The sequence below is a fragment of the Oryzias latipes genome, chromosome 16, assembly GCF_053564925.1.
Source record: "Oryzias latipes strain Hd-rR chromosome 16, Olatipes_Hd-rR_3.1".
Taxonomy (NCBI): domain Eukaryota; kingdom Metazoa; phylum Chordata; class Actinopteri; order Beloniformes; family Adrianichthyidae; genus Oryzias; species Oryzias latipes.
In genome coordinates this window covers 15295411-15364816 of record NC_136252.1, presented here as the reverse complement: position 1 = coordinate 15364816, position 69406 = coordinate 15295411, and the positions used below count along the sequence as shown (strand labels likewise).

Genomic DNA, 69406 nt, shown 5'->3' with positions numbered 1-69406 from the left:
TCAGGTTAACCGGCAAGTCTGCAGTGTGTGTCTCCCTGTGTTATACTGAGGGCTGTATAGAGATGACTGTCAACTTTGATTTTTTTTTTTTTCAATTAACATTTGTGGAAAAGTAAAATATTTGGAGGGTTAATGATTTGTTATTTGTTATTTTGAAGGTTAATGCTTGAACCATTTTTAAGTGATAAGTAATTTAGATATTTAACACTTAAAGGTCAACTATTTGTTGATTTTCTTAAACTTTTCAGTCAAATGTGAAAATTAACAGCTGCACACACAAGTAATTTCAGAGGATAAACGAAGGCATTATAAAAAATAAAATATAACACACTTATCCACATATATGTTTTAAAAAAAGAAGAAGAAACACTGTAAAATAATAATTTTTTCCCCCCAAAAGGAATGAAAACATTCCAGGTTTTTTCCCTGTATATTAGTGATTGGGACATTATGAATATTACATAGTTGATTAACATATAAAACATATATATTTATATATAAATAAAACACAAATGTCTTTAGACACATACTTTTTTTTGTGCCTTTTTTTTGTAGTATTTTTCTACGTTATTTTTTATGATGAATTCAACTGTACTCACTCTACCAACGCATCAAGCAGCAGTGGGTGGCCCACGTTTTCCTCAAAGAAAATAATCTTCTTTTTAAACACCTTCTTTTCAAAGAAACTAGGAGACAAATATTTACATTCTCCAAAGTCACATAAACCTTTTTATGATCTATTTCTTTTTTTCTTTTTCTTTCTTTCTTTAACCTAAAAACTCACATCAGGTTTCTTCCAAACAAAGCCAAATAAATGTAATGTTAAAAAAAAAAAAAAAAAAGAGTAAGCACCAACATCAGACATAATGACAGGCTGGCCTTTACAAATAAATAGGTGCATAGCATTTACAAAAAAACAAACAAACACTTTTCTAACTGTTTTTGCACATATGTATGTGTCAGCTTATAGTCTCAGTTTAGAACAGTTTCTGGCTTTGAAGGCCAGGACAAGCGGAAGTTTCCTCATAATGGTTATTTTCACTTCACAATGCCACGCTTATGCTTTTCACGATGACAATGTCGCCACCCTAAGTGGTGTTTTGGTACCGTTAAGTGAATCAGTGGTTCTGTGGTTACAGGCGTTGCACCACATGTGGGTTTTTTTTACATAACTTTCCTGTCAGAGTAATGACACACCTTTAAAAGGTTTGACAACAACTATCTGCGTAGACTTGGATTTTGTTCAATAAATGCTTAAAATTAACAAACTAACTCAATGCTACGTAAAGGTGAAGTATGAGCTTCTGCAGCACATAAAATGAAGACACATAGAACAGAGCTGGCTCCAGTACATAGACTACACTGCAATCAAGCAGCTCTGTGTGATTGATAATGTGATCCTGTGAGCCCTCCTGAGTGGTGGTGCTAGACTCAACAGCAGCAGTGGCTCCATGCCTACTCAACCATAACCTTGCTCTCACTCGGGGCCTAAGAAGTGCATGAAAAAGATGTGCATGTGTGCGTTTTCATTAAAGGTTTAGATTATTGCACAGTGGAAATGTGACTACACGGTAAAAACGCTGTAAAAACTGTAATTTTCCGAGTATCCATAATCTTTGAAGCGCTGTGATGACGGCCTTTAGTTTCTGTTACTGCTATTACCCACCTTAAGAGCGCTTGCCTGTGTGCGCGGCAGAGGAGACAGAGAGGGAGCATTAATTGTAGACACCTCCTTGTCATTGTTCTCCTTTTAATAACACCTCCCTGTTTCTTCTTCACCTCCGTTCCACTCTTTCTCCTTTTGCCTTCCTGGTGCTTGTTTCCTGTGACAGGGGAAGTGGCAGCTCCTGGTGACCCTTGAACCTTGGCTGGTCAGTTAAGCAGATACACAGGGACGTTGAGAGGTTTGTCGGAGGACGCCAAGGACTCTTAGTAAGCAAGGTTGGTCCTAATCAGTTAGGAGGAAGAACTTATTGTTTGTTAAATGGACTTGAAATGCTGGTGCACAAAGGTTGGAAGCAAAGACTGTTGTTATTTTAGTAAAAGTTAGAATCAAACCAAGTCTTTGTGCGTTTTATTCTAAAGAAGGTAGTGAAGTAATACACATGCACTTTTTTTGTTATCAACATGACATTAATTTAGATCAGATATTATTTCGTAAGATCAATTTCAATGGAAAATTTTCGTCTTTTTTTGTTTCTGGCTTCCCATTAATTACATGACGACAAGAGCCACTTCCATTTAGTCTCCTTCACTACTTAGTGCAATCGGACGTTTACCATTTCGTAGAGCCGTCCGAATCAACAATTCCAAAATCGATTGTCGTACAAATGTCACAAAAGTTTCTGCGAAGAACTCGTATGCAGCGCTGCTCACCAGATTGGCGAGTATAGACCACAATAAATTGCGTTTGGACATTTTTCATGTGAAGAAAAATGTTTTTTCAACCTACTTTTTAGATGAACCATCCAAGTTATCACCATCAGAACACAGTGGATTCATAAATAGCCTTCGTAAAATGTTTGTATTTATTAGCCTGTAGTGATCCTGGTGTCTTAAGGGGATAAAAAGGGACTAAAAAGATGAAAAATTAGACTTGTTCATGTTCATTCACATCTTTTTGAATATGAAAACAATAAAAAATGTTCAATAAACAGATTTACATTGAATTTTTTTCCCCCCAATAATGACTTCACTACAGGTCTGTCAACCACCTCTTGAATCAGAGCTAATTGAAAGGACAGCACAGTCCCCTATTCACTCATCATTTGCTGCATATACATAAACACCACCTACCGACTGTGATCCACCAGTTCAGCACGGCTGCTTAAAAAAATAAACAAAAACCCTCCTTTGCCTTTTCCCCCGCAAACCCTTGTGTTGCTTCCATGGGACCACGGTGTCTCAAAGGCTCACTTAATGAATTCTGGACAATTAGTGGAATTAAAATTTATTGACAGAACAGCAGCGAGCCAGTCTGCCTTCCTGCCCGACTGCATGGCTCTTATTGTCCAAAGTGTTCAGAGCATATGCTATTGAGCTGCGCTGTTTGCTTGACAGCAAAAGGCAGGTTCAATTACATCAATTTCTTGATGACTGAGGAGAGAGCAGCGGGGCCATGCATGCTAGTTTGTGATAAGAGGGGAACTCTACAGCGCCTCGGCCCTCATTATGCAAGACTGACAGTAACCTAGAAAAACCTAGGAAATTGTACACAACGCAAAGCACACGCTGCTTGTTTGTTTTGCACAGGAAAATTGATTCCAAAAAGTAATGATTTAGACGTTGTAAGGCTGTCCTAAACTCTGAAGGGAAATGACAACAAAAAAGTAAAGCTCTGAGGTGGATTGGTTTCAAGCTAATGCAATTTTCTGTGTGTATTTTTGCTCCGAGTAGATCAAGATTAAAAACATTTTCTGAAAGTCATCCACATAATTTGAGGTTTTTCAGTGATACACCAGAACAATTTATATGGGGGGCAGAAGGGGGGCAAATGAGAATTGCAAAGGGGAGGGCCATTACAAATGAAAGGATGAAAATTTCAAACTGTTGTATTCATTTAACTTTTCTTTATATATATATATATATATATATATATATATATATATATATATATATATATATATATATATATATATATATATATATATATATGTGTGTTATTTTTTTTCCCCAATAATGATACTAATGCTGACAAAAGAGATTGGAAGGCAAGCCTATTTCTTCCGGGCAACAGCCCCCAACCCCCCCCCTAGGTCCGAACTTGTTCTTTTTTTTTTCTGAGTACATACACTTATTGACATAATGTGACAAACAAAAATGAATAAACTTTCAATTATTTCTATTTTCAGTCGCTTTTTTTTACGTTTTTTTTTTTTGACAAATTATTCATAACTATTCAAACGATTGTTTCCTAAAACAGCCTGTTAACACACTTAAACAGCTAATTATTACTTTTCCCCAAAGGTGACTTTTTTACATAATAATAAAAGATAAGGTTGTTGTTATTTTTTTTTACATTGTTTTCGAGTTCAGTGTCATGGATTGAATTTGGCCCAGATGAACAACACCTTTTGTTTTCCTGCCTTTGTTCCCAGACTAAGACACAACACCCGGTTTTATTTATGGGAGGCTAAATCGACTGCTCAACCCAACGCGCCGCAGTTAGCTAGTTAGGTACCAGCATTCTGTTGGTGTCAACAGCTCCTTTGTGTATCTGGAGTGATTTATTATGTAAAAGAGGGTTGGTTTAGGTGGGGGGAGTAAGGAGGGTGACACTGACCTTCCTTTAATTAACACTGATGGAGACCAAGGTGAGAGGCGAGATGATGAAGATGGATCTTTCCACATAAATCATCCTTCCACCAGGATGGTGTGCAATGCAAGTGTGTGTGTGTGTGTGTGTGCAATCCTTAGTGTGCAAGCATTAACATCTCTCTTCAAAAAAATAACCTTGTGTTTCACAGGTTAAATAAACGCTTGCATAGGTGTGCAACCTTCATTATTTATCCCCTGTGGGCTCAGCTTTGTGCTTGTTTATTCAAACATTTAATTGAAAAACCCCAAAACACACACACACATTCACTGATTCCCCCCTTTTTTTGAAACACACATTTTCTGAACATCTTTTAAAATAATGACAGCTCATTGTGTTTTCATGAAAAGACTGTAGTGAAACAATTTTTGGTTGAATTTGATAAAATACTTATTTTTGACCAAATATGACAAAATATTTGTTTGTATGAGTTTTCATTTTTTTTTATTTTTGCTGAAATAGTCTCTTAAATTTGATTTCAATAAGCCAACCTGTGGGTTTTGAACCACATGCACCTCCTTTATCCATTTATAGTTGCTCTGTAGTTCAAAACAAGTGTAGAATAACAACACAAGACAAAACAAGACGAAATTATAAGTTGTTTATTATTAGAATGAGCTTAAAGCACAACAGTGTCTAGTTCTTAAAGACCAACTCCGATAAAAAAAACTGTGTTTTTGGTGTTTTTAACATGTTCTTATAGAATTTCTCCAATGATGGTGGACATATATAAAATCATTTAAGCTTAAAACTGCATTTTTGAGTATTTCTTTATTCAAATGGTGATGAATCAGGGAAGATGAAAACCCATCTCTTGGAAAAGCCCTCAGTGAAAATGCGCAGGCCAAAGTCTCTCTGCTCTGCTCCATTCTGATGCTTCCACTTGCAGCCAAACATCCATTAACGCCTTCAAATTCATTGTCTAAGCTGGAATCTGGCTCAAAACTGTACTCCTGGACAGCTCCAATGTTGCTCACCATTTTTTATCGTACCGCTAATGTTAGCTTGGGGTTTTGAGGGGCTGTAAGCTAGTGGGAGAGAGTGTAAACAAAGGCATGATGGGATATCAGCAGAGGTTTTACACCTGCGCCAACAGTTCTGCCCACAACTCACAGGTAAATCTCTTAGGACCTCCTGCCGCTTTGCCGAAACTATGTCCTAGAAAACAACACAGGCTTTTTGATTTTGGATAAAAATGACATAATCATATAATTTAAAGACCACGGGGAATGCTTTTACAAAACATCGTAATATACCGTAGTCGGAGGGGGATTTTAAAGTGTATGATTGCACAAATTGTATTCTGAACCAATGTTTTCTATTTTACAGTAAAAAAGGAAAAAAAAAAGATAATGGTGCCCCAAAGTCATAATAATAGAACATTCTATATATTTTTCCAGCAGAATAGATTCAAGTAAATCTGCTGCAGCAGGACTGACTGATTTGACAAAGGGTGTATTTTATTTTGAAAGGAACCTATATGTGCTGCTGTCAAAATGAAAGGACGTTGATCTTAAAAAATACATAAATAAATAAAAAGATAAATATATATTTAAGATAATGTTTTAATTATATATATTTGAAATATATGGTGAAGAGGGACGCTGCAGATCTTGCTGGATTTTAGTCTGTAAAAAAACTGAGCCAAATGGCTTTTTTTTTTTTTAGCGTTTAGGGGTGCAGACCCCTGCCATAGAGCTCATCCTTGCATCTTTCCATGCTTTTTTTATAGTCCAGCAGTACACGATAAATATGTTTTCTTGTTCTTAAAGTGTCAATGTGGCCTGACGGGCGGAACCACTTCAAATCATTTTCCATCTCACGTGCCAGAATGATGTTACAGAAAAACTTCCCACTGGGAGCAAACACACAAAAAAAAAACCAACAACAATATGCCAACAGAAGTTGCTGAGCAACTTGCATCTTCTCTATGTTTACAAATTTCATTACACGTCGGGAGATTTTAAATTGTGTTGGAATATTATCGTCACACTGTCAGCGGACACAAATCTAAAAACATGCAGTGTGTTCGGTTTAATTTTATTTACTTCCCATTTCCATAAATTTCTGGAGGGCAATTAAGCGGCTTGCATCATGGCAGTTGTTGAAGTTGTCATGTTGTCAGCGTACAGTAATTGTCAGAAATGAAATAATTGAGGCACTTCCGTCTTCATCATTCCCATCAACATATTTCAAGACTTTTATGACACGCATCGAGTGTGGTGTATTATTCTGATTGAAACTTTGTGTAAGCAAATGAGCACAACATATGCTCCACTGTGCATATGCTAATGCGTTTGTTTATCATTCAGGCGGTTGGTCGGCAGGCGCCACTCTCTGTGTCATTCTGTGTCTCCTGACATTTCCGAAGCGTAAAATGTTTTATGCATTTTTATCGTTGTTTTCATTTTTGCCTGTTCTTGTTGGTCGTCTTTTTGGTCTTCTTACACCGCCACTACCCCAAATTTCATAAATAATGTATTTATTTATCATGAAAATCTGTTTTTGGAATTAGAGGCTACCCCCACTTCAAAGACAGGAAACCTTTGATATGTTTGATTCTTGCAGAGTATCCGTTGGATTTATTCAATTTATGCAAAGCACCTCCAGGGTAATAAAGGTGGCATTTGAATACATTTGACTGGACTAAATCATATAATGAGGACAGTTTCTGCCCTATATCAAAACGGCCTTAATCCGCTAAAATATTAAAGATAATTTGACAGAAAAAATATAAATCTTTCATATGGTGAAATTACACCAGTGGACAGCTGTGATTAGCACAGAGTAATAATACAACCAAAAAGAAGATATATATGTATATATATATATTTATATATATATGTATATATATAAAAAAAAATCTTCCCTTTTCTTTTGGTATCTCACATTTGTACCACGTTTTCTGTCTGGACACTAAACCCCACCAGGAACCGTATAACATTTTGGGTTTTTAGATACAAACCACCCATTTATTGCAAGTTTAAGAATCATGAATCATAAAGAGATATGCTAATATAGTATCAAATTGATGACTAATTTTTAAGAATATTTAGTTTTTGTTAATTTGTTCATGAACATGACCCATAAAACAAGACAAACTGGGGTTTGTGAGGTAAAGAAGAGGATCAAATCATTGTGCATTTTTCAGGAAATTAGCCTAGTTGGTTAATTAAAGTATTGTCTATCTTTTTTAGGGGGGATGGGTGGGTAATTGTTCAGTATTTTCTTTCATTTCACTTACCTTTACTCTTATGGACACGAGAGAGGGGGGGGGGGGGGGGGGGGTCTTTTTTCCCTCCCAAATGGCCTTTTCACTCGCAAGATATGAATTTTTCACCAACATTTTCTGAAAACTTCCTTTCAATATTACTTTCCACCACAACTCCTGCTGCCATCATCAGAGACACTTCACGCCTCGGACACTCCCTGTTGCATATGTTGCCTTCAGGCAAACGCTACAGGTCAAGCAAAGTAAGAACAAAAAGACTCCAGAACATTTTAAACAGGGCGAGGAAAAATTAAGATCAAAACTGGACTTCTCCATCTAAACTGCAATGTGGTCATGTAGCATTTTGTAGTTTTTTTTTCTACGGGTTTTACCATTGTTTGCATTTATTAATTGCATATCTTGTTTTTTTTAATGAAAAATGCACTTTTATCTGGCAGCAATTTAATGTTGTTTTTTCTGTTTTAGTGATAAATTGATGCAGTTTTTATGTATTTTTATTTATTATTTATAGTGGTTGATATTAATTTGTACTGAACAATGTCATTGTACATTGTACTGTCATTGTTCAGGTGACAATGACAATAAATAAATATTTATTTACCAAAAACATAATCTTAAAAACTAAATTAAATCCAGGCAGTTTTTAAGTTTGACTGTATTTTGCTTTATTTAAACTCTACCTCAAAGCACTATATATGTTGATCAGGATAGTACAGGAGCAGTAGAGTGGAATTTGTTGTGATAGAATACATTTGTTAATAAACTCTTGATGAGTAACAGTGTAAATTTGCCAACACAGTATAAATTAGAAATTTAGGTCATTATTTTGGTTTTGTTCTAAATTCTTACATGTGAAATTAATATTTTATTGCAACAATACCAGCACACATCTGGACACGCTGCAGAACTACTCTTTTCAGACCTAATGATTCGCTTTGCCTTTTAAAATCTGCAGTTTCATCATGGTTGACATCAAGCACGAGGACTTCTGTTGCCCACTTTAAAGAAGCAACAGTGCTAATTGCATTTCATGTTACCAGGTTAGTGGCAAAATGTAGGATAAATGATCTGATAAGGTAATGAAAATAATCCCCTTATAATCCTAGAACATAGACTATTTGGTGTAAATACCAGTGTGTTCAACGAACAGCTAATGGCTATCAAATAAATAGATAAATATTCCCAACCAGTTATATTCATCTTCACTCTTAAATGTTTGTCAACTTCCTCCTCTGTTCACCACCCAGCCTCTCAGAGGGGGTGATGTTTCAGCTGGACAGCTAATTATCTGCTCGGGCCCACACCATAGGTAGTTTACATAAGGGCATCAAGTTCCTATGACACCCTGTCATCTCGCTGTATAATTAAGCGAATGAATTCTGTGTCCGACCCCATGACCAGCCACTGTCACCCTCCAAACAAATGGAAAAGACATATTTAAACTTTGAGCCTTGCTGGGATGAAACAGTCGTGTTGATTACCTGACACATTCAGAACTTTCTTTAGGATTCACAACATTAAGGCCACCTATCCCCCCCCCCCCCTTTGTCGTCCTGTCCACTTCCTGTGAAAGAGTGATGTTTCCTCTGTGGACAACTAATTATCTGGGTCTGACCCTCAGCTGTCTTCATGCAGGATCCTATTAGGCAGCCAGCAGGTTGAAATCACCACCATCGGCCCCCTCCAATCCCCTTCCGTCGAATATATTTATTTCCCTTCACTTCCTGCTTCTGAATATTAAGAATAGATTTTTACATGTATATGTGCGTGCTGGGGATAGGATTGAGAATGAGGAGGAGGAGGAGGGTGCTGGAGGATACTCTACTGATGGGTGAATGGCGGGCCGCGAAATGACGAGCAGCCTGACTGAATGCTTGTCCATCACTCCCCATTCTCTTGGTTACAGGTGGTCTCTCATTTTCTCGACCGGCACATATCTGCCTGCCTTTATATGACAGCCTGGGCTCGCCAATTTGCATGTTCGACAGACAACAAACGGGCCTGTGCATGTCAAAATAGGTGGCGGTGCGTGACAGTTTCTACACAATGCTGTCTCCTTTTGGCTTGACCCTCGACCTCACGCCATGTCTCCTTTCATAATCAGGGAAAGGGGAAGATGGGGCAAAGAAATCATCCAGCCTTCCTTCCTGCCTCTTTCTGCGGCTGCATCTTCAGAATAAATCTGATACCAAGGCCATTAGCTATGCTTTTCTATGTGCTATGTGTTCTCCCTTATTCTCAGTCTGTTTTCTTCTGACTGTCTGCCTATCTCTCCCTTACCTTTCCTCTCCATCGGTTTTGTGTTTTGGCACAAAAGTCTTCATATTTAAAGAACAGCCCATCTAGACTCTCCTGCTGGTTCCAGATACCCCCCCCCCCCCTTCAAATCAGTGCCAAAAACAATTGAGGTTTCCATATTGGGATAAGCGCTTGTTAAATTTCATCAAAAAAGATTATCAGTCAAATCTGAACACTTGAAAGCAATAATAATAATAATAATAATAAATTTTATTTAGAATGCGCTTTACATTTTAGATAAAATCCCAAAGCGCTAGAGCTCTTTATCCCCAAATCATCAAACACTCAGCAGTCTTAGGTTTTTTCATTTCTCCTCCGGTGTGTCATCTGTCATGAGAGCAAAACCAAGCGTTGAAATCCCGCTGCTGAACTTCCCATAATGATTTTCATCTCTCTGATTAACACCGTGATAGTACAGGGAGACTAATTGCCTTTTGACACCTGTGACATTTGTCTGGGTCACCTTTATTTTAACGAGTGTCTGATATCTCAACATGAAATTCAAACAACTGTCAGGAGGAGACCTGCCTTCACTGGAAAACTTCCATCACAGCGACTTCTGTAATCTGCCCATGAACTTTCCTCCTCGTGTTCCCGCGGAAAAAGAAGCTGACTTAAAATGGATCACCTTGTAGCGGTACAGGACTGGGGTTTTTAGAATTAACACATAATCACGCTACTGGGTTTGATTAAGTCTTATACTTTACATATTTAAGGAGCCTGTTACATCATTAGCCAGTGTTGAGCGGAGAAGTGTTGAAAGTCACAGAGGCATCAGAGAGAGGTTAACAGGGACGAGGGCAGCGGGTACCAAGAGATTGCTCCGTCATCAGCGCACAGAAACATAATCCTGAATTATATGATAAGTGACGAAGTGAAGAGCCATGTCTCAGGCTTGAAACGTATGTGGAAGACTTTTTTCTGATCAGAACATGCTTTTGCTAAGAGTAGCCTTTGTTGAGTTACTTGCAAGTTCTTTTCTTGCTTTACATGGCTTTTGTGCCCTGTATGCTTCTGGTTTTTGTAATGTAGTTCAATCTACATTGATAGTTGTTATCACTGCAAGTTCCTGTAGTGTGCCATCTCACTGTGAGAGAGACTTACTTCTGATGCAACAGCACATTAGCAAAATCCTCCTAAATATGCCCGAAAAGGACTTTTCTACTATTACCGTATTCCCCCCACTATAGATTATAAGGAAAACGTCAATGAATGGTCTATATTTGAACTTATAACAAATATGTTTAAAGTTATATCAAATATAAGGCGCACCGAACCATAAGGCGCATTAAGAGAGACAAACGGGTCAGTGATGTGTCAGTCACTCAGTCAGACTTTAGTGACTGCGTTGACAGTACACTGAAAAAACTAACTTTTTGCTCCAGTAATATATACGTATTTATTCCTTGTAATATTTACAAAATAATTTGAATATTTTGCTAATACAAAGATTTTTCGAGTAAAGAATTTACATTTTACATATTTTTTATGAGTAATGAAAAACTATCTGTTTATAAGTAAGAACTACCTTTCAAATTTTTGAAATAACTTTGGCAGCATTCATTAATATTTTGTAAGTTTTACTAGAAAAACTTCAGTCGTTCTGCAATGATCTGCGCGCATGCGCACACGGCCAGCGCCTTCTTTTCCCTCTTTTTTTCGAGCGGAAGGAGCAGAGGAATGAACGGAGAAGCGGAGCAGGAAGCCCTCTGCCGCCGTCGCGTCGTTGCATAATTACCGTAAGTATTTTAAATACAATAAAATAGTTTTACTTTTGTTAATGTTTTGTCAGAAGCAGGAGAAGTCTATATCGCTAAATTTTGAATGTATTCGAGTCGTTCGTGGTTATATTCGCTGTGAATGTCAGGGTAACTGCTAGCTTACTACTTTCTCAAGTTAGCGGGAGTTAAAACGAGACTGAATAAACAAAATTTGTGTAGGGAAAATGTATTTTTTTTCCCTACACAAATTATATATATTGAACTGCCGGCTGGCGGTGGTGGTTATGAACTGTCGACGGGGGACTCGGAGCCGTTGAATTTGAATTGACGGCGGGGGAAAAGGGTTTTTATTAGAAGCGCACTGAATTTGAACTGTCGACCGGGACGGGGTGGGGTTCTGAACTGTCGCTGGCTGAATTTGAATTGACCGCAGAAACAAAAAATGTGTCCAAAAGCGCGAGCATTTGAATTGACAGGGGCGGCGGGATGGGTGGGTGTGGGGTGAGACTGTACAGGAGCCGCAGGTGCTTTTTGCCACAGCTGAGACGCTGCAAACTCCTAGTAAAGTGTGAAAGTCAAGATGAGGACTGCAGGAGAAGGATGCTTTAAAACTTTGGTGAAAAATTGATGACCACAGCCAAATGACACTTTCATTGAAAGTGTTACTTAGAGACTTTAATTGTGTGCACTTAATTCAAAACAGAAACGGAATATAAATGTTCATATAGTTTTGTAATTTAGTCAAATAATACAAAGCTAATAATTGAATTAATGCATGTTCTATCTAAACATATTTTTTACCAACAGGAGATACTTGTTAGTGGATGAATTACCAGAGAAGAGATTGGATTGGGAAACAAACAGCTTTATTCAGGCAAGTAGAAAATAAAACTAATTTTAGCAATCAATTATTGTAACATTTTTTGATTTTATGAAGTTATATTTATGCATGTGCTTGTTTAAAGTTCTCTGTGTGTCATTGTGTTGGTGTTATTCTTTTTTTGTTCTTCTTTAGGGTGCTAATATAGGGGATAGTTCAGTAGGAACAAGGACGTGGACACGTTCTCCAGCCAACGGCTTGAAGTAGTGAGGTCCAACCCTGCCATTAAAGATTTCATGGAGAGATTGCCTGCTTTATTTTCTAAAGCTGAGGTATGAGGCTTGTAATTCTTGAACATTTTTGTGCATCTTAAATTTACTTATTTGTTTATTTTTTAGATCATAGAGGAATCATCATGGGATGATGGTTACACCCATTTCCGTGGAGCAGATGTTCATGTACAACTCGACAACTGCACACCAAAACGTATTGGTCTGATGGAGGCAAAAGGAGGGATTGTTGGAAGCAAGATTATGCTGATTTTGCAAAAACTTAGACAGGTGGGTTTAGTCAAAATCACTTTTGTTACTTTTACTTTTTGTGTTGCACAATTAAATGGCATCTTTCTACATGACTACTACTTAAAACAGAAAATAACACTGGTTTTAAGTGCCACTAACTTTTGTTCATGATGAGACGCCTTAGTCAGGATGATTAAGTATGTTACTTATGAGTAAGTGATTACTCTAAGTCCCATTTCTTTTTCAATTACATCATACTGCACACACTACAACGGAGTATTAGGGCCAGTTTTGCAACAGCATTTTTGTTCTTTTATGATTACGACTAAAGTCCTACATTTACAAGAAAAAAGTTATAACTCAAATTATGAGAATTCGGTTGTACATTTATGACTTTAAAAGTCACATACTACATTTTTACTTTTGCCCCGTAAGTTTGTGTTATTTAAAGTCATATGTTTTTTTACTTTAAAAGTTGTAAACGTAAGAATTTAAAATGCGTAAATTTACAAGAATAAAGTTATAAATATTACTACTTTTCTTTTTTTGATACCACTGATCGATGTTGTGTGTTTGGACTTTCTATTTTTGGAAATTGGCGAATGTATCGGTGAGCTCGGCACTGTTTCTAAGTTTACCAGATTAATCAGCACCGCTCTAACTTCAGTGAGTTTTGGTTTCACCACCAGCTGCAGGAAAGTCACCTGGATGCTACCGCTCACTGGAGAACCTCCATTTTTGCCCTCATACAAAATGCTGAGGTCTGATTGGTCTGCACTGCAGATAATGAAACATGGAACCAACTTTTTCTTTAGCTTAAAATTGCAGTACATATAAAAACCTCTTTTAAAAATGAATGCTTACTTAAATGCCTCAGCGAAATAGAAGAAATACCCCAGGCAATGTTTTGATGAGCAAATGACATTTCAGAATAGTCCAGAAACTGAATTCCCTGATTCACTGCCTTTAATGTAATTGGCTTTTTAACTTTATTCATTTATTTTATTTTTCTGTTACAGGAGGATGTTCACTGTGATCCCTTTCATGATGCAGACATGAAAATCTTTGTTGTCCATTCTACTGAAGAAGATCCAGTTGATGGCAAAATGGTTCTTGAGGGACAAAAGATCCTTTCCCAGTGTCAAAATACTGCAAAAGCCGGTGCTCTGCTGATGGGGTACATTTATGGACTGTTTGTTTAATGATATTGTGTTGGAGGAAATGTAAACTGATTACATGAACAAAGTATATTAAGTTATTTAATATTTAATATTATTATTTAATATTTTTGTGTTTTAGAAAATTTTAATTGATTACATGAACAGAAAATTAATATTTTATTGGAGAATACTTAAATCGATTACATGGACAAAGTATTGGTTGATAATTTTGTGTTGGAGGAAATGTAAACTGAATAAAAGAGCAAAGTATTTGTCATTGATGAATAAACAGTTGCAAAGTATGTTTTTTGTTTCATTTATTGTGGAGATTGGGTCAGGGTGAAAATATTTGAAAATCATATTTAAGTTTACTCAGATGTAATATGTAATACTTAACAGTAATAGCTAAATAAGTTTAAATATTTTCAACACCTTCTTTAGTAAAGTATTGTACATTTTACTTAATTAAACTAAGTAAATGAACCTTGTAAAAGAAATATCACCAAGTAAACATTACTTAAGATTCCATCATAATGTGACTTGTGGAAGTTAAGTAAATTTTACTAGATCATTGTTTGTAATTTATATGTCCATAAACGCATTAAAAATTACTTAAGAATTGTTAGTGCAAATTGTTACGAGGATTTTCTTTAGTAAATCTTATTAGTTATTTTTTTCAGTGTAACTAGGTTTGTGTCTAAATTCCTTCACTACTCACTGCTTGGTGAACTATACAGTGCATTCGCCATTTTGCAGCGCTTTTAAAATCCAAGCCACAAGATAGTCCTACACTACATAGTTTTTGAGTAGTAAGGAATGCGGACACAGCCTAGAACTTGTTTGTAACACGTTAGCCATTTTAGAAGAGTTAGCCACGTTAGCATATGGACAATACCTGGAACTCCCAACCTTGTCTGTTTATGCTAACTCCCAACACATTCTACAAATTCCAAAATCAAGTGTCCTAGAAATTTCCCAGAAGTCTCTGCGAAAAACCAGTGTGCATCAATGCTCACTAGATTGGCAATTATAGACCACAATGCATTGGGTCTATTATTTTACCCTCAACGTTCTGATAAACCGGGGTTCACCTCTACTTGCCAGCTGGGCTAATAATATGTGGAGGTTGGCAGTTGAGTGTGACTTAAAGTGTTCAAAGTGAATAAATTAGAACTTTTGCAAAAGCACACAACCATGAAATCAGCCGTTGTCTACGCCTAATCTTTTTTGCAGTTTCACAGGAGCCATAAGTCATGCATGAAAGGATAATTATTACTCTTGTCATCACTGATGTCTGCCTATTTAATATTTGCAGTGTAAACATTTCAGACTAGAAGCAGTTCCTGTTCTTCACTCTCACCGAAACAAACACAGCGCAGATGAAGACATCCAGTGGCATTGTCTCTTTGTTTCCTCTCCTTTGCTTGAAAAACATTGTCTGACTCCTGGGGATTAGTTTTAATGTTGCGTTAATCCCTTTCCCCGGAGTCATGCGTGTTCTGCCACTGTGGGGATCATTCTTTGATATCAAATGGCAAAGGGAGAAACTCTGAAACCACTTCTGATCCCTCTTGCGAGATGTGTTGTCAAAACACAGGTGTGAATGGGAATGTCTTAACTGCGGTGTGTTACAGCCGGTTTTCGTCTTCACTTTTACAGTTCCAAGGGTGGGTTCACAAAGAGAGTCAAACTCAGAAAGGCAGACAACGAGAAACAGATGATTTTCAGGGAAAAAAGTGCACACTTAAATGATTTTCTTTCCCCTTTGTCAGTTTTATTTTGCAGAAGCAGTGCTCAAGTGATAAAAGAAAACGATCTACACAAGGTTACCCTTTGAAAGAATTATAATTTAAAAAACAAGATAAGGCTCAAGCTATTGATACTCTGGTAAACGGTAAACACGGGTTCCTAAACAGGCATTTGTCATATATTTTTTTCATTTTCTAATGATTACTAGTGCATGTCCATCACCTACAGTTGGAAGAAGGCTGCGTTTGAAGCGTCTTGTTCCAGGCTTTTTGCTTTCACAGTTCTATTCTGATATATTTAAGAGTTGGGCTTAGGTAGGTAATTGCTTCCCTACACTTCTGGTTCCTCCTTATTGCTCCAATTGAGGGGCACATTTGAACCTTTAGTGATGTCCGAAAGTCTTCTTTGAAGACTGTAATCTCTCCACCGGTAGGGTGATCCGCTTTGCGCTGTGGCATGGAGGAGAAATGTATTTCTGAAACACAGAGATTTGCACTTTAACATAAGTATTCAGTTTTTGCCTGACTTTTCAAAGTTATAAAATCGATGTTATGTATTTTCCGCACCAACGTAGATGACCTGCGACTATTGGTGACATCATCCAGAATTGGAAGAAGCTAATTTTCCAAAGGTCTCCACTAGGAGGGATACGTGTGGGGATAGGGAGAAGCCATAGTGGTCGGGCAGCAAAGGCTTTGGTGTCATATAATTGTGTCTGGGCACAAACCGTCATTTTTAATTTCTTCTCCTTTATCAATTTTCAAACGATCGGTACTTCCATGAATTAGAAGGGGCGCCCTCCTTACGTCAAAGTTTGATCTGGTTCAACTTGCATCGTATGTTCAATAGCCCTGCCTTTTGTACTTAGACTCCGAAAAACAGTCCTAAAAATGTTCCCAGCCTCGTGTGAATGCCAGAGTTTTGCACAGGGAATCCCAAAACGCACATTTACACCCATTTACATAGACTTTTCCCTGACATCGGTGTGAACGTAGCTTCACACTCTGAAGGTGTTAAAAGCAAAGCAACAAAGGCTCTGGATTGATTTAGAAACTTTCAATACATTCCCAGAAAATATCATCAGTGTACACGCACTGAACTGTCACTTTTACTCACCTCACACTTGAGAAAACAACATTGGACTGAAAGGACAGTGTATCCTTTTAAATAAAGAAAAGCAGCTTTTGTCACCTTAACTGGAAAATAAAAAAGCTATGATGGCGGTATTTACTAATTTGTTTTATTCTTAGTCTGGTGATTTGATGTATACATTGTGTTTGACATGACAAACTTTTCAACATCATGAAGACTTGCCTCATGACATAAACAATTCTGTTGATTTTAGCATATTAATCGCAGTTCTCAAACAAAGAAGAAACGCATGCATAAAATGCACAACCAGAGGGAGATAATATTATTCAATCGGAATCCCCATAAGCCGGTTCCTCCTCTTACATCTCAGATGCCCTCATTAGCGTCGACAGTCGAACATCCCTGCATGCAGGAGCTCGCGTGTATTTCTGCGACGATCTCCCGCGCTACAACTATCATTCAAATTTGACTTCACAGCATTTGTTCTTTCCCATCATCCTCTGCTTCTTGATATAACCCCCCCCCATTTCCTCTGTTTTATGAGCCTGTTATTTATTTGCCTCATTAGCGACTGTTTCTTTCCATTAAAGCGCCTCTTCATGCCAGCGTTTTCCTCGGGGAGAGCACAGAGACCTGTGCACATCTTGGCAATCGTGGCTCCAATTGGTTTGGCTCTTAAATAGAATTGAAAACAAATGCTTCAACCGCGTTCCTTCCCACTGCTGTCCCCGCGGTTTTCCGGCTCCTGAATGAGGAGCCATGTGAGCACCTGCCAATTAATAACGTTGGTGTGAAAAAAGAAAGTCGGCGTTTGATCATGAGCCCCTGCTATTACCTGTGTACTGACATTACTGGGAGTCAGGTGCCACCTTTTCAATATCCCCCGAGGTCCACACACTCACACGAAGCCCCCGTGGGCACACGGAGGAATTTCCAGAGCCCAAAGAAAGGTCAGAGGGCCTTCTGACATATTTGCCATCATTCTCTTATTAACTCTCCTCGTTTGAACAAAAGAACATCAAAAGTAAGCAAAACATATAATTACTGGCATTAATATAACGAGCTCTTGGAGATAAGCCACTCTCCTAAGCCCACAACCCACTCCCCACCTCCCACACTCATAGGGCATGAAGGAGGGGAACAGACGGAAGACAGAGCGCCCCTTCAATTAAGTAAGCTGTTCAGCCAACAAGAACGATCGTATTTAGGAGATAATTAGCAGATCATTTTGCAGGTATGTCTGGCACAAACCACAAACGGCGGTGTTAAGGGAAATAGCAAGGAGGGCGTCAAAGGATGGAGGCTTGTGAGATGTGCAAAATGCTCTGATGGACTCCTTAAAAATACTGTAAACAGGGCACACACTCTTTCCCCACCTTTAGACAAGGCCTAAACTTCCCTCCATCTCTCTGCCCTCCTCCTCCTCCTCGTTCTTCTTTTTCTCAGAGGAGCCTTCGTTTTCTGTATGATGAGCTCCTGGGGGGCTTCAGCATTTGGCAGGAGGCTTTGTCTCTCATATGAGATGAAAAAAAAAATAATAAAATAAAATAAAGAAAAAAGAAAGACGGAGAGAAAAGAAGAAAAACTGAGAGGGAGAGTGAAAACCTGAGACCCCCAGGGGCACTTCTCCCCACATTGTGAGGATTTGCCTAACAGCTTCACAAGAGGGTTTACATCTCCCTCTGAACACGAGCGTTATAATCACAGATCAAAACAAATTACCTATCTGTAGTCAGCAGAGGTGTCTGCCTGTCAAAAGCCCAGAGTTACATAAGATTTAAGTCAGTGCTAACTGAGCCTCTGATTTGGGGCACGGGGTGAATTCTTACTTTGAAACGCTGACATTCAAAACGCCTAACGGAAAGACTCCAACGACACATAACGCACCAAATGACTGCGAAGAAAAAAAGATCTGCCTATAAAATTATTTTATAAAATTACTCAGACTGTTCATTATAATGACTATAGCAGAAAAAAAAAGAAAACAAAGTACCGATGGGATTGTCTCCTTAGAAACCAGCTTGGTGACATCTTCCAAGATACCACCCGCTCCATGCAAGACAATGTCAGCGGCAACTTGCTGTTGTAAACATCACTGTGTGGATGATCTGCTTACTCCGTGAAAGAACAGGAGAAAAGAAAAGTGCTGCATTTTCACAAAATGTGTACGACACAAGGTCTTTTGGGCGTCCAGACCTCTTGGAAAACACATTTGTGGCGAATGACAGACTCTGCAACACTACCTGTAAAATAATACATGGCTGATCATCCGATTAGGAGGCATCTGTTCTTATTTTTCCTTTGCAGGGATGCATTTTTATTATTATTTCTTTTTTTGCTTTCTTCATTCCAGAGAAGTTCTCCAATCTGTTATTTCTGCTGTGGCCGGAAGGTAAAAATTTTAGATCACACAAGTTTTCAGCCCTCAGGATAGGAGAGGTAGTAGACAAATACTTTTTATTATATTTAAACTGTCATATCATTTTTTTATAAGCGCAGTCTTTTCACATTTTCTTTCACAGCTGTGTATCATGATACCAGTGAGAAAGCAGTTGGGCCACAGGGGCGGCAGGTTTCAACAAAACCTGTGCAGCAAGGAAACAGTCCTTACAGAACAAGTTCAGGCACAATCGCAAAAGAGAAAAAAAAAATGTAGTCATATGATCTAACTCATAACATTGCGTAGACCCCAGTGCTGCTATCAAGCAACTGTTTCCACTTTGGTACCTGAAGGGAAGTGATGAACCTTTATGACCAAAAACAAAGTTTTATCTCAAAAAACTCTGCTGTCACCTCAAGGCACCTCATGAAGCGTTCATGCAGGTGTGTGGTTTGAGATGTCAATATAAACTGTGTCGTTGTAAGAACATCCAGCTTTTGTTAAAGGATCAGAGCTTTGTCTTTGATGCTTTTCAGAGATGCTAATGTCAGGGTCCACCCCTAGTTAAGTCCAAGGAGAAGCGAAAAACTGTGGGAATATCAATCTCTGGAATTACACATCTATTATTGCACAATTAGCACCCAATAGATGCATGATTGACACCTTATTTCAGCAACAGTGTTTCCTTACACTAATAAAAATAACAAAATAGTGTCAGACAATTTAGACATATTTCCAAGTTGCAATTAAAAAAGAAGCAAACAGAAGTAACAACTGCATTTTCGATGCTGTGCAGCCTTACACCTTCAAGTTTGGAAATCCAACTCCTCCAAATCCTAGATTAGCGGATCACAGAATCTGAGGCGCTAGTGAAAACATCCAGGTCTGCCAATGACTCCGTTATTGTTCTAAAACAGACTCAAATGAAAACCTCATTAGTTTTATCTTTGAGCTGGAATCAGGGGGTGCTGTCTGGCACGGATTCCCAGCAGTCAAAACAGAAAACAAGAGCTCACTGTGTGCTCTTTGAGACATCAAGGTGTCTGATCTGAATTGCTTTAGCTTGGAGGGAGAATGGCTTTACCATCTCTGTGAAACTGATCCATGAAGTGGATTAGGGATGGTTCTTCTTTCACTCAAAACAATACAGCAAGAAGAGTTAGCGGAGGAGGTGGATGGAGCACTACGTGTGTTTGTGTTTAAGGGGAAAGCTTTCTCAGGACTGACCAAAAAAAACCACTATAGCTTCTTTTTTTTTCTTCATGTGCGTATAATGGAAAAGTCACAGGAACAGTTTAATGGCAGCATCTTGCTTTACTTACGGTTAGCAAATATGGAGACCAAACTTGTGATGTGGCGATGAAGTTGCAAGAATTTTAAGCTTGGTGAGTAAAATGAATAAACAAAATTGAACTCAATAATGTAAAAGTGTAAGTTAAAAATATATACTAAAAATAATACGGTATTGTCTGCACTGTAGGGCAAACTGGATTATAAGGCGCACCACTAATGATTGGTAAAATTTCAGATTTTTGTCATAGAGGCAAACCAAACTATAAGGCGCCTTAAGCGAGAAAAAAAAGAGTCAGAGGCTATGTCCCCTAACCCTAACCCCTAACTGCTAAAAAAACTATACAGTGGGGCACTGAATTTTAAAAGCAACTCGGACACACTGCTTTTGTTTATTTATTTTTAAAATCTCATTAATATGAGAGTCTTGCAACAATTATGGTTCCACTGTCTTCTGAAGATAAAAACGTTGATGGTTTATTAAAATAATACATTTTTTGGGGGGGAAAATCTTCCGACGCAATGCCTTGTGGTTCATATTCGCCAATCTTGTTAGCATTGATGCACACTGGTTTTTCGCAAAGACTTCTGGGAAATTTCTAAGGCTCTTAATTTTGGAATTGTAGATTCGGACAGCACTACAAATTGACGAACGCACTATAGTGAGTAGTGAAGGACTTCGGACACAACCAGAGATAAGTCTTCACGCCAGTCGGACTTTATTAAATGCGTTCACTGTAACCTTAGAACGTGTTTGTAACTCGGTACACGTTAGCCATATTAGCAGAGTTAGCATTCAAGTTCTTTAACTCTCAATAGAAAATGTTTCTGTGACCACGCTAACCCCCAACCTTGTCAGTAAAACGTAAGAAAAAAAAACAGTCAGAACATGCTACGGGTTAGCCACACTAGCGTTTTTACAAAACACCCAACCTTTTTTGCAACTTATTTAAATAACAGACTGACATTTTGACAGAGTAAACACAGCCAGAATTAAGGCGCTCCGAGGTAAAAGGTACTCTGACGTTTAAAAAAAAAACCAAAAAAAAAAAAACCTTAAGGCTTTAGACTCTGCCTTTTAGTGTGGAAACTACGATGCACACATTTAAAAAGTTTTCTCTACCCAATAAAAAAAGATAAACTGATACACCTTTGTTGATGTGCACATCGAGAACAACCAAAATGTTGTGTCTTTGAGCATAAGAACCTTCAGTATTTTCAAACCGCAGCTCCATTGGGATATTTTTAGATGCCAGCATGGCTGTTCACCAAGGTTTTAGTCCAGGGATGAGGGTCAGACCACACATGCATCCATGCACAGCCTCACCCGAGTAAACACACACACAGTCGTAGCCACCCTCACACACACACAGTTTGTCCTTGGCCTGGCACCTGTTTTGGCAAGGTGGCAGTATGGCTTCATAACAAATGAGGGACGCCCAGGCTATGCCAGTAAAGCTTGGTCCCTTGGCAGACTCCACCAAATCATCTTTTCTTCACAGGAGTTATGACTCCGGGGAGTTCATCATTAGTCAGGAATTGGAAAAACACTGCCACACACTCAGCTGCCAATGACCTAGGATGAAAAGTTACCGTAGCTCAAACTCAGAGACAAATTTAAATCATCATATAGGAATACATCTTTTTAACACTAATTATTTTAAATGTTTCACACAGCAAAATTACAGTTATTCAGTTTTAACCTAACTTTTTATACCATATATGTGGTATTTATTTTTTTTAGCCCGCTGGTAAATAAAAAGGAGGCTTTGTCTCAAACAAAAAGAAATCTATAGGATTAAACAACTTGTCATCATTGAAAAATTACTCTTAAAACCAAAAACTTCTAGTTAAAAAGAAAAGTGAAACATATTTGTAACCCCTTAATGCAGTGTAGTAGTAGTAAATTGAAGTAGCTTATCTTCCTTTTTCTTTCAATGGTAACCCTTTAAAAGTAGAAAGCCTCCATCAGGCTTCAGCATGATGGAGGCATACTAGTGCTAACAAACATTTGTTTGAGATTGTCACCAAACTATTGATGTAGGTAGTGAGTACCTAAAACATTTTCTGTAATCTAGAATAAAACAAATCTACAATGAGAGAAAAGGCTGAATAACATGTACAAAATAATACATTTTTTGTTAAGGAGGTGGAGAATCTAGATTTATTTTTTGGTTTCAGTTTAATAGATAACAGGTTAAAATATCTGGGTTTTCACCACTGCTGCTCTTTAGCATTACATTTAATTAAAATTTTAGGCAGTTTGCAATTTTATGTCAAGTAATTTTTGTTAAGCAAAAAAAGTAAGTAAAGTTAAAAAAAAAAATAGTAAAACAAAAGCTTTTTAAGCCACTTTTTACAAGAGTTTCGGGTTCAGTACACAGGAGAATTTAAAGATAACTTCACCTACATGTACATATGATAACATTTGTAATTAAATTAAAACTGCGTGGTCAATTTGTATTGTGACTGAGGTGATTATGCTGGTGTTGACCAGATATTAATAAGGCACAAAGAACCATCCCAATAATGTAGACGGTGGGAACTCTTTTATTATATAAAATTAAAATGCAGATTTAAAATACACAGATTTTTTTTGTGGGTACATGCAGCAAAAATCTTTTTTTTCCTTTGACTTCATGCTAAATTATTTTAAAAGTTTGAACTGTTTTGCTTCCTAAATTGAGTTAGTTTGTCTTTGCTACAGTTTATTAAATCTATTAAAATCAAACTAATCAGTCTTATCATCTGTCTAACTTAACGAGTCAGCAGCCCTGTATTTCTTTTTTCTTTTTTTGGCTGTCAGAATTAAATTACTTGTGGGTAAATGTGTTCTGCTTGCTGGTACTCCTCAGGTGGAAATCCGTTGCTCAGAGGAGAATAGAAACACAAACAGCAATGGTATGATTGGAGTGCTGACACGTTCATTAGCACATAGGCAGATTTGACACAGCTGGAAGATGTAGCGAAGAGCTGCTGTCAAGCTCTTGGATTGCTGCAAGACTGGCACAAACTAAGGGTTGGATGCTCATTGCCGTGTCATAAGAGACCTGGTGCTGTCTCGTCTCCTTTTTAAAAAAAAATATTTTATTTATTTTCCTCCCTCGTTGTGTCGCTGCAACACACTGAGTGTCATCATTTGCATGAGTTTGACACCCTGATGTCTGGCTTCTTTGTCCTCTCTCCAACTTGTTTCCTCTCTGTCCGTCTTCTGCTCTCTCGCCTTCCCCCTCTGTTCATCTCCGTCGTCTCTCCCTCTTTTTTTTATTTTCCCTCCCTGTGCCTCTCGTCTTTCTGCGGATGGTGGCGGTGCCATCCATGCCAATTATGGCAGTCGAGCAGGTGGCTCCACGCAGGTGGTAGAGGATTAATCCCTGTAAAGACTTCACTTCATTAGGAAATCCTTTTAATGTGGCCAGTTGATTGATAAATCTCCCAGACCTCTCTGAGAGTCCCTAGATTAGTGCCAAGTTTGTCTATTATATGCTAGCTTGACCCTAATGTCAAAGACAGAGAGGAAAGCATGGAAGGATGGGGAGAAACTGAAATGTGTTTTGCGTCGTTCTTGCTGAAGTTAGTTGTTTGAGGGGCACTGTTTGCTGAGTGAGTCACATAAACTCAGTATTTTATGCCAAGAATTGAAAAATGTGGAATATTATAAATGAGCTGCTGAAAAGTTTCCAGACTCTAAGTTGCAGTATATAAAAGTAAATTATGGGGTGGAAAAAAGGCAAAGAAGAAAATAAAATCAGCTTTAAAAATGTAAATAAAAGTCCCAAACTATCTAATTATTTTTAACAGCAGGGGCGGAGCTACAGGGGGCTATCGGGTGGCCTTCAGAAAACCTCGCACCCCAATTTTTGAGCCAATATTAGTATTGACAAAGATGAAGGAATCATCAATACAAGCTTCTTTAAGCATTGATGAAATGATATTAACATGTCTTCTGCCCCCCTCCCGCCCCCCATATAAAATGTTCTAGCTCCTCCACTGGTTACAAGAAATCGCAGCGTCAGTAGTCGACGGTGCAAACTGGCTCCTCGGCTTAAGACCACCCACGCTCTCCTTGGTACGTCGACGTTTAACTCAAATATCTCCTTAACTTTTCCCCCCTCTATAATTTTCCATCTCAGTATTATCACAATTACGCCGTGTGCCAGGAGGGGAGGGAACTCCCCACGGCTCGTGACTGTCTGTGTGCCACCAGCGGGTTTGCGGTCTGGTTGGATTTGTGAAACACTGACAGACAACCCCTTCATCAGGCCTGTCAAACATGGATGACAAATGTGTCTCCACATCCCCAACATGCCTACAATATTTAAAACCATGGGAGAACGGCAAAGCCGACAAAGAATAGCCCCTCCTGGCAGGCACAAAGTTCAAGCTGTGTCAGCCTGTATCAGTCTCAAATTCTGAGGAGAGACTCTGAGCTGAACTTGATGGCATGTTGACTTAATGATTCTGGCAGAGCATATATGGTGTCTGTCTAGTGTTTCTACAAGGCAGTGAAGTGAAGTCACAACACATTCGCTGAATTGACTTTAAAAGGGATGTGACTCAGATTAAATATAGATATCATTATATAACATTTAAAACAAATCTAGTGAGAAACAGATTGCTGTTTATTTGTGAAAACCGCAGAAAAGAAAGGCTTTCAGTTCATTTGTACTGATCAGGTTGGAGCACACACACACATTTGACCCCTCCTCACACTAAAGTACACACATCTTTGATCGCTATCACCAAAAACTATAGCTGGAAGATACAGTCTGGCTATCAGGCAATCAAACAAACAGTCATTTTTCTTTCCAGCTGCAACCAAGCATGTAACTATATTACCCTGCCCCGTGCTCGGAGCCTTGTCAAAAAATGACAGAAGATCGCACCTTTTTTCCCAGGGTGAGTGCTTTAATTACAGCATGGCTTCTAGCCTTACCGAACCAGTACAAGTGTCAGTCCAAAGTTCATCGTTCTTTTTGAAAGAGGATTCCTCAAAAAAAAAAGAAAAGGAAAAAAATATCTCATTGTTAAACAGCATTTTCCAGTTTTTTTTTTTTTTAGGTCATCCTCAGTGTCCCCTCCTTCTTTTTTTCTGATGTTCCTATCACGTTTCTGTTCAACTCCATAACGTCAAAGCTTTGATACCTAATATTTTAATTGCTGCAGAGTCATACATCTTGCTGTCCTTCGCAAACAATAAAAGAGTCTGGAAAGCAAAAGCAAATGGTCGGGATGGAGGAGTTCACTGCAGGTAGGTTCACCCCTGACAAGAGCAGCAGGCCTGAGACACATCGTCATGGAGATGGACTGCTATCAGTTCTGTAAGTATGCTTAAATTATAGCAATAGAGTTAAAAAAGTTGTTTATTCACAGAAAAAAATATATAATTGTTTTTATTTTAATTGTATTTTCAATGTTACTGTTTTTTGTACAAAACAAGGTAATGAGGTGCTTGGTGGTGTAAATCATATTATTTAAACTAAAAAAATATTAAATGATTGAGGCGTTGCTGCTTGCTTTTACTCATCTTGGGTGTCTTTGTTTAAAGCAGCAGGTGGCAGCACTGTCTTAAAGGACACAGGACCTCAGATTACTTCAAAGATACAAGTACAAGTACAGACACACACCACTTAGCCCTGGAAAGCTTTGCTCCATTCCACAGAAGCACAGTTTGACCTTTGGATATTTGTTGCCGACACATAGTGACATTGGGAGTTAGCTCGCGGCTCATTGTTTAGCTCGGCTGTCCCTGTTTTTTTTGTAAGGGGTGGGGTGGGGTGTAATAATTAGCAAGTTCTCAGTCTGTGATTTTTAATGTCCCTAATTTGGCCTTGACAGAATCCGTGCTTGTGCTACGTGATCCTGCCTGTTTTTCTGAAGTGTTTTCGATGAAGGGCCGCAAAGCGGAGGCAGGTTTGATATTTCCGTACACACTGTTTTGCATTTCATTACCACCGGTGAGGGATGGTGAGCTGTTTATCATTTCAAAACAGGGACAAGAGGTTAAAGTATTTTGGCTGCAGGGAAGAGTGTTTTTTTACACTGATTTACTAGAGTTGAAGGCTTGCATCTTATTATTTGGACTATTCTTTAACCTCGGCTGTTCATTTGTGTGAGACTTGGGTGTTCAGGAGCTGTGCGGCAAAGCTTTCTCAGGGCTGTGGAGGACAAAACAAGCATGTTTCAACATAAAAGAAAATGAAAACATGTTTTTTAATTATTAGAGTCTATCAAAAATGAAAATTCCAACATTTTTTTCAGCTTTCTTACATGATTTTTTTACTCAAAGAGTTGCTGGAAAAAAGGGGGCATTTGAAAAAATGTACCCAACAATGTGTTCAATGCCAATTAAATCCTCCAGACAGAACCGTGCTGTAATTGTCCTTACATTGTCATTCATTTCTCATATATGCTAATAGATTAAAATGCCTCACACTGTTTCTGCACATCTCAGCATTTCAACAGGAAACGTCTGGGGTACCATATTTCTGTCAGCCGTGCTGAATAAATGCAAGTCCAAATGTCTCAAGGCTGTACATTGTCATTCATTTAGAAATAATGTGATTCCTTTCTGGCGGTGACCTCACATCTGGCAAAATGGTTAATCCTTTGGTTATGTAGCTTTTTGAGGTGAGCGTCCCGCGTTTGCTGAAACCCCACCCATGACTTTCACCTCTTTGGAGCCTGAGCGGTGTTAGGGTGCAGAGCAGTAGTTCTCGTATGTGTGTGTGTGTGTTTCACGCAAGGCATGCTTACGGTTGCCCATCTGGGAAGAGACCCTGGGTGTTTAACACTGAGGAGTTAGAGGATAGGACTCTGTCAGCTTGGAGGACACTGCACAGCAAGCACAGAGGTCACTGGTGCACATACACACAAATCCAACACACATACACACTTAAGCATAGGAATCGTCACTGTCCTCCACAGACACACAGCCTTTCCTTGTCAAAAAAAAAAATCCTTTGTGAAGACAGAAAAAGCATTGGACAGTCTAACAAAAAAAATAACAAATAAAATACGACGCACAGACACATAAGATGCTGTTACTTGATATCCTTTTTTTTAATATCCTTTTGATATTCTTGATATCTTCAACTCTGTTGAGCCCGATACATCAAAGAATTGACAGAAATGTCTCATTTATTTCCAAATTATGGTGGAAAATAACTATTTGGTCAAGTATTTGGAACAAGCAAGATTTCTGGTTCCGACAGACCTGTAACTTCTTCTGTAAGAAGATCCTCTATATCCTCTAAAGACACCGTTCTAGAACCTCAGTCACAATCCAAATTCAACTATGGCCAAGACCAAAGAGCTGTCTAAGGACACCAGAAACAATTTATATATATATATATATATATATATATATATATATATTATTTCTGTTAGAATAAGCAGAAAATTGTGTTTTCATCCAGGTTCCATGTTTCTTTCTCATAAGGTAAATTAACAAAAAACTCAGCTCCTAGTCCGGCCCTTTCCGCACAATATTGTTAGTTTAGGATGGAAAAATACTGACATGAGTTTTTAGGGAAAAAAAGCACCCTGTTTACCCACTGTCCTAACTTTGATCAAGACATTGTTAACATGGTGTTACTGTATTATAAAGATTTAATTATCAACAAATTGAGCATTTTTTTGTGTGCAACAAATAGTCATTAAAAAAGATGAGTTAATATCATTATAAAGTTTAGAAAATTAGCAAAACCTTTCCCACCAAGTGTTTTTGAGATTTCATGGAAGCAGCCATTTTGAAATGAGCAGGAAAAGCCCTTCTGCTGCCCCTAGTGGATAGGTGATGCACTACAGGACAGAAAACACGTACCAAGTTATATACAATTCGTTTTACAGGCAAGTTGGGATCGTGCAACTGAAAGAGGGGTCTCAGAAATGTGTGTATCAAAGTTATATAAAGAAGTTCAAACACTTTAACATGAACAAACATTTGTACAGTTTCCATGGCTTCTGGGTCAAAAAACTTTGACTATCTGTGTAAAGCAGTTTGTCCCATTCCGATACAACCAAAAGACACTTATTAACTTATGTTTTAACCATGTGGATTTACATCATGTGAACTAGTCAATCAGTAGGACACATTAATGTACTCCTCCAAATCTGAGTAGTCAAAGTGTATCAGGGCTGGAGGCAAAAGTAATGATTGTGCTTTAAATAAAGGCTGCAGTCCAGGACAGTTTTACACATGAACACACATCCATGCTCACACAGGGACTCACACACTTCCTCTATGTATTACTTGGCTTGTCAGGTCAAGATGGCTTCATTCACCATCCATTACTTTTATGTCCTGCTTTTGAGGTAAATGGCTTATGCATATTCACGATGAAACTCACTTGTGTATCCAGAGAGTGGAGAAGCACACAAGTAGGCAAACACACGCGCACGTGCGCCGTCAAAGGTTGGCCGTGTTAGATTTACAACCCAGGACCATCACCTGTGACTTAGCGCCTCTGAAATTAGTCACAAATAGCATATTAGGGCAGCTAATCAGGCACGCCTGAGCACTTGGCTTTTTTTATGTGGTCATAAAGGCGAGAGTATATGGGCGCCCTCAGGCCTTGGGGTGAATGATCGTCCTGACCTCCAGTGAACCAAAAGCCACACACAGCTGGGGAGGGATGAGATGTGTGCAGGCAGCAGAACTCCCACAAAAACAGCCTCTGATACACAGGGGAGGATGACTGCGCTGCACTGGGAAGTGATTTCTCTTGCTTTTGCTGTTTCTCTGTTTAACTCCAAGAAACCGAACACATATTACACACGCACACACACATATAAAAACACAGACTTTCTATCCTCATGTTTTGCCCTCCAGTTTTGATCACAAATTCTCAAAGTTGAATGCTTGTATTGATTTCCGAACACTGTCGATCAAAAGTCGCAAGTATTTTAGTCTAAAGCTATAAACACATTCGGCATATGACGTTCAAGAAGATGCTAAACGAAGGTTCTTGATTGTAAAATTTGTCCGATGGTGTTCACACTGGGCAAGCAGGTAGGGGCATCTCCTTTTGTTACTTTTTACTAGCGCATGTCTGCCAGTTACAGTTGGCAGAGGCTTGGTGCGAAATGTTGAAGTGGTGCAAACCTCGTATATCTTGCTCCAGGTTTTTCCTTTCACTGCTCTATTTTGATAAATGAAAAACTTGTCATATAATTCTTGCTGACCACAATTATTAATTTCTCCTCCAATTTTCAAAAAGTTGATACTTCAGTGAATTAAAAAGGTCACCATCCACACATCACTACCAAATCCAAGTCCCTGATTGGTTGAATTTGACCTGTTTTAGCTTTGAAGCATGTTCTATGGCCATGTGTTATAGTGCCCCGAAAAAGGCCTGAAAACATGCTTAGCTACAGTGAACGTGAGAGTTTTGAACCCAGAAGCACAAACTTGCATTTACTCACCTTTGCATAGACTTTTCTCGGAAGTGGTCACTTGAACGTGCATTACCGAAGGCGGTGTGACCATAGCTTTACATGGATGTGTTCTAAAGTTTATTAGTTGTAGTTACTGGCACCGAACATGCTACTTCGGTCTCAGTTCCCTCTCAAGAGCTAAAGGACTTTGTCAGACACAGAAAACTGCGGCACTGCCAAGAAACCTCAGCCCTTCATAAAATAGTAAAGCTATCTCTTGCTCCCTGACTCAAGTCTGTCAAATGAACAGAAGAGGGCACACGGGTTGAGGAATGCATAAGAGAATAAAACTTATAGAAGCAGAGTGTGGAGATAGAGAAATGAAGGGACAGGAACTGTTGAGAGACAAGGGCAGGAAATCACTCTTGTATCTCAAGCAATCGTCGTTTGCCACAGTGGAAATGGTGCGTTTTCTTATCAGAGCAATTGTAAGACAGTCAGATCTCGTATGGTGATAGAGTAACTGCTGAATCAAAGCTCAGATATTCAGCCCTTTACTGACTTGATGTGGCCTCACTACATCATAGCCTTTATTTAAAACAGTCCAGATGAAATGAGCTGCAGTAATTCTCTTCCTCTGTCTGCTCCCTCTTTTCCCTCCCTGTTCCAGTCACTCCCATCTCACTTTCCTTTGTGATTATCCATTGAAGAGATGAATTTGAAATTTCAATCATGGAGTTGTTAAATATTAATGGTCCTAGCAAGGACGGGGGAATCAGCATCTCCATTTGTTGGCCGGAACTTCTCAGCAGAGGGAGCTGGCCGGGTCAAGAGGTCACTGTACAATACCATAATCTACTAACTTCCAAGAGATCCTTTAATATCCCACTAAAATCCGTCTCTGTAAAATCAGACCCTGTCTTACATAAATTATCATAAGCAAAAAACGAAAGGTCGAAAAACTTTCTAATTATGCATTATGTAGCGCAGCCTTTTTTCCCTGTTAAATATGTGTCAGTTGTAATGAGAGCACTGGTGTGTTACTTGATATGATGACAGAAATCTTTAACTTAGTCTCTGAAGACCTCTTGAGTGTCAGAACTGATCACCGCTGAGAAGAAAAAGTGCCCGTGGGCCACCATGGAGCAAGGCAGCACTCAGACGGTTCAATATGCTGCATCATAAAACCAAGATGAGACTTTTATTACCGCTGCTGCCAAAACAGCAGCCATACAATCAAATGTTATGTACTTACAGATGTGATCATTACATCTTACAAGCGTTGTCCTACAATTTCTTAGCAGAAGAGGAGGGTGAGGGGGGTCACATTAATGGCTTGTTTTCTCGTTGGGTTTGACTTCAGATACCATAAAATCGACTAACAGTGTATGGAGTATCTATAATTTATTGTCCCTGTTATAGGGCTTTGATACGATATTTGAAAACCAAAAAATGTCTAATAATTCTGAAAGTTTGGAATTAATACAAATGTAAACATAAACAACCTAACTGCTTATGCTGGATTACTGCCTGAAAAATTAGACATTTATATCCACTTCTGAAGCTGGATAGTGCGGCGGACCATAGATGTCACTTAGCCTCTTGGCAGTGGTTTGATCAAGACAGAATAAGCTTGTGACTTTTCAATTCCAGCCATAATTTGTTTCGATATTACATCCCCTGGATAGAGCAAGTGATGGAATTTTTCCTGTCTAAGGCTGATGCTGTGGGGAATCTCACGATGTCCCATAATAGGTTATCACCAACCATATCTTTTGCAAAATAGAAACCCAACACATGTACATCTGTGGCCTAGTGTCAGAGCCCTAAATATACATCACAAATGCATTAAATTTGCTGATTGCTATTCTTTTCCAACAGCGTGTCAAGCCCTGAATTTATTTTTGCTTTGTGGCTTCCCGTTTCCTTGGAATTGCTAGGAGTCACTCTTGACATTGATGGCTTTGAAGGAAGTTACAACATTAAATTTATTTACTGTGTGCATATGTGTGTGCGGATGAAGTACCAGTGTTTTCTCTTAGATTGTTTGAGGTCCATCAGCAGGAGCCCAGCCCTTTCATATTGTATGTAATTTGCTGGAACCACATATTGCAGCAGAAAAGCCTGAAACACTGCTGAGGTCTCTGGAGCAACAACCTCCTCACAGGAAATCTGGCTGACACAATACGAAAGTTGTGTTCAGTTGTGTTTCCTAGGAAATGTTGCTGTTGAATCTGACTTACTGCTGACCCAAAAACCTTTTTTTTTTGCCAACACCTGCTGATGTGTGTTTCTTTCAAAAGGAGTAGGTCTCTCTTGTTTGCGGTCGGAAGTCCATCTCACGACCATTAGTTAGTTAACACTGTCTCAGATGCGTCCATCTCCTCTTCCCCCTCGCTTTTAGAGGAGTGGTTTGTCCTGCCATCCCCATGACATTGACATCAAAACTTTGGATGCGCCCCCTCCTTCCTCACCAAGTCCTTGTGAACTTTTTTTTGTTCATTTATGATGTTATATGTTTGAACTTCCAAATTTCTACTTTTGTTGTCCTTTTCGAAAATGCATGCCTTTGTTATCTGCAGTGTTAACATGCGTTATCGCATGGATGCATCACTTTAAAAATGAAAAAAAAAATGTATGAAGTTTTATTTTGAAAGTACAAAGGAAGTTTTTATTTTGAATTCCAGACCTGTTTCAGTTTTTCCAGCTTTTCGCTGTGAGATTGACGCATCAACAGACTGGAAATAGAACTGACGGATGTCAGACGGAGATGTGACGGAGGCGATGTAAATATTACCAATGATTAATTACGTTATAGTTTTATGTGGTAAGGCAACGGAGGCGCACCGAAAACGGACCAGTGTAAATCTGCCATAAGTTGCAGCTGCCAAAAAATGCATAATAAAAAAGAAAACGTTCAATATGCATTAAGTCGCACTGAGACAAGTTGCACTTTTAAGAGAAAAGTGCAAAAGTTCTGAATAAAACGCGGCACAATGCTATGATTCACAGATCAAATTTGTATCTACTGAGTCTTTGGACGTTCGTCAAATTTGATGCTTAGTGCTTTTTCCAAAATGTTCATAAAGTATTCATAAAATGTCAATTTAAAAAATGTTCGTAAAGTAGATGCTTCTATCAAGTGTGACAGAAACTACCATCATGTTTTTGTGTATCATCATCGCTACATGGAATCATTAACTGTACATATCATCCATATTGCATGGAGGACCTGGATGATGTTGAGAGATGAGGTGTATTTATTTTACAAAAGTATTTGTACCATGTCTGGGTTCAGGAGATTCAATTCAATTTAATTTTATTCATGTAGCCCAAATTCTCAACAACAGTCGTCTCGATGGGCTTCGTATCGGTAATTGAAAAGGTGAAACATAAAATCAAAAGGATCATGATTACATAGAGTTCAATAGGAACTCAGATCATTCAGTCTTTTTTTTTTTGGTGAGGTTTACCTTGTACTGCAGCAGCCAGGGTCTGAAATGACTGCGCTTTCAGCAGTACTTCCTTCCTTCTGTAACCCAGTTTGATGACTTGATGTCCCGCATTAGCTTGAGAAAGGAAAACAAAGAATAATTACGCCTCGATGCAAATAAGAAAACTATCATAAAGTTCAAATCAGATTCTCCTCCATCTTTGTTTTTGACGGCCCTTCTTCTGTGTTGCTGTCAGTAGCAAATACTGATACACACCCTACAGTGCCCTCTAGCAGTTATTAGTGGGAAATAACGAATATATGAGCCAATATCTATGTTATAAGTTGCTCCTGAGTATTAACCCCCAAAAATAGGATAATCAACAGTCTTTCTCAATAAAAACATCAAAAACAGCATTTAGCTTTTTGTGGGAACATGGCTCTCTAGTTTACATTATGTGGTTTGAAACAGCAAACGGCCTGATGTTCTTTCCTGTTGTGAAGCAGCAGAAAGACGTCGAGAGGGAGAGAACAAAAAATACTTTGTGAATGAACCGGCTTAATGAGAAGCCCATTTGGACGGAGGCATCAAGCTATTGACCTCTCTGGAGGCTGAGGACTGAGCACTTTCACATGTTACTGTCTATAAATTTCAGCCATCGACATGGCGCCCTGTTTCATCAGGGCGCCTGTCTGACGTGCCCTTCGGATTGATGTTCCCCCAGCCCATTTGTCTGTTTTACACTCCTTAGTGTCTTTGTGGTCCACTAGACTTGCACCTCTTCACTGTGATTGGGTATTGACAACAAATCAAAGGAGATAATATATGGTGATGTTTGCCAGTCTCCCAACAAGACAAGACGGTCGTATGGCCGGCCAGCTGGTTTACATGTGTTCTCTGTGAATATCAGAGAGACTGCATATCGATTCCCCAGCGGACAAAGAGTCATTCTTCTTCTAGGGGCCAATATCTACTTTAGTTAAAAGTGTGACAATGGAAAGGGCTGGGGGGCAGCGACTTTGGAATTAAGCCGTACTTGACATGCGGTGGAAGAACTCCCTTCTGTGTTGTGGGCTCTTCTTGACTTAAATGATAGACTGGGACTGCTGTTATTGCTTAGCCTTCAAAATTCCTTTGCTTACAAGGTAATGTGTATATCAGAAAAGTTTGTTTTCTGCCCCTTAGGCCTACTCAATAAATGAACATAACAGCAGGTCCTTTTCTCTGCTTCTCTGTCTCACAGACGCACTCACACACACTCACACACACACACCCAGCGAGCATCTTTGAAATGGGTTTTGTATTGATTTTTGTAACTACCCTGTTAGATGACGTTGTGCCTTAGCGTGTCATTTCTAGATGGCCCTGCCCCGAGCAGGTCATTGAGGTGCTAACTGTCATTTGGAGGGACAGAAAAGCAATCATAGCTTTTTCATTACTTACTGTTTTCCCCTCCCTCCCCCTCCCACATTTTCACTCTCTTTTTACCTCCAGTAGTGGGATTGTCTGACATATTATGGCTTCTGTGATTTAACTGCACTCTTAAATTAAGTGCTTGGAATATCAAGCTGTAGCTTTAGAAAAATAAACTCTGTGTCATGGGATCAAATACCCTGGAGGTCAAAGTCATGAACTTGTGTGGCTCACTCATCAATTTCAAACTTGTATAGGCTTGTTTTGTTTCAGAGGCACAAGAAGAGAGGGTTAGAGCTTGATTAAGATCACACATCCAGCGTTTGCATTTCCTTTTGCAGCAGTAACCCCCACAACAATTTCACCTTTTTTTCTATTTGAATGGATTCAATTTTTGCAAAAATCTGTAAAAATTTTGTAAAAATCTGTTAAAAAATGTTTTTTTCAAATGCATTTTGGGCGAAATTTCTCATTTACTTTTATGATGTATAGAAGTCAGCCAAGTTCTTCCAGGAGAATAATAATACTAATTATAATGTAAATAATAATAATTTAAATGAGAAAGAGAGACTTTAAAGGGTGAAAGGCCATGAATAGATCAAAAATACATGTTTTAATAGTTTTATTATATCTTTTTTAATACTAAAAGCAGTAAAGCTGAGATGCTGATGCATTTTTTAAATCCTTGTCAATAATGATACTAATTCCGACTCATAAATTGAGGGGCGCAAAGCTTTTTTTCTGGGTGGGCACCCATCTCCTTGTCCCCCCTTAGCTCCACCTCTGCACATTTTGCGACAAAACCAATAGTAAAATATGCAGTAGGCACTGCACAATCTCAAAGACCACATAGTAAGGGAAGGTGTTTATCTTAGCTTCTGGTCTTAGCTTGCTTACAAAAAAAAAAAAAAAAAAACTTGAACTTTTATTGTTAGAGGTTTAGATTCTATTTTTGTATTTACTTTTTTCTACTTTACTTGTAGTTTGTTACCTTTTTCCTTTGTTTTTAAATCTATTTAATAACTTTTTCTGCTAAATCTGATCCACGAACAATAGAGTTTCCTTTAAAACAGAATAGAGTAATGCAAACACAGCACTCATGAACATTTGTACCAGTAGGCTGTGGTTAAAGAGTCAACAATGAGATAAGTTAACCAACTATAGTTCCCTAAAAACTGTCCTGTTACTATTAACCATCCTGTATCCCTCCCAATGGGTCTAAATCTCTGATCCAGTGGAGTGTGGAGCTCTTACTCTGACTTGTGTATTTATTCAGTTTGCAGATGATTCATCAGCGCCGCAACACTAACAGCATGTCTGCAAAATGAAGTGCCTTTTTCTTTTATTTACCTCTTATAAAGCATACAGTTTTTGTGTAGTGGTACCAGCATTGGCACTGATTGATACTAAAACGAAAACTTTGGTTTTGCAAGTGGTTAATGTTCTCCAGCTGCCACTCGAATGGGTGCCAACGGACACTATAATCAAAAGAGAAAGAGATCAAAATACATTCTTGTTAGAGAAAGTAATGCTGCTCCTGCTGCTGTTGTAGAGGGCTGAGGGTTCTTGTTTGGCTTTAATCAGTGATACTGTTCAGTGTCGCATCCTTGCACAGACTCCCATCTCTTTAGTAGCAACTGAATCACCTGGACCGTTCTGAAAAAGAAGCTGATGTCACTGTGGCCTAGGGTTACGGTAAGAGCCTGGAATGAAGGCTAGAGAGTTTGAGCCTTGTTATGTCACTAAAAAAATGAAGAAAAAACAAACCTAAAGTGTAAACTCAAAATGACATACAAATTATTTATTACATGGATTTCATATACTGGAAATATATATTGCAAACACATCTTGGTCAGGTTATAGTAAGCATAGATGCCATTTGGATTTGGCAAATGTGTCACTTCTTCTCCATTTACAGACTGAACGAATGCATGTCACAGAAAGCCTAGTAACTTTTTACTGTTTTCTTATTTCTGTCATGGTTTATTGTAGGACGAGTATCGTACAGTGACTTCAGAAAATGACAGAAGTTTGCTAAACAAAAGGGATAAGGACCAAACCTTGCATTTACCTGATCATATAGGCCCATATTTGTTGTTTTCCTATTAGATGTACAATGGGAAAGAAGCAACTTTGATAGATTTATAATCCTTCTAATGCTACAATCACACAACGCCCATTCGATCAACTGCTTCCATTGAAAGGTGAACGCACGTAAATGCGCAATTCAGGCTTCTATGTTCAAAACGTAAATTTTTAAGTCAATTTTCTGGCACTATGTACATGACATGCAGCAATTGAGCGCAGGCTTACACCAGTTACAATAGTTGAACTGTGACCAATTAGGGACATGAATTTGGTTGTGACGCATGAGTACCGTCTTTTTAAATCATAAATGTGCCAAATGTTAGAAAATTGATAATGAATGAGAAATTAATAATCGCGCTTCGTGCCCGGCTGTAATTATATGACTTTCATGTATCGGAACAGATCTGTGCACCAGTATCGGGTAGCGACAGACCTGCGTGAACACTAAAAGTGCATTTAAAAACCCACGTTCGGCATGTTCTTGGATGCACCACACATGCTTGGTGAGTATGTAGCTTAATCGTTAGCCATCAGGCTGAGATCCAGATACACTGCAGAAAGGTTTTGTCCAAAGTGTGCAGCATCTACAAACAATGTTTAAGTGGCAATTTGATGTCTTTATATGTCCATCTCTCCCACTAAGACATTTTTTGGGGTGTTCAATCCCATTTAAATAAACCATAATGAATGATCTGTGACACATGTCTACGCATCACTCTGCTTTTAAGACACTCGAAGGACTTGATGATGCATTTGATGAGATATTCAGTAGATGTGTTCCTGCTAGCGTTCGCTGAAAAAGCTTGCAGGAATGAAACTTTGCTACTGTACTATGGCCATGCAGTGTGTCTTGGCCTTTAGCCTTATTGTTATAAGCTCAATGTGACTCCATTACTCTCAATCAACTTATTCTTCCAGACATGCTGGGGGCATGAGCTGTGTCCTTGCACGCCCCCTATACTGCTTCCAAAAGCTGGCAAAGCAGCCTAACAACTTCTCCAATCACTCCACATCGCCACAGGTCTGACAGATACATGCAAACCCATACAGAGAACAAAGAGCTCATCAAATTGTTGGGCTACAGTGACTGGATTTACATAATATATTAATCACTAAGTATATTTTTAAGTGTTCTTGATGAACCCTAGTTTGTACACTCCTGCTGCACACATGCACACACACACTCAGACAAGCTTGGGCCTGTTTGCCACCCCGCTCGAGCATTGCACCATCAGAGAGCTGTGCTCCATTCCTCAGAAGGTGTTATGGGCTTTTATCAGCAAGACCATTCCATGGATGGCTGCCCTAATTGAGAATAATGAGGGTCACATTGAACATATGGTCGCTGTTGTGTCCCCTTTCCCCCCTTCTTCTCTCCTTCTCTCCCTCTTTCTGTCGTTCCCTGACTGCCCCAGACAAAAGGTCTAGTCAAACAAAGATCTGTGGGGCCCCGTGGAAGAGGAAAGGACATCATCAAAGTTGTTCCTCTTTCTTTCTGACAAGTTAATGTCCACAACCAGTGAGAAGGGCAGCAACCAGCCAATCAGATAGGGGGGAGAAAACAAACCCCACCAGGACGGTGGTGGTGGACATACTGGCATTAGCATTGTGTTATGTGCTTTTTTCTACATGCAAATACAGATATTTGCTCTTAGGTCCTTTTTTTGTCATTGAGAGTTAAAGAAACGGCGAGGCAGCATATTTGACCACTTGCAGACAAACACTCACAAAAGTGCTGATCGTGATAAACTCACACGTGTGCAACAACAGTATACTGAATGTTATTTAACCTAATCTTAAAATGCATTCATTGCATTTTTGTAGTGCATCTGAAAGAGATCTGCAGGAAGGACATGATTCAGTGCGGATTAAAATGACTGTCAGCTGGAGTCAGCAACTAAGTTTACTGTTCTCAGGCCAGTTATGTGATATGGTTGGATTTCCATATAAATCTCAGTCGCCTGCCACTATCATGTCATGTCTTTCGTCATTCAATATGTCTGCGGGGAAGACATCTAACGTGCACAGTAAAAGTCTCACTAACTTTACATTTCATGGCTAGATTCATGTACTGCGCACTTCATCATCGCGGTCTCATGGTGAAATGGAAATCCTGAAGTTGTTCAGTAACAACAACATTGGGACTTGAACAAATGAATCTGCTGAGACGGTTCCCCTGCTTTTTTTCCTCTAAAACTGCCCGCTTTTTCTTCACTTTAGGAAGAACCGTTTGAACGCTTCATTAATTGCTCAGGCACTGTGAAGTTTTATGTTTTCCAAGAAGTTGTCAGGCTTCCACGGATCTGTCACTATTTAGTAAAAATAAAGTTAGCAACTGTCAAAACAGTAGAGCTCCCTCTGAACACATCCAAACACAATGGAATAATTAGATTAACATTTGCAGAAGTAAAGCAATAGTCTGTTTATGAGCTGCACCCCAGAAACTCCTTTCACATGGAATATAGCGAGTCTCTATTTACATAGGAACCATGTTGATTGGAATAGGATGAGCTAGTAAAGTCACTTTATAAGCCAATTGTCAAACTGTGAATTGATTTGCTAGCATCTCAGTTTCTTGTCTGATAACCTTGGACGTTGGATTTATGGACTATCTGTGACTCAGATGCATTGTCACCGTGCTACACAGGCCCTGGACGCAGGCACGGGTGTCTGGTTTCATCCCGAGACAGGTGTAGTCTCGATGCCTGATGATATCTGAAACACATGTGTGTACAATATAGACTCATACATTTATGTACTAACATAGCAGAATGTTAAAGTACACATGCTCCGCACGATATGCCGCAACATATGCCTTTGTGAGATGGATACGTACTTTCATGATGATTGATGGAAATAGGACCACTTGTCAGAGGCGATCCGAAAAGCAAATGCGTGTCACAACATGTCATAGAATATACATCTGACTGTAATCAACTGTTCAGATCTTTTCTTTGCAGAAAGTTAGTGATGTACTCGAGCAGCTGATACTGCAAACCTCAGGGCTGCGGCTAATACATATCAAATAAAGCCTTCGTGTTTCATCCAGTATGCATTGATTCTATTATTAATCTCTAATTCGTTGTCGATTGCAACATTGTTATAAAGAAAAAACGTGATGGAAAATGGAAACGCAAGACTCTGTTGTAGCAACAAACCGAGCCAACAAACCTGTGTGGCATAAGATTAATGTCACCACTGAGTCCATAAAATATTGCTGCTGTACATTAGGGCCATATTGAGAAAATTCTGTCTTCATTTGTTTGACCTTCGAAATATAAATGTCCATACAGGCCCCCAACCACTGCAGGAGCCAGCCGCTGACATTTTTCCACTTTGAAAACACAATGAAATCTGAATATTGCTTCGAATGAGTGGATGCCCGTAGGGAAATAATCCGGGGTCCCTGAATAGTCCCTAATTGAATTGTCTTTTGCTAAATAGAGTTTGCTCTAATGCATACTCTCATCGGTGAATATGACAGCCGGTGATGCTTCTCATATCTGCCTAAAAGAGCCCCCAGATCCAAGGATCTATTAACTGTATTACCCAACCCAATATCCCTGCCTAAACCCATTATCCTGAGCCCATTCTGTATTTTTGTCACTACATCTTTGCTCAAAATTCGAATCAGCACATGATGGATGCTTAACAAGACTACACTTTTATCACATATTCTGCTGACCTTCAACAAATTGCTTTGCAAGTTTCCTTGCAAGACGAATGTGACAAAACTGCATTCTTAAGCGCAGGATCCAAGGTAAAGAAGAGGGGGTGCTGCTTTGGTTTTCTCCATGCTTGTAGGCCCTAACCCTTCTTTGAACCCCTGTCATCAGTCAGAAGCTGTTTGGTCATGTCCGTACTGGGCAGCAACTGGAAAATTGCAAAGATAGTTTAGTCAATTAGACAAAGTTAAAAAATAAACAAATGTCTGCCGTCTCTATAAGGAAAAAATGAGGTTTTCTAAGCAGAAAAGCGTTTGACAAAAACCAGGTTGAATACCTGCATGTTTTTATTTTATTTTTTTTCCCCTGGATAACCCATGAAGCATGGAAAAAGTTCATGGTTACAATAAATCTTTACACACTGCAAGTTCTCCACCCTCAGCCCAGTTTCACTCTCAAGGAAGTCCAATTTTTTTTCTTTTTTGAAAGAGTAAATCACTTCAGCCCCCTCCCCACTGCCAGCAAAATGTATTTGACTTTCTGAATAAAGTAAACTTCATTCTTTCAGCAGACACAGGGCTGCCTGAAGGGTTAGCTCCAAGACATCTCAGATGTTTCAGATTTGAAACAGTGCAGAGCCAAACTAAGCTATAACATTTCTTCCAGTAACGACCACAGTTTTAGCAACAGACATGTGAGCACGTTTGGTTTCCTACTGGAGGTTCTGATGTGTCCTGTATTTAAAACTGTGTTGACCTGTCACTACGTCTTTTGAAGGCCGTGTTTTCTTTTAAAGCCCCACTTCGATCATCCTTTGATCTATTTTAAAGGCATTCCTAGTTGTATTTTAAATATGATTATGCAGTTTTTAATTTGCTTTATATCTGTCCTGCATCATGGGAAAAATGCCACAAAACGTGTTAAAAACATCATTTCTATCACTTTAACCCTTTCAGCTTCTCTACATGCCAATATTAGAGATTTATATTTCGAAGTGAACATATAAAAGTCAAATGTTAAAATGTGTTTCTTTTATAAAGCCAAGTATATTTTAGTCTTACACCCGTATCCAGTGGGTTTCTTGCAAAAACTGCATGCCATAAGTGTCTCTACCTTAGTTAGCTTTGGAGAGCTTTTCCTTCCCTTTATCAGTGAGGACCTGTGTCTTATCAAGACTAATGCTGGAAATTCCTCCCGGAGATAAGTAAAGAAGCTTAGGATTACCCTTTTGACTGAACATTGGGAAAGAGAGGAAGAAACGGCGTATGCACTACATGTTTGCTCGCATGCGTGTGTCTGCGTGTGCGTCTACAAGGCGGCGAAGAAGGGAACTGAGAAGGGGGTTCGGCTGGCTCCGCAGTATATTTTCTCAGTCTCAAGGCAATCTAACCATTAGTGTCAGACACTCAGATTATCCGACCAACGGAACAGGGATAAGTGGATTGATGAGGTGCTTCCATAGTCCCCGGCTGCTAGAATGGAAACGGGCTCTACACTCCTGAAGCAGCTATTTTCCTCGAGGAAGGGCAAAAATAATGAGCTACTTAACCAGAGCGTTCACCGCATTTCTGTCATATTACAGCTGGCTTGTTTGTTTATCCCAGACAGATCTATATTTCACTTTTTTAATTGAATTACTTTGATAAAGACTAAAAGCCCTCAGCCTAATAGCATGCCAATTACAATGAAGACCTACTTAGAATAAATATGAATATAATTCAGTAATTTATTGCTTTAAATACAGGGGAAGCTGGGGTCCCATGACACCCATTGATTAATAATTGGTTGTGCAGTCTTAAAGGCCAATTAAGAAAAGCAATTTCCCATCTTCACTTAGAAGTTACGATGCCATTTGTCAGGCAAAGTATGTTTTCTTAACCTCTTTTGATCTAGATCAACAAGTAAATCAAATAGATATTCCACAACATAATGTATGCTGTAGTTGAGGACATTGGACATTGTGATTGTGGAATTGATAAAGCAAACACACTCCAGCGGAATGGTTTGTGGTGGGCCCCATGATTGCCTCATGGCAATCTATCCAGAGCACTTTGCTTGATGATGCCTGTGCATTTGTGTTTCTTTGCAGTTTGCATGAATATGCTCTAAAAACTCATACGGTAATGAGTACTCACATTCTCAATTTATTAATGGAGTTGGGCTTTGCAACTTGTCCAAATCTAGTAACATATGTTCCGTAAATATGCATTGATTTATTTTGAGTCTTCAATAAATCATTATTTAAAAAAATAAAATAAAATAAAAAGAAGAGGAAATGCATGCCTTGGCTACTTAACTAATGACCTGTCTTCAGAGAAGCACTCATTTACTTGGTGCTCATAAACGTAGCAGAAAGAAATTTATGTGGATGGATTGCTGTAACTCTTTTTGGATGCAGTGCACCTGTTGTTTTATTTCTTGCAGCAGCTCCAAAAGACAAAGGAAAGTGGCGTCATAAAAAAATATTTGTCCTATTTGCCAATTTTTTTTCCCACTCCTCATGTAAAATTAAAAGAAACTGTATTATTACTTTTATATACATATTCTATGTATACACATAACAGAATTTCAGTGCAATAATTTCTGTCATACCAGTCTGATTGGCTGCTGGGTGTGCATTAAAAGGTGATGATGCATGCCTAAAAATAAGATCTGGTCACATAGCATAAATGTTGTATGTCACTGCGCCAGCTTCTTTAAAACAAATTTTTGCTTCATTATCTGGACAAAAACAAGTGGTGAGAGCTGAACTTTCTCTCTGAACTGATGCTTTATTAACCCATTGTGACGATCATCAGGGGCGCGATGTCAGCCCCACACCATGTAACAAATAGTCCGCTTTTTAGAATAAAAAGCAATCCAAAAAAAATATTACAAGAATAAAGAACTAAATCTGATTAGATATATATTCCTTCACTTCATTCAGGCTTCCACGGCATGTGTTAATTCTGATAATGCGCACTTCGAAGGCCATTAACCCGTCTTTACTTTGGTCACTTACAAACAAAATAAATATTCAATCAGCTTTTAGTTCTTTCTTCTGTTATTTTTTTCAGTTTAGATTGCTTTTTCCCCAAAAAGATTACTATTTGTTTTGTGGTGCAGTCGGCTGAACCCGCAACAACCTCGACTGTAGTGGCCAAGGAAAGCCATAGATATAGACTGGTCATCACGATAGGTCAAATAAAGCATCAGTTCAGGGAGAAAGTTCACCCCTTATTGCTTGTTTTTGTCCAAATGAGGAAGCAAAAGTTTGTTTTAAAGAAGCCAGCCCAGTGATATAGTACAGTAACGCTATGTGACCGGAACTTCTTTCTTAGGATATGTGTGTGTGTGTGTTTTTATATATATATATATATATATATATATATATATATATATATATATATATATATATATATATATATATAGAACCCACCCATTTGACCACACAATCTATTTCTGATGTTTTTTTTTTCTTTATATATGTATATATGTATGGCGTAGTGAGTTTACAGTGTAGAATATTACATATAGGGGTTTAGGGGGAACTATTTTCTTTAGTGAGAGCTGTAAATACCAGAGTTAATGGTTCTTTCAGTGCAGCCTGTAGTTTTTCTAAGGTTTTCCACATTCACAGCATGTTTAAGAAAGCAGCAATTACAGTTTTATTAGTTCAACAGTTAACAGCTACCTTGTCCTGGAGTCATGGAGGGTGAAGGAGACGAAGTGTGGAAAAACTACCAAAGCGCATATAAAAGTTAACCACTTACTTTTTATGAATAGTAAACTTCCCCTCTTTATTTTCCCTCTCCCGGTGAAGTTGAGGACCTCTAGAGTGGGTAATTTATTCTTCATGAGCAAAAAGCTAAGTAAACAGCACTGCAAGCCTCATTTTGTCTGGAAAAAACATCCTATATAGAAGAGGTGGCCTTCATTGAGTGAGTTGAGTGTGGAGTTCATGAACAAATGATTCATCTAATCAAAGAAAGCAGATTTATGGTAAACGCAGCGCAGTTTAGGGGAAGGTCTTAAATCAGCTTGGAAAATTGCCTTTATAAATAAATTCAATTAAGACGTCTCTGCACTATTTTAAAATTTGCTGGTGTCATGAGCAGACTAGCTCATAAACCAGTTTTGTTGTTTTTATTCTCCTGTTTTATTCAAAGAAACACAAATGTTCTTTTATTTTTGGGTGTTTGGGTGTTTATTTTTCTTAGTAAGCAATGAAATTTGTTGGCATAGGGTAGTTATGTGAGAATGTTTTTGGATTCATATGTTTATGACCTGGAATTTCAAATGATCATTTTGATGTTTTTCCTCGTACTTCACTTTTATTTTATTTCATACACATTTATTTGTGTTAGTATTATTATTATTATTCTTTTATTCTGGTCAATTTTGGTAGACAGCCCAAACGAATTCCTAGACCAACTTGAATGAAAAAAAGTAGACCATCATGCTTAACTACTTCCTGTGCACCAAACTGACTGGCAGTAAATTGATCTCTGCTCTTGTTTCTCTGACCTTGTGTTTTGACCTAGTAGGCTCAGCTGTTAAACCCAACTCCTATTGGATATCACACAAACCCTTAACAACCTTCCCAAGGCTGTGGTAGGAAAATTATCATGCACATAACCATAATTCTAATTCTATCATTTGAAGCTGTGTTGTGGTTTAGCAGGTGGGAGTGATATGTCTGACCTTGTTTAAACCCATAAATCTAATCTAATCATCCATCATCCAGTCAATTATTTGTCATTTGTGCTATGATCAACTGCTTCAGGGGATGTGTTGTGTTCCAGCTTTCCCAACAGTCAATCTCAGTTTTCTCTTTGGGGACTTCGCTGTAGCCCTCAACCCACTTAGCTTACTGACACAAGATGCTCTTTGTTCTTCCTGAACAGTGGATGGGGCAATGCTGTTGTTATCAAAGTAGGACAATGAGTATTAATCATTTGAATGTTGTACCTTTGGGTTTTCTTTATAACAAATGCCTCAGTTGTTCAAAAAAAATTTCAAAATTTGAGTTTAATATTAAAGATTTATTCTTAGTTAATGAACTCTATTACTTTATGTTCTTTATGATTTATGTTTATTATACAATTACCGGTATGAATCCCATTGAGATGACTATTGTTGTAAATATTGGACTATATAAATAAAATTGAATTGAATAAAAGCATGTTTAGACGATCATCTCGGTCTATGCCGCAGCTTTGTTTGTTTATAACAGAATTTACTATTTCTTCTTCTACGACTGTTTCCAGTATTTTAGATAGTTCTGCGCATGCCAAAATGTTTTATTCCGATAGAAAGTGCAGCGTGTGTAAACGTTTGTTATGATCCAAAAAGGTTCTTTGGGCCCATGTACACAGTTCTAATCCGATCTTTGATCCAATCAAAGACATTTTAGTCATGTAACTACAGCTACATGGTCACAATAGTCACAAGCATTGAAAAACATTAAGTCGTCAGAATTGTGAAAACATTTATATGAAATTAAAGATGAGGGTTAAAAATGTATTAAACAATAATTGTCATGAAAATAAAAACATTTTTTTTGAACAGTACAGTGAATAGAACAGATTCAGTTCTTCTGAAGGTCTTTTGTCCCAAGTCTTAAGAAACAGTAAGTTCTTAAAAATATTACAACAAAAAAATTAGAACAAAGGTCTCCCGTGTTTTTTATTTATTTATTGAATTAAGTACGCTTCCATTCCTTCACACCAACAGAAACGGCCTTTGATAGGGCGGGTGCAATTTTAACGGCAAGTCATACAAACTTGAATGTATCAATATGTGTCTTGAATTGATTTGGTGGCACCGACTACAATAGTCTGAATGAAATGTGTTTGTTTTTGTAAATTCTATGAAAGGTTATGGAAAACCATTGCTAAAAAAACTCTATGCACCCTGGTTTTATCTTCTCCTGTTTATATTCTCTTCTCTGCAGATTAGATTAGATTTAAAATAGATTAATTATTCACTCTAAAAAATGATTCACTAACAGCACTATTTATTCCACATAAATATACCTAAACTATGGCCTTTTTAAGCCGGAAAAAGTAAGGTACCCTTGTACCCTATTTGAATTCTTTGTAGAACACTTAAGGAACTTTGTAAAAACTGCATACTTTGCCAGTAAAAACCTTTTTCTTTTCTTTGCTTGCGTCAGCGGAGGAACGTCTCGCTGACATCTTTGTGAAGAGCTTTAGCACAGTAGTATAGCGCGATGGGAAACGAGGCATTACGGGAGGAATGCAAACGGAATTGTATTAATACTCAGGTGTACGGCGTAAGTTATACAAATGCTAAAGGTGAGTTCAGTTTTCGGCTTTTAATTCCACCTTTATCTTTGTTCTTCACCAGACTGCCTCTCAGCTTCCAGTCTGTCACAGTGAAGGGGCATAATGGGCCTGAGAAGATCAACCCATCTAAAGAGGGATTTGGAACCTTTCACCCCCCGGAGGAATCCAGGATGAGGGAAGCATAAATGTGCACAAGTGCACATTTTCAAGAGGTGTTAATACCACCTGCTTTTGTCTGGAACATGTCAGCAAAGCACAGAAGGAAAGAATAGATTTTGTAATCTAAAACTCTAATATAAATATACAGCAAATTTACTTATACAGAATCCAGACTCAACGGTTTCTAAAGGAGCTTCTTATTAAATTACTTTAAACAAGCGTTTTATTGAGTATTTTGTCAGTCAGATGGGTCATAAAAAACTCCTTCACAACAGAATAGCCTCCTACTCTTTTTCAGTGCAGGAAAATCCATAAATCCTATAGTGAGGCCAAGAGCTTCAGAGCCTTGAAAACATTACTAAAATCAGATTTTAACTCTGAACCTACATGTGGAATGATGTTATGTTATGACGGATTGATCAATGTGTGCACTTGAAATAATTAGCAATGATTTTGGTGTGCACTGGTGTGTGTCTGTACATTGTATATGGCAAGAACTATAAGCCACATAGTTTGAAGAGGACTAAATATATTTGTATAGTAGGAAAGCTGACTTTATTCAGAAGGTGGTTCCTCTATAATAGTTGGTTTAAGCAAAGAATGCATGGCAGAACATAACATGAGCTCCATATATACACTATTTCTTCGTTTTTGAAACAAGCTCACAAAACTACTATAAAGTATTGAGGCCGCTGTGGTAACCGGATGTTCTCGGGTTGCCGGATGTTCTCGGGGTCCTTCGGGGTCCTTCCAATGAGTTATATCACTAGAGGAGACATCACGTGGTTCATCATGGGAGGAGAGCACCGCCATCTTGGTGAGGTCAAGTTTTGAAGACCAAACCACTTTTTATAAAATTTAATAAAGAGCTCTGTTTTTACTTTCAATCACTTCATTATATGAAAAAGAAGAATGGCTTGAAATTGCTTAGTTTTGTTCAGAAATACAAACTTCACCAGTACCCCTAACTTAACTAGTATTAGACTATTTAGATTTTTTCTATGTTCCTGTATTTTATTTTACTTATGTTTTTATTTATTTGTGTGTTATGTTCATTGTTTCTTTTTTTCCCCTCTATTCTTTATTTTCTATGTTAATATGTTATGTTTGGCAATGGTGACTGATCTTCGAAGCAATATTCATTACATTGTTATTGTTCGTTGTTAACGTTAATGTCATTGTTAATGTATGATACCGCAATTGTCAATAAAGTTTTTTAAAAGACTTAGTGACGTTAACTCATTGGTCGTGGCAACTTACGGCCAATCAAATAGTGTGACGTCATCATTGGTCGAAGGACCCCGAAGGACCCCGAGAACATCCGGCAACCCGAGAACATCCGGTACCCACACCGCCATTAAAATTGTTTTGAAATTTTTAGCATAATGTTTTAAAAGTGTGAACCAAATTACCAAAAGGTTGTTGAATGATGAGAAAGTTGATTTTTTTTTACAAGAAATATGTTGTGCAATTACAAGAAAAAGTCTTAATTTAACAAGAATAGAGTGGAAAAATCATGAGAAAAAGTCAAAATTTAAAGGAATACAATTGTAGAATTATGAGTAAAAAAAGTCAGCTAAAGTCATAATTTTCTGTCTTTCTCTATGCAGCCATTGAAGTCAACATTGACCTACTGTAAGAACAATAATTTTAAAAAGAATTTGCTGGACACTGGACCTCTTCAGAAGAAGATTCTTGACCCACAAGGAGTTGATTTCCGGAGGGCGCAATGTTTTCATCAGCACTATGGTTGCATAGGTCCAAATGCATTATGGCACATGGATTCTCATGATGCACTAAAGCGTTATGGCTGATTTAATGAATTTAGTCGGCATATAATGTAAATGGAGGCTTACACAATGAACTTTACTTTCAAATAGCATGGATTTTTCTTTTGACTTATTTTCTCATAATTTTATGTCTATTCAATTAAAATGTTTTTGTTTAATTCAGAATTATACGACTTTATTCTGGTAAATTTCAAACTTTTTTTCTACACGTTTATTCTCATATATTGAAAAAAATTTCTCTCTCATGGTGGCCGTAATACTCCATCGTACAAAAGTATTGACTCTTCACGCGTTCCTACTTCACATGAAGATAAAAAACGTACCATGTACTCAATAATGTACCAAAACTTTGTTGTGCTTTTACTGACAAAGTAATTTCCCAATCTACAAAACCCTTAGTAGTCCCCAGCATCCACACAGGGTGTGTTTTTTTTTATTTATTTGCCTTTTTGATTAAAGCTGGAGAGGATGACACTGACAATCGTTAATTACTACATACTAATTACCAGAAGCTCCTTTCATGTTCCGCTCAAAGATGTCAAAGAATGAACTCCCTTGTCATTTGCTTGGATTTTCCGAGGCAAAGGACAAACAAACACTAATAAGGTCTGTTCCTCTCAAAGAAAAGTCACCATGTAAACACATCCCACAGATCCTGATGAGGTGTACAAGCCATTTGGTAATATTTAGCTCTATGTGTATATCAAAGAAATATGCCTAATTAAGATGTTGTTTATTCTCAGTCCTCGTGCTTTCATCACTTTCAGCATGGCTCTAAATGAGACAGTGAAAAGTGCCCATGTCTGAGACTAAATCAAATCATTTGCAACATCTCATGATGTTATTGATAACATCGCCAATGCTGGGTGACCATGAACGGTGCACATCCCTGTGTCTGTTGCAATAAACCGGGAAAATGTATTTGTGGGATGAGGCCTGATTTGTTGGCTGCATTTGCCGACTAGCCAAAGGCAACAAAGCAACATAAGCAGAGATTGTAATGCTGTTTACCGAGACTCAATCGAATAAGAAAATGACAAACCACACTGTCCGATTCAAGAAATGATGCGGAGCATGACTGTAAAAATTGCCTTGATTGTTCATTGGACTTTTTTTTCTTTCTTTTAGTCATGATCATTGAATTTATTTATTGTTTTAACATAACTGGATGCACTGGATAACCTTTGCCCCAAAGCCTTTTTAAATTTTGTTGGTAATTTAAAGAAGACAAAAAAATAAAAGAATGTGGTAAACATATCAGCAAAAGTGGCAGGAATACAGTGTTACATGAGCGTGAAAATGATCAACAAATTGTCTGCCTCATCATTTCTCTGTTCCTCCCAGTTGAAGTTGATACATTAGTCATTTAGCTTTGAGCATTGTGAAAACATCTTGTGTGTTTGAAAAGGTAACTGGGTTATGACATACAATGAGAAGAACATGAGATTTAGCCCCAGCACTAACATGGTATCAACCAAGCTTTGGTAAGAGCAACAATAGCGGGGCCTCCACAATATCAAATTTTAGAATCAAGGGTTTATGAGCAAAGCTTTTCGCTGGACAAGAGGACCTCGGGGCCTTATAGCCTGAAGAAAGGCAATTACTTGTGTAGGTATTATTGTGTGATGGATCCTATTTGTTGGTGACCTGAAAAACATGGAGTACAATATAACATGTCTGCGAAAGCTAGTGGATATACAAGCAAAGCCGTGCCTTTCTGTGAATTTTATGTAATCTCAGCACAGATTGTTGAAAAATGAAGAGGGAGAAGCAAAAAGCAGATGGCCTAAAAAGCGAAGGGGGACGTAGATTTTTCAGGTTGACTTTGTTACCTGCAGCTGGTAAGGGGGAATTCCCCAAGCATGACATAAAAAATAGTAATGACTTCCAAATCAGAGGTGCCAACTCATTGATTAAAAACGGTTGTTTTGACCATTTTCCACAACAGTGTGCACCAAAATGAAAATATCTTTATTTGTAAGTATAGAAATAACATTAATAATCATTTATCCCACTTTTATAAATTAGAAATATGGCACAAAGGAGAATATTGTGTAAGTACTTTAATTTTAATAGACCTTTTGTGACTTTAATTAGAACTATCATTGTGCATACTTAATTAATCAAAGGCTACAATATTAACGCGCCCCAATATGTATGCTCTGCAATATGGAGACATCAAATGATGAAAAGAATCCGAGCAGCCACATTTCTTTTATAATATTTCAGGGGGTTCAAGGTGGAGACGTGGAGCAGATGGAGGTGATGAGAAAGCCGAGCATCGGCTGAAACAAACGAGAGACATCTTGCCAAAGAGCTGCTGCCACTTTTCAACACATTGGATCAGGCGAGACAAGGGCAGCCCCACAGGGGGGCCTAATGCACGCTCCTCTCTTGAACCTTTCATTTCTTTCTAAGAGCCGCTTTCTGTCATGTAGATGACTGTTTATGCCACTGTAGTGCTCAGCCCAGCAGCCAGCAGCTAAAACGCACACGATGTTTTTTTTTTCTTTTGCTGAATTCTACATTACATTACGATTGTACATTACATTTTATTTTACAGCTGTGTTTTTCTAAAAATGCTAAAGTAAAGATACAACTATAAAGTGCACTTAAAAAAGCCTTAATTTTTTTTTTTTAAATGACTGGGTGCCTTATAATCCAGGGCAGTTTATATATCGATTAATCCTGGTTGTTCACTAATGCTGAAGCAATTTTGAGAGGTACATGGCACTCTGTCAAAATGTTATTCCTTTTTTTTACATGTTGCAAACAAGGTTGGGTGTTATTGTAAATATGTTAACGCAGCCAACGTGTAGTGCTGATAGATTGTGGCTAAGTCCAAATTCCCACCCTAAGTGGGACTATTTAGTGCCATGGATTTAAAAACAATTTTGGACACCATGCTAACTACTGTTTTTTTTTTCCCTTAAAGGTAAAGATAAGACATCATTGATTTCACAAAGTTAAAATCTAATTGATACCAGCGTTGACCATTTATGAGTCCACTGTGTTCTGAATATCAAAACGTTGATGGTTTATTAAAAAGAAAAAAAACTTTTTTTTTTTTGGCAAAAATTGTTCCGACCCAATGCATTGTGGTCTATATTCACCAATCTAGTGAGCTTTGATGCACACTGGATTTTCGCAGAGACTTCTGGGAAATCTTTAGGGCACTGGATTTTGGAATTTGTAGATTTGGACAGCACTCCAAAATGGTAAATGCACTATATAGTGCACTATGTAGTGAGTAGGTTGGGAGTTACCGTAGTTACAGTAAAGTTTCTTTTAGTGGTATCAATCTATTTTTTATGTGTTGCAAAGATGGCTGTGCGTTATTGTATATACACTAACACCGCTAACGTATAGCAGTGTCAGACTGTGTTTTTTTACATTTCACTAACAATGTTTGCCGTTGATTTAAACAATTTAGTAACATCTTACCAGTTACTGGTATTGTGAATACGCTAACGTGGTAAATGCTGTGAATGTGGCTAACGTGCAGCGTCACAAGCAACATAGAGTTAAAACAGTTATTAAAGTTTGACTGATGGACTGATCTCTAACTTTTCTGTTTCATTTAATATGCCTTATAGTTCAAAATGCCTCATACATGAAATATATTCAAAAAATAGACCAAATTATTGACAGTGCGCCTTATAATCTAGTATGCCCTGAAGAGCAGAAAATACACTATAATAATAGCTTGTGGTTGAGGTTTTTTTTTTTTACTTTATTTCTTTCCTTCTTTCACATTTTATTGTAATGATATTGTTTTAAAAGTATATAAAAAAATTACAACTTCAACCATTAGAAGCTGCTTTTTAATTAAACTTTTTTTGGTAAAAACCAAAATAATCTGTATTACCTTCTCTTTGCCTCACTATACTATATGTTTGGAATTTGATTTTTGTTACATTTTTTTGTTTGCATACCTGTCTGGATTTTTGAAGATAATTTTCAATAAAGTTTGATCTAAAATTTTAACTGACATTTTTAAATTACTCAAAAATAAAAATACATAGAAACTCCCACGAGTTCCTTTAAGAACGTGATACAAATAGATATTTTTTAAGCGTTTATTTATCCAAGTTATTTTTTTTCTTCCCCTCTTATGGGTAAATTAAGTACTTTTTTGTCTGAAAAATAAACCCATTTTGCATGGAAAGACCAGATATCTCTGTTTTGTGTGGTATCTGTAAGCACAAAAAGACAAACAAATCTACAAATTCCTTACATCTGTGCAAATCGAATATTTTTTCAGCTTTCTCAGTTTCTTTCAGTTTTGTTTTCGCATTAAAACCCCACTGCCTTAACCAGCAATTTATCATCTAGATCCTGTCATGAGATTTCTCGGCGAGCAGACAAGTACATTCACCCTGTCACCACCTTTTCCCTGACCAGTTGATCCGGTCTCATCCAGGGCCATCTCTGTCATTGTACACTATATGTAATATGTCCCAACAGAGCACCTGGGGAACTGGCTATGCTAACACCTGGGACACACACACACACAACACCTGGGACACTCAAAAACACACACAGAGGCTGCCGTCAGTTCTCCTGGTCCTGTAGGATAGAATAACACCCTGCGGAGTTGTTCCGATATCACCTGGGTCCCCACCCCCCACCCCCCACCACCACCACAACTCTTTCTCTCCCCTTTCCTGCACCACCCCTCTGCAACACGGTCATGTCACTGCCAATCAAGCCTTCCTGTCACCAGCACTGTGGTGTGTGTATGTAAGGCAATTGCAATGCTTCACCCCTGGAGTGGACATGGAGAGGCAGAGTGATGGAGGCTGCCACCTAACAGCCTCTAATAGCAGCTGACACAGCGTTAGACACAGTTACACTCTCTGTGCTGCCCGGCTGAGTTTGGCTTAGGATAGGACAAGCAAGGTGCGGCAGAAGAAAATGCCATATTGGGTGGGGAGCATGTGCCTGAGGAAAGATGGGATCAGATATGACACTGGTAGATGTCGATAAAAGTACACATTGAGTGATGGATTTAAACCGTTTCCCTCCTCTTCCTCCTCACTGGTTTCGTAAAAAGTAGTCCCATTGGAAAGAAATTTGTAATAAATCAAATGTAATAAATTAACCAGTAAGACATGTGCAACTCCATCGGAAGACTATCCTTCTTCTAGACTCCATTTCTCCTTTTTTTCTATCGTCTTCAGAGAATTTACACACATAAAAGGTGAAGTCAAACACGTTTTCTATTGCATGTGCATCTTTTTATATCAACCGATTCTTTTCTGTTGTTGCAAGTTCTCCAGATAAAACCATTTGTTCTGCTCCTTACTTCAAACAAGGGAGGGTGATGGGCTTAAGTGAAGATGACCCATGCTGCCTGTCTTTCTATGCCAACTGACACTGTTAGTGACCCCCAAGCAGATGTTCCTTGTAATAATCTGCAGTTGAGAGAGGCATGCACGCCAGGTGGAGATCCTGGGGTCCACTCCCGACCGATTTTCCCCCCCGCCCGTATAAAACAAAAGGAGCTTTGAGGGATCGGCTTTCTGCGACACAAAGATCGGGGTGTAAGGGCCTGCGGAGGGGAGTACTTTTAATACAATTAGAGGTCTTTAGAGGCAGGCAGAAGGGCTAAGCAGGCAAACAGGGAAGTGACGGACTGACAAAAACAAGGATGTTTAGACAGACGTAAACAGGCTTTTAAAAAATGACACAAAAAAGCAGTGTTGTGGCAGGTGTGGAAGTCAGGAGAAATAAAGAAGTGGAAATGAGATGGAAGATATGCCATAATATCTGAAAAACTATCTGCTTTTATTTTGGGAGGGTGGAGAGAGACAGGGGGAGGCTAGGACAGAGAGTTTGGGACTGGTGCCGCCTGAACCAAAGTCCCCTAAGCAAGGGCACAGCTCCTGTTACCGCCTGCTAATGGAGTGGGGCTATTTCAGTAGCATTGATTGACTGCTTTCTTCCTCTGAGCGAGCAACTTTCTCATATCTGGGGGAAAATGGATCATAAGCACCCTGGTAGACGGGAGACGGGGCTGACGGAGAGGAGAGGATGATGCTGCGGGGACAAACACCCGTCTGTCTTCTCCCTTTTCCTTTCGCTGGGAGACCTTCTGCTAGGTTGATGGTGGAGGTGGGGGTGCGAGTGAAATTCCTCTGTAGACCTTCAGGGGGTGCAGTCATTCCACCTTGAAGCAGCTCAAAGCCCTCCTGCGCTTGGCCCTGACTGTAAAATGCAAATCCTTCCCTGGTTGATTGTTTTGATTTTTGGAAGAAGGGAGTAACTTTGACAGATTTCCTGAACGAGAAACGCAACAATTTATCTGACAGGTGGACACGGCTGATTTGATAGTAGGTCTCAAACACTTTTTGGTACCAAAATACAGATGGTTATTAATAAACTAGACAAGAATGGGCCAATAAAGAGCAAACAAGCTGACACACAACAGATGCAGGAAATTAAGACTAATTTGGGTTTCTTTGTGGCACATAAACAACAAACGTATTGATTTTTATTAATAAAAATATGCATCAAACCACTTTGGGTCCAAAATAATTAGCATCTCCTTAAAGGCAAAACATTTTTTTAAATGGTTGGAAACAAATTCAGGCGTTTAGGGGTTAAAAAACATTTTAAGGTGTTAAAAAGTATGTTAAAAGTAGAGTCAAACATCACATTTTAGTGTGGTCATTATGAAAAAAAATAAAATAAACACCGACACCCCACCACTCGATAGAGTTTTGTTAATCTGCTTTCAATGGTTTCCGAAGCAAACGTGCACAAGTGTGTGCGAGGAGATCAGTGGCAAATGCCTAATTATCTGATTATATGTGTTTATTTTAATGCGTCCCTTCAGAGAACTCCACGGAACACAAAGAAAGCCGGCAGCAGATGTACCAGCCATTACGGGGCATGAAGGAAAATCCTCTCACTTTTTCACTCACTGTAAAGAGTCACCCGTAACATCCGCTCACCCATTCGTTATCTGTCATTTAAGTCATAATATGCGTATCTGTTTCATCCGCAAACCGCTTCCACCGCAGCCTTTATGGTCTACTTGACCCTCGATGAAGCTTAACACTTCACTGAAAGATGCTTTTAAGTAGAGGAAGTCCATTTTATACATTCAACATATTGGGTTTCTTTTAATTTGCGTGTGTATATTTTAGGATTTAGCAAAACAAATAGAAAAAAATAATTTTCTCACTGACAGATATTTGGGATTGAAATAGCAGTCCACCATGCAGTTCTACTGTTACTAGTAAAAGTAGTTATATTTTGAAAGCAAGGAAAAAAAAAGAGGGGGAGAAATGTGATTTATGTTTTCGAATATTAAGTGAAAAGAAATAAGAAACAAGTTCTTAAAAGAAAGCTGACTGTATCTCGTGGACTGTATGGAAATGTGACTGAAAAGCCATCAAAACATTTCCCCCCGAAGATGAAATTGTATTTTTATAAGCCCAGACAACCACAGCAAATAGCTGTGGTGATTTTGATAAACCAGTTAGCAAGTGTGGATCAAACTGTTCAAGATTTCAAAGGTGTGGCTTTGAATCCAAGCCTTTTTTCTTTTTTTTTTTTTTCTTGCTCATTCGGAAAACTTTCTTCTTTATTTTCCATTTCACTTTTTAAATATTAAGCATTGCTGTCGTCCAAAGAAATAAATACTCATTTCAGTATCAATAGCTGTGGTTTATAAAAAAATAAATAAATAAGGGCCCCGTCTGAATGTGCAGCGTTCTCATCCTGCGCTGGAGAGTGACGTGCTTAATAGGCTTCAACTACTATTGCCTTTGATCAAGTTTAAAGAGGAGCAAAAAGGGCTCTGTAGCTAATGCTTATCCCTATGGCTTTCTTCACACTCTGTGTGCTCCTGCCCCCGTACATTCATGCACACCGCCCGTTCCCTTCCACGGGAGCACTTACTCCCACACACACATATAACCCCACCAACCGTGAGGCTACAAATGGCCAAGCAAGGTGACTCTATCGATCCCCAAACAACAACACAGGACACAGGAAGACTGACTGTGAAAGTGGGTTTCAATCAGAGTTGGATAAGGTTTTTGATCTCTGCAACCTTGTAAACAGAAGCAAAAACAAAAAACAAAAAATATATATATATACAGTATAGTTTTGTGATTTTTGTGAAAATGCAATTTACGAAACAAAAAAAAACTTAGATGCGTTTTGTTTTTTTCTTTGAAAATGTACAGAGAATATCCTTTCAATTTTAATTTACTTTGAAAGGCCCCCCCTCTGCTCATTTTGAGCTTTATCATATAATTAAAGTTTTATTGAGTTTAACATACAATCAACATAAAGACAGTCCTGTCCTCTCTGACTCAATGGCTGTTTTGTCAATTTGAGTCCACATAATACACAAAGAAAAATACAAGACATCATGCTCATCTAAAAATAAATCAATAGTAACCTGCTCTTCCCTGGACATACTTTACTTTCGGTCAGCATTTGATTCTTCAAACATGTAAATTGATTGTCTGTCGGACATTGAAAATTGCTTTAATGGGCCTCTTTACAAATGCGGTTTGTATTGATTGCATTAGATTTTGAGTTGCTTTTAAGCACATACTTTTTTCTGGAGACTCCTAATGATTGCTCGACATAAACTGACCCACTTTAGATATTAATATAATTAAGATGAAATGAAATAGAGCTTGTTGGGTTTATTGAATTTAAAAAGGTGAATTTGAAAATTCCTTTTTTTTTACAAGGATGTCAGAGATAAGTGAAAATAAAGGAACTAGAATTTCAAAGTATGAGTCAAGTCTCTGCTGTCCTCATTGTTTGCCATCTTTAGTCCTTCCTTCTTCTGGCTGGCACTTCTCTTTGCTGCCGAGTTGTGCAGTGCTCTATTCGGAATCCTTCTCGGAGATAAAAACAGAGGACCGCAGACACCCCAGCGAAAGAAAGGGAGAGCAAGTGACAGGGTGAGACAGGGGAAAAAGTGTCTCCAAGGGAAGTGAATGGTTGGAATGCACATTGAGGCTCAGTGAATAAGCTGCACACTGGGATGGGGGGGGTTACAGGAGGGTATTATGTTGAGGCAGCAGGGGTCACAGTGGCTGTGCCTGACACCAAAACAACGTTTTATGGCAGACGGGACTGTTTAAACGCCGTGGCCAGACTTCTACCTGCCGACCACACCCTGGGAATTCACCCATTTTTCTTCTTTTGATATATTTGTGATACAATCCTCCATAAATTTAAGTTCTAGGCTTCTCGACCCTTTGTAATATCATGTTTTATGAGATAGTAGCAAGTATGATCAATCAATTGGGTGATGTTTGTGTTTTTCCTCACAACAATGTTAGATGCAAACATATTGACATTTGTGTTAAGAAAGAAAAAAAAAATTATTTACCCACTGTCTCAAATTTGATCATGGCGTAAATGGCGTATACTTATATTTTAACATGGTGTAACTTTACATTTTGCTTTTTGTTCAGTGCAGCAAGTAGTTGTTAAAAAATAAATAACAACAAATGAGTTGGTCTCACTATGAAGTTCTGAAAATTAGCATAACTTTTCCCGCCTAAAGTGTTTTTGAGATTTCACGGAGGCACCCAATTTTAAATACACAGGAAAATACCTGCTACTGCCTCTAGTGGATAGATGATAAATTTCAGGCCGAGAAAGCACGAAACAAGTTCTATACAATGGTTTTTAGGGAAAATTTAGATCATGCAACTGAGATAGGGATCTCAGAAATGCATGTATCAAATATGATAGGACTGGTCATCAAGGCTAAGGTGACCTTTAACTGAACTTCAGATTTATTTAAGCAGACAAAGAAAGAAAGTAGATGCAAGTAAGGGCTGCTCTACTAAGTCTTTTTTAACACTATTTCATCCTATCAACTCTTATCAACTTCTCCTAATAGTGAGTTAGCTGGATGATACAATAATTAGGTGGCTAACGTCTATTTTAGGAGTCTATTGAGTATTCTAATTAGCAGCAGATTAATGGCCAGTAAAGCTGTGCTGCAGAACACCAACAGCAGTGACCCAGCGATACCTTCAGCTGTGTACCGCCCAGGGGCGAGGAACAAGGGTGAAAGGAGGGCAGGGGGTTTGGAGTGGGGGATATGTGTTCTTGTGAGTGTTATCCGCACATGGAAAGAACCAATGGCTATGTTCATTTAGGGGTTAAAGGTGAACGTGATGTGTGTGTGAGGGCTTTTTGATGTTGTTTTAATAGTTGGAGGTGTGAAAGAACAAAAAAGTTTCAAGGCTGGTCTGGGGGTTAGGTCAGGCTGCTGTCATGTGTGTATCTGGGTGTGTGTTTTGAAAGGAGTGTACCCCCAGGTCCTTTGGAGACATTGTGAAGCATTGAAAGTCTCACCCTGGGGGTGCCCAAGCACTAATTCTAATTATCACCAGATTACAGAGATAATGGGAGACCCCGCCGTCAAGAATCCAATGCGTCTCTCTAAAAGTGCTTCACCACTTGGCTCTCTTCTTCATATATCCATTTTACAGCCCAGCAGTCACTAGGTTTAGTAAATGCAAGCGAAAGTGTTCAGGGAGAGAATGAGCTGCAGAGTGAGTAGTTTTCAGAGTATTAGGGAGGGAGAGTGGCTGAGGAGATTGAAAGAGGACCAGAATTGACAGGTGGGTGACCATGAGTGAAAAAGAGAAGTTAGAGGAGAGTTAAAAAGATACAGAGAACGATTTAACGATAAAGAGTGCAAGGTGAGATGGGCAGGTAAGTGTGGTGTGGGAACATCATGCAAGTCTGTCAGAATTCCAGACACTCTGTGGTGCAACTCCACCAAATCCACACCCAACAACAATTCTTTATCTTGCAGTTGTGTCTCAGAGATTACTCAGAAGTTAAACAAAAATATGATTTAAAAAAATGTTTAAAAAAAATTTCTTGTGTGTGCAAGGGCGGAGTATCTAAAAATAACACCATATGATTGCAGAGAAATTCTAAAGCCCAGAATTAAAAGTTATAATATAAACAAAATTCATCTGTTGATGAACAAAGGAATATATATATATATATATATATATATATATATATATATATATATATATATATATATATATATATATATATAAAAATAATAAATAATACTTACATAAATGAGTAAATTGATCTGTTGATGAACAAATGAATATATATTTATGTATATTACTTCTGAGCTTTAGAATTTGTGCGTCTATTTCACAAAGCCACTATGTAAGCTTTTAACGCATAATGCATAGATGAAAATTGGTCATACATAAACATACGTGGAAAAGTGAGAAAATTGTGGTCTTTACGCGAGGTTCATGTAAAGATGAACTACGTGAAAACCACGAAAGAAGGACGCATAAACCAAGAAAAGTAATCAGCGAAGAGCAAAACCCTGAGTGATTATTGCACTGTTTATATGCATGTCATTAGCTATTCGTGAGTCAATTAAGTAATTTTAATGGGATATGTGTGGTGTAAACATGATATAAAAGTTATACATCGGTGGTACATGTGTGAAAAGTTTGTTAGACATACATGGAACGGTCTTGGAAAGTCACAAATTTGCCTATGCGTCTCACAAAGATCATGCACAATTGTGTACGTTTACGTAATAATTGCATATAAACCATTTAAAAAAAACATATACTACATAATTCTAAACCAACCTAAAATTTTCTTTCACGAAAGATCAAACCTTCATACACGGAAAATTCGCAAAATATACGTAGTGATTGTGTTACGCGTCCTTCAGAAATAAGTCAAAAATGCCTAACCACTGGCAGATTTTCTATAAATAGGCCAAAAATCTACCAATGGGTTAAGAAAAATGGTAAAACCAAGAATGCAAATTGTAAGAAACAAATTCAAGTCACAAAGACATGTAAACTTATTTTATAAACTTATTTTGTTATTGAAAAACTTTTGATTATTTTTCTAACAAGACAGAAAATAAGACAACTTTTCCTGAAACGATGGTCAGTTTTGCAGTGCTTGTGATACCTATACAGTAGTTTCTAAAACTCTGCATGGTCAAAATGGTTACTAACAGCTTTGAATATTGTAAAAAAAACGGATTTTGTTGTGTTGGAAGTCTCCCTGTCCTCCTACGCTAGAAATCTGGATCAAGGATGTTTTGCACAATAGTAAACTTGAAAAGATTAAGTTTACTCTACGTGGTGCCACAGGCAAGTTCTTTAAAATTTTGCAACCCTTTTTTGGACATGTTAACACCTTACAATCACGTAACATACCCACCTAGCTGGCTCTCATTTTCCTAAAAAATATACTTTTAGGTATTTCGATTATTTCGTTTGCGCTCACTCATTGTTACTTTAAAATATCACTGACCTGAACTATTTGTTCTCTATTTATGAAGACCCTTTTTATGTGTTTTTTTTTGTTTTTTGTGTGTTCTAATGCTTTACACATCTCCTATTCGTGATCCCTGGAGAGTTTCTTTTGATATACCACACATGTTGTGCTGCCATTTTATTTTCTTAATTTTAATGTTTCATTACTATTATTGTAAGTCTTTGGTGTATATTAGGCTTAGTGATGGGATGTGTATTGCCTTTCTGTTTGGGATTTTTTTTTTTTTTTTTTTTTTTTGCTTTTGTTCTAGGTTTCAATGGGGGGGAGGAAAAAAAAAAGTGTAATCATTGTTGTTATCATGTGTTTACTATTGCTGCTCTAAAATCCAATAAAAACAATTTTGAAAAAAAAAAAAAAACAGAACCTTTTAAAATCTTACTGAAACAGAAAATCGTAAAAGAAAATCAATCACAGATAATGTAAAAATCTCAATTTTGATATTTTATGAAGTATTTAAAAAGCATTTTTAACCAAGTGTCAACTTTTTGCTTGTAACAGACCAAAAAGTATTTCTGACTGTCCAACTTAGTTTATATAAGGGCCAAAATGTGACTCCTAGGTCCATTGCCATCATCTCTTGCAGCAGTGTCCAGTCTTTCATTCAAGTTGTCTGAAATCCAGCTGATAATACACAAACAGTTCAGTGACTCATACATCAAACATCCTTTAACCCTTAATCGTTACACCTATAATTTAATGTTAAAAGAAACATCTATATTTGCTACTTAATGAGCTGTACCCAATGTCCCCCACCCCCCATTTTCCACATGTAGGTAACAATTGTGAACCAGTCACAGTCCAAGTGCCTCCTATAAACATCAAATGCAAAAAGGACAAAAAATAGTACTAAACAAATGAATAAATGAATGTCAGTGGATCTCAGAACATGTGCTTTTTCTATATCAGTGATAGTTTCCACATATTTAATAGTGTCAAAATTATTGTTGAAAATGTGTGATAGTATCGTAAACTCAGCTTGATGTATAGAGAAAGGCTTGTGACAGGATTGGAAAAATCCAGTTAATATATTGTATATTCACTTGATCCTGTTCAGGGTCTCAGCTGTCAGCAGATGAGAAGATGTCAGTCTGCCACACTTCACCAGTACATCACAGGGTCACACAAAGACAAACAACCCAACTCTCATTCCATTGGTGAGCTTAGTAACATACAGCAGAGCACAATCAATGAACATTACTTGAACAATATACAACCCCACACGCAGATCAGAGTTGGGCCAACCTGGCAAATTGATGACTGTTTTTTTGACTGCATTCAATTGTATTAGTTTATTTACAAACACTAAGCATTCACAAGCGAGACCAAAAGAAAAAAGGTTGTAAAGATGTAATAAATGATGTCAAGATCTTTGTCTTTTGAAAGCCTTATATTTAAAAAGAAATCAAAATATTGGAATACTTTTTAAATACTTTTTATATTTATTTTTTATAAATAAAAGAGACACCATAATGAAGTTTTGGATGTGGACATGCAATTAAGGGTGATGGATATGTTTACAATATGTTCTTATAGATTATGGGGAATAAGGTCAGATAGTGTCTCCCCACGGAGCAGCGAGTGAACTGATTCTCTGCCAAATGGCCTACACCACACTGTTCCACCAATCTGTTGGAGTTTGGCTCTAAAACACACCTGCAGGACACCCTGAGGTCTGTGCTGGGATGGTTTATCATTGCACCAGTGGATTCTGAACTCTCCTCAGTGAGCCACACTTCCACTGGCATTTGGCTATAACCCAGAAGTAGTTTTGCTAACGATTCATTTCGCTTTCTTAAATGTGAAAATGTAATTTAATCAGTTAAGGTTTCAATCCAGCAAACCATCTCCTTAAGAAAAGTACAGAATTTACAGTAAGGGTTATCTCAAATATAATTACTAAACACATAAAGTCAAATGTCAAGAGCTGTGCACTCACTTTAAATGACTCTTCATCACTCTGACGGATTTACAGGGAGGAAGAATCCTGTTTTTATTCTCAAATGAATCCGCTCAGGACTCTGATAGGAGCCATAAAGAATGACATATTTATCTTTAGGCTTAGTGGTTTGACAAGGACAGCCACAGTGAGTTATGGTAACACACAGTAAAGGGGGGGGTCAGTAAAACCTGGTCTCAGTAAATGTTTCAACAGGATTCAACTGTAATGTATCCAAATAATAAGTATTTAATAGAGATTTCATAAACCGAAGCGCTTCGTGCACAGGAACCATAATTATATAAGTTGCAATTAAACCTGTTTCCTTTATTAGAAAAAAAAAAAGGTCACGCTTTTATTTTGTAACTCTATTATGATGGTACTTTATCCCACTGCAAGCTTCCCTCTCCACCCTCAATACCTTATTAGTAACAAGCACCATTAAAATTTATCATCCACTTTTTACTGCAACCGATTCCATAAATCCTGCTGATGGCCGTAATATATAACTGTTTGTAGTTTATTATGAAACTTGTATAGTTATTTCATTATGAAGTGGAATTGTGTTGTCTGTCCCTCCATAAATCAACTCTCCTTAATTAACTGAGCAGCAGAACAAAAAAATAGTTGCATTTAGGGAATTAAATATTGAACATCTATATGTGTTATTGAAATTCCAGGTCTACTGTAGGATACTAATCACTTAGAGGAATACACATAATATATACTATGTTATGGTATACTTTGTAAAAGCACACTTTTATCATTATTGTATAAATGTATTATGAAAAAGTACGACATTTTAATATAATAATCCCCAAAAAACTGTAGACAGCAATAAAACACAAACAGTTTTTCTTTTTTCACATTAACATCGTTAAAAATATCTTTATTAAGTTTATCCATGTAAGACAGGTCTGTGACCCGATGCTTCGGAGCCACATGTGGCTTTTTTTATTCCTCCATTGTGGCTCTTTGGTTTTAAAGAAAAATGCAAACAATTTGAATAAACACTGAGTTTGTATTTTTTATTAATTCATTTTGGTTAAGTTTTACTATTTATATTTAGATCTTTAATGTCAGATAAATGAACAAAATGACGGTGGTTTTATCTACTGTCAGAGTGTTTATATTTTTAGAATAAGCTTAAACATTCTGCTGCACAACTGCGTTTCCATTGACTATGAGACTGCGTAAATTGGATAAATTTGCTAATGGAAACACGAACATTTTGAAAAAAACTCCCATTTATCAGTTTGGAGGAGGTGATTTTTGAGGAGTTGGCATCCAAATTGACATATTTAGCAATACTGCAATGGAAATACTATTTTCATCACTTGACCAATGCACTTCTTAGTAGGAACTGGCTGCGTTGGGCGCTGCACAGCGGGCACAACAAGAGGTCACGCGGCTCATCAAAAGTTCAGCGTGTCGTGCGGAACCAACCAATCACCTCATCTGTAGCCGTTCCCACGTGGGAGGAATTTACCGCTTTATGGCCTGAATTAGACGAGCATAGATGATGATGAGCGCAGGTGCCGTGGCAGAAATTTGAATGCATCTGCTGTAAGTCAAATTGCTTTTTACATCCGTCACCATGTTTTTGAATGACTTATTGCATAAGTCGGTTTATGTTTGTTTACATAACTATAATTGAATGGAAATAATGTAATAGTGAAATTGCGTTTTGACATTTCTAGAATTTCAATAACATTTTTGTGAATATATTTGAGTAATAAAGTTTTTATGGAATTGCAACTATGTGTAAATTTTATTTTATTTTATTTTTTTTTGGGATTGGATTCCACACCAATGTTATCATGTCGATGTTCAATATCAAAAGAAGAAAAGGGATCAATTTAAACCAAAGTCATTATTATAGAGGATGCCATTTTTGACTTTCTTCCCTCTTTCAAACTCAATTAAATCCAGCAGAAGGATTCTTTTTTTTCTACATAGGGTGTGTTTTTTTTTGAGGGTGTAGTTAAGGTACATGGGCTGCTTTCAAAACAAAAAAAAGTTCCATATAGAAAAATGTAATAGTGTTATAATTCAGTTATTATAAACATTTAAAAGCTACATTCTTTAAATAGCCATTTGCCCAGTATAGCTATCCATCTATATATCCACCCCCTTTCTAAGACTAGTCTGTAACCACTTGCTTCGCTATTTCCTGTACTGTACATAAACTTATAATTGCTGCTTTTTATTAGAAACAGAGAATTAAAGAGTTGGATTTTCTCATCGTGCCTCATGGTTCATAAGAAAGGTATGCTTTCATTTATGTATATATATTTCAAAGGGCGACTCTTGTAAAGCCATCCAGTGTCAGTCTCCCGTTTCTTTGATTTGTTCTGTGGGGCTGCTGTGTTTTCTGCTGTGGCATGTGGAGCCTGAGCTGGGGAGTTAAATGGATTAATTACCTTTAAGGTCCTTTTGTGGCTTTTATTTCACTGATAAACTCACTGGGGGATTTTAAAATGCCCCGTATCCACTATTCCTAATGACATAATCACATAATTAGGTGATTTTTAAATTGAATCGCGACATAAGTAGGGGGTTAATTTTCCTCCCAGCCTATTCATCTGATTTGATGGGTCACTAGTTCCTACAGTGTCTGTTCAGTGGGAGACTAAAAGAAAAATCGGCAGGAAAAAAAAAGACAGTATGTGATTCAAAAACAAAAATGTTAGAGAATGTAGTTACTAGATCTCTATATTTTTATATAAACAGATTGTTGTAAATTGCCTTTTTTGTGAACTCAAAAGATTTCCCAGGTCATTATTGTAAACAAGATCATGATCTTAATATTTTACCTGGTTTCATAAAGTTAATAAAAATGATTGATGCAAATATGGATCAAATCACTTCAGGTCCAAAATTACCTAATTGGTTGGGCTGGGGCGGCGCCCTCTTTCCCTCCGTGCCTCCCTGCTCTCTGGCTCTGGGGGCCTTGCGGCGGCCCTGCTGGCCCTGGCCTGGGTGGCGGGCTTGGTCGCCCGGGCGGCGGTTGTTCCCTGCCGGTTCCCGTGTGGTGTTGGGGGGAATCCGGCTGCCGCTGCTGGTGCGGTGGGGGTCTTGGGGTGGGGATGGCTGGGCACTCTCCCTCCTTCTTTTCACGTTCCACCATCCATTTTAGAAGAACATAAACACTCACCTGAGCACAGGTGTCAGCTCAACAGACTGAATGACTGAAATATTTCACACTAGTTGGTTTTAAGGCATAAGTATGCGTGTGAACACTATCTGTTTTGTGTACATGTCGACAGGTGGACATTTTTGCAACTAACAGGTGTGTTTATAACATTTGAGTGTGTGTGTGGACAGGCTCCGCCCTTTTTTTTTGTTTTTTTTTTACATTTGAACCTTACCATAATGATTAACAACCAGTAAACTTGTTGCTTTATGCTGCTTCATGGTCTTATCCCCCTTCCCCTCCTATTATCACCCCCTACCCCCCCTCTCTCTAACGTCCCTCTTTCTTCTTCCCCTCTTTCCTTTTCCGTCCGGTCCAACACCAAAGATTTTCAGACATGTTTGAAATTAATAAAGTTTGGCCTCAATTACAAAAGGGGTTTATTCAGACATACCTTTGGTTTGTCTGAAGATTAATAACCCCTCTTGTTAAAGTAAAATATGTCCAACCCAAGAGGCCCTCAGCTCTCATCTGTCTGCCTAGCTGTTGGACAGGACAAGTTAAAAAAATTAAAAAAAAATAAAAAAAAAAAAAAAATTACCTAATTTAGTATCTACCTGAAAGTACAAACTTATATTTGTCATTCATATCGCTTCAAATAAAATAAATGTAGGGATTAAATACATTTAATTATGTAACATAGTTATGTTTTTTCATGTTGCATCTTTTGCACATACCAGGTAGGATATTTCCTGAAGAACATTTTGTGTGACATATTGTGTCTGAATTCCTTCACTGCTTACTACATAGTGCACTAATAGCCCTAATCGCACTAATTTGTTAAGCTGTTCCCAATCTATAATTACAAAATCTAGTGTCCTAGAAATCTGCATCAATGCTCAGTAGATTGACAAATATGAACCACAATGCACAGAGTTTGAACGATTTGTTATGTGTACATTTTATTTAAGACTGTCAGACTTCCCTTCCTCGCTACCAAACTAAACTATTTGATATGACATTATAATATTTTATTTCAGACATATGCTTTAAGTGAAAAATAGAATGAGATAAAAAAGAGGGGGGAGAAGAAGTAAAAGCCTTATAAATTCTCACCTCCATGCCCAACAATAAACCTATTACTACACCCAGTGCACCTACTATTATAGCACCGTTTCCTCTTTAATGAGTACATATTCATATAATCGTATGCACACATAAAAGTACACATAAAAGATAAATATACACATAGAAACACATATAGTGCGTAACTGATGATAAAAACTTGGATGGTTTATATAAAAAAATAAATGAAAACGAGTTTTGTTCGCATGAAAAATTGTTCAAACGCAATGGATTGTGAACTATATTCTCCAATCCAGTTAGCATTGACGCACAAATGGTTTTTCATGAAGATTTTTCTAGGGCACTCGATTTCGGAATCGTAGATTCGAACAGCTCCACAAAATGGAAAAACGGCCTATGTAGAGCACTAAGTAGAGAGTAATGAAGGAATTCGGACACAACTGAATTTTTTTTACATACATTTTTTTTTCGTTTTCATCATTTGCAAAAAAAAAACAAAAACAAGAAAAGGAGTGAGCATGGTGTTCAAATTGCTTTTAATCCAGGACACTACATGGGTTTTTAGTAGTTAGAGGGTAGGGAGGGAATTTGCCACAGTTACACACATGTAATAAATAAGACAATTTGGACCCATGGACTCTTTTCTGTTGTATTCCCCACTTTAAACGTACACACAGGCCTAATGCCACAATTACGAGTTTTTGTTAAATATTATTTGTTCATATTATTTGACACTAAAACTTTTGATGTGAATCCGGCATTTTCTTTTTACAAAACGTACTGCAGATAAGAGTTAAAAGCCATGGTGTTGAATTTCTATGGAGCAACATCCCATATGAGTTTTTGCAGCGGTAAATCTCAAATAAAGATGATCCTCTTTCTTGGGAATTCTGTGGTGACATGGGTTAAATGCTCTTCTCATTGACTCCAAACACAGGTCCAGTGCACATGAAAACGTGGGCCAACTTGAAGAAGTCTAATAGGAAATGTGAAACAAGAAGCTCTCTTTCATTCAATCCACTGTGGGCTTTCATGAGAACAATCAACAGCTCTCCGCACCAAGAAGGCGTGAGGTGCAATTCCTGTCTCCTCTCAGCCACAGGAGAAGAAATCAGATAATTAAATGTGAGAAACAGCATTGAGAGAGGAAAAGGGGCGGACCTCTATGCACCACTACCTTCTTGAAACTACCTGCTCAGGCGTGGAGTTAGCGAGCGAGCTTGCCATGGTGGTATATAGCAAAGGCCCTGCAGCGAGGAAACGGCAACAGGGCAGACCGTGACAAAAACGACTGCACAGCCCCTCAATGCTCCACCTAGCAAACACAGACGGTTGTCAGGGATTGGCAAGTCAAGCATGTCCTCTTCAAGTGGCACCACGTCCATCAGAGGCCATTCTGAATGGGGCCTCTTGCTGTTTGCGTGGCCTGAGCTCCAATGATATGCCTCACTCCTCTCTGAAACCTCCATAGTCTGGTTTCACTGTCAGAGCAATGGGGGGAGAGGTGTTGAGTTGCAGCTATTGTTGGGGACAGATAATGGGAAAGAGAGGAAAGTGTTAAAAATGATTGTGTCTCTGTTGGGGTTGAATGTAAAGATCTGTGGACTGAATCACATCATAATAAGGAAGTGAAGCAGAGCAGGTCCTCTTTTTTTTTATTCTCCTTTAACAAGGCGTAGCATCGTGGCTGTGTTTTGGTCTCCTAGCCAAATATGTGCAAACGTCTCTGAGAAAGTTAAGCAAACATGTGAGAAATGTTAAAAAAGAAGTGGTCACACGAATGTCACTAACAAAAAAAAAAGCTCAATTATGCTCTATTACAGATTGTTTCATTGAAATAGTACGTGTGAACTTCCTTTTGTTCCAGAATCTTAAAAAATCGAAACAATTATTTTAACAAATTAATTTCATAGGGAATGGCTGGGGATTATTTGTTACCATCTTCTGCACTATAGGGGGCAGAAAGGGGCCACACAGAACAATTAGGCACATCAAGGTAGACAAAAGAGTCAGAGATAAGTCCATACAGACAGATGTCAAACTGTATTCACAGCAATTCTAGAACTTGCATGTAACATGCGACACATTAGCCATGTTAGAAGTGTTAGCTG

At 38.1% G+C, this 69406-nt stretch overlaps 2 long non-coding RNA genes across 2 annotated transcripts; both read left to right on the top strand.

The window, feature by feature from the left end:
- The first annotated feature begins 11407 nt into the window (after positions 1 to 11407).
- LOC111948996 (uncharacterized) lies at positions 11408 to 14369 on the top strand. The gene is made up of 5 exons (XR_002875001.2): positions 11408 to 11584; positions 12374 to 12440; positions 12582 to 12718; positions 12785 to 12946; positions 13927 to 14369. It is a non-coding gene; the product is annotated as an uncharacterized LOC111948996 (long non-coding RNA).
- Positions 14370 to 25678: 11309 nt separating this feature from the next.
- Positions 25679 to 49716, top strand: LOC110016628 (uncharacterized). The gene is made up of 3 exons (XR_002874982.2): positions 25679 to 25899; positions 46908 to 47058; positions 48616 to 49716. It is a non-coding gene; the product is annotated as an uncharacterized LOC110016628 (long non-coding RNA).
- The last annotated feature ends 19690 nt before the right edge of the window (positions 49717 to 69406 follow it).